Raw genomic sequence first — 71,786 nt, 5'->3', positions numbered from 1 at the left:
ACCCCGACCTGGGCGGGAGTTGGAACCACCGCCTCCCTGGTCTTTGTCCCGGGGTGGGGACGGTGGGGAGGGGAGGCGCTCTGGCGGACCTCGGACATCTGAGCCGGAACCACCTGTGTCCCCCTGGGCCTGGCACAGAGCGGGACCCCACACAGGAGTATAAATTGGCAGGGCCCCAACACCCAACAAAGGAAAGTCTATCACCGTTCTGATTTGCCCAGGAGGATCCTTGATAAGCAAGTGCAGAATTTGGCATGTTGTTTAAAATAGAAAAATCCAACTTGAACTCTGAAGCAGGGGCCAAAAGAGCCTCATTCTGGTGTCACGCCCAGACATCTGTAAAGCAGCGTTTGCACCTTCACCCAGAAAGAGGGCGACGTTAGAGCCACAAAAGCTACAAAAAAGGAGAGCTTGGGGATTCCCTGTCTTATATTTTTTTAGTCCAAGGGACCATATGAGGGACTTATCAGGACAGAAGTGGTTAGATCAACAAGAAGGCCATATTGAGTTTTTACAGATAGAAAAATCTCATCCTGTTCCCTCATTGACTGAAGTAAAATACAAAGGATCCAAGTGGCTTCATTCGCCCCGGGGTGTGGCCTGTGCTGGGCGCTTGGCTTGTGCTCGAAGGCCAGACGGAGAGCAATTTCTCTGAGGTGAAGCCACCATCCTTCCTTAATCACCACGGGTTATAATTCACCCTGAAGTTTTCTTGACACACACGGAGGTGCTGGATACCAAGTTCTCCTCTAAGCTTGCCCTGTGCAGAAGTGGCTTCCGCTGTAGCCCAGGAGCCCGTGCTTAGTGCATGGAGAAAGCCCCTGCCATCCCTGCCCTACCCCACGGCCTGGGCACAGATGGGACATTCTGAGGTTGCTAGAGGAGGCTGGGGACGTGCACGTACACTGGCGGCACTTGCTGGGACCAAGGGTGGCGGGAAGGCGAGCCTCAGGCATGGACCCTGCGGGCAGATCCTTCCATTCTTCAACGCTGTGAATCTGAAACCTGCGCTTTTTTTCCAGGCGTAAGCTTTCGAATGCTAGTGATGCTTTGTACAAAATACAAAGGAAAATTAATTTCGGAAAAAAAAATTTATTGCAATTTGTTGAGTATTTCTGAAGACAACGTGAATACGATATTAGGGGGAACATTTCTTACAGATGGGTTGGGAGCCCACTCCCTCAGACCGATACTTTGGACTGACAATGTTTCATTTAAAATGCCTAACTCGAGAACGACCATGAATTTTCAGATGGGAAACAAGGTCCTAGGAGAGGAGAGCAAGGTGTGCAGCGAGTGGGAGGTGGGCCAGCCTACTGGGCATTTGCAGCTTCACTCAACACCAGCCGCCCCTGTGAGGCCGCTAAGAAGTCAGTGGGCAGACAAGGGGCGCGCTGCTGAGGTAAACATGACTGTGGCATACCCTGAATCTTGAGGGGTCCAGTCCTGCCAACAGGCGTCTGGAAGAGAAGCCCGTGGAGGAGAGGGAAGCACACTTAGCAAATCAGCGGAACACAATAACCTCTCCAGACTCCCGCAAGCCAAGACCTGCAGCGCTAAGGTTCTGCTTGCAAGCAGGACCTTCCACTCCAGTGCAGGGGGATCCTAACCCATCTGTAACTACCATTCACTGACGAGTGCAGATTTCTCGGGGGGATTCACTGGGCTTCCCCAGACTCCCCAGTTACCTTTGGAGAGCCACACATCATTGAAGCCTACCCCCCACTTCCCAGGAGGAGCAGCCTAGTCATGGTACTGAATTTTAGCGCCCAGCTCCTTGGTGACATAGTTCACCAGCATGGTCACTAGCTTCTGCTTCAGGGACTCACTGCCCATAACCAGGGTGGTCAATTGCACAGGGTTTGTCCAATCCAAGTGCCTGACAATGGCAATGACTTTATCAAAGAGCTTCTGCTGCTCAGCGGGAGGCAGCTCCATTAAGATCTGAGGAATTGGCTCAAACTGTCCACTCGTCATCCAGGCACCTAGCAGACCTCCAACGGCCCCCCCTAGGAAACAAGACGGGTTTCATTAGTTGGGCCCTGTTCATCAACAATGGCCTTAGGTCCTTGCTGAGAGCAGGTCTATGGTCATGGTGGGTGGCGCATCCCTGAGCAGTCAGAGCAACTCAGCTTCACGCCAGCTCCACCAGGTGGCATGGAGGGCCAAGGTTTATGTGGTCTTCCGTCCATTTTGCCCAGATAATTGACACCCGAATAAGCTCTGCCCTAAGTTCCGTACTCATGGGTACAGAATGAAGCATAACCATTTCCCCCAGAACTGTGCTAGCTAAAACCCTCCTCATGCGCTGAAGAAGCCCCCCTCACCCCACCCACACGTCCATAGAAACCTCTCCCCCATCACAAAGGAGGTGGCTGAGAAGCGAAAGCATGTTCAGAGGAAAACCATCTCTGGCAGGACCAAGTTTACTCCAGTAGCGTGGCTGTTACACTCCTTGCCCGGGAACTCAGGAAATTTCCAGAGAACTCATGTGGCTAAGGAACCTGGGGACAGATGGGAAGTTTCTCTTCTCTGAAAGCAATGTTTTTCATACCACCTCTATAGTTGTATGATGACGCATAACAAATCGCATTTAGTTTACTGCTTCTCTTTCTGCTACCCAACAAGGGTGTGAACAGTATTCTTATTGTTGTTGTTATTATTGTTAGTTTGTGGTGCTGGGGATCAAACTCAGGGCCCTGAGCATGCTAGGCAAGCGCTGTGCCACCGAGCCACATCCCCAGCCCAAGCAGTCTTAAATGGAAATTTATGGAACTGGGGCCGTGGCTCAGTGGCAGAGCGCTGGCCTGGCATGTGTGAGGCACTAATTCCATCCTCAGCACCGCATAAAAATGAACATAAAAAAGGCACGCTGTCCATCTACACCTACACAATTTTTGTTAATGGAAATTTATTTTCAAAGCTTAGGCATGCTATTTTGGGATTTGATGACCTTGCATAATGGAGAGTTCACCTAACCAGGCCACGGGAAGGATGGTGTAGGGAGAGGGAAGTTACCCTGTGTCAGGGGCCTCAAATCCAAGTACCTTCAGGTGTCAGGTGGGTGATCAGAAGGAGTGAAATGGGCAGAGTGGGCCTGTGGCAACCTGGGACCTGGGTCCCTGTCTCAAGGAACAACTGCTACCCCATGCCAGCCAACTGCTGTCATGTGGAATACCAGGTTTATGCCTTTAAAACACCTCAACATTTTAAAATATCACCATCAGATTTTTAAAGATGCAGCCTGGCTGAACTCAGTGACTCACTCCTAAAGAATCTAGAAAGGGAAACAAACTTTACAGTGGAAAACCCCAGCATGCGTGTAACCAAATGATCAAGGTCACCCTCACCAGAGATGTCGCATACTCCCTGAAATGATGCAAGGGTAGGAAATAGCTCTGAGTATTCTTTCCAAAGCCCCATCGCTCCAGTCTTCATGAGAAACACCTCAGACAAAACCACACTAACAAACCTAAACACCTGCTCCACAGCCTTCAAAACTAACGAGGCCATTAAAAACAAGGAAAGTCTAAGAAATTGCCGCCGACCCTAAGGGATTAAGGAAAACATGACCATTGAATATAATGTGGCATCCAGGGCTGGATCCTGGAGCAAACCAAAGCCATTACTGAACATAAAATGAACATAAAAACCAAATATTGAAAATAGTTAACAATGATGGATCAGTGTGCGCCCCATAGTTTTGACAAATGTACCGTCACGTGTGAACACTGGGGGCGGGGACTGAAACAGGGTGAAGATTGTGTGGGAATTCTCTGCATACCCTTTGCAACATCCCTGGAAATCTACCATTATTCCAAAATGAAATGTTGGGGAGAAAAACCTGGGCCAGAAGATAACCCACTCGAGGATGCGTGGAGACAGGTAGCAAAACCTGTGTCTCCTGAAGCCAAGCAGGGAGGTACCCGGCGCCATCGCCTCCTCTGGTAGGGAGACCAGAGCCAGCCTCACATCCTGGAAGCTGAATACTGGCCCTGGCCGGCTTCACCTCCTCTTTACGAGTTTTACTGAACTTTTCCCCATGACACCAGTGAAATGCTTAGAATCAACAAGAGCTGCATTAAACCTGTATGAGAACGTCGATATTTGATTTAGAGCAGCACTTAATGCAAAAAAGTCACCAGAAATATCAACCAGCAAATGACTAGCTCTTTGGAGAAGAGATAATTCCTTTGTTTTCTGGGTAAAACGATGCATCCACCCATGACGAGGGGCTGGAAGTAGCCACCCCCTGGGTTCTCCTTACAGATATCCTGTTCTCCAGCAGCTTTTACTCCATTTGAATAAATGTGTGTTCCCAAAGGTCACAGCTATATGATAAAATTATCTCGGTAAGGGCTGCCTTGAACACAGATGGAGGTGGGGACGAAGATGGAGAATATCATTGGGGAAGAAGGAAGTGACCTTCTCTCTTCCCGTGGTTCTTCCTTCATGGACAGCAAGGAGCTGAAGTCAGGACTTGCAAATCCACAGAATTTGGAAACAGAAATATGCACTGGGAAGGTCTGGGAGCACCCACATGCTTATTTTTCTCCCCAGTGTAGCTTTAGCTTAATGAAATGACCTTGAATGTCAATCCTCTACTGAAGGAAAAAAGAGAACAGGAAGGCTTGCCAGTGAGCTGGGAGACAAGCCAACCTCAGCAGAAGAGTGGTCTCTCTCCAGTCTACAGCACCGTAAGACTACAAGCCAAGTGCAGGGCTTTCCCCAGGGCGGGAGCTCTCTGAGGCCCCTTCTCCCCAGCAAGGCTGCCCATAGTCTCTCCAAAGCCCAATACAGCAGGTGCCAAGCTGTCATGAGAAGGCCATGTAAAGTGTGCCTCAGGGTCCATTAGAGGCTACCTCGAGGGAGGCCTTATCTGGCTCTTCACGATTCATCTGGACGGTGGCCACGTCTCTGCCTCCATCCTAGCCTATGGTTTGGGCCACAGCCCTGAGCCCGTTAGAACTTCTGTGGCCTAGAACACAGGAATTCTTCTTGCCCAGTTAGCATCTGGATAGGATAGCCTCCCACAGCTCCTGTATGTATAATGTAGGAATATTAAAAGGTGAGATTAGATTATGAGAACTGAAACTTAATCAGTCACTCCTAGTTTGAATGGACTAACTGGGTGGTAACTGTAGGCAGGTGGGGCAAGGCTGGAGGAGGTGGGTCCCTAGGGGCATGGCTTGGAAGGGTGCATTTCCCTGTGCCACTCCCGCCAGGCCTCCCTGACCCCAGGGCTTGGCTGCCATGAGTGGATCGGCATTTCCCCACCACTCCTTCCACCAGGACGTTCTGCCTCACCTCGGGCCCAGGGCAATGGAGTCCATCCACTGTGAACTGAACCTCTGAAACTGTGAGACAAAATTAACTTCTCCTTCTCCAATTCTTCTTGTCAGGTGTTTCGGTCATAGCAACAAAATGCTAACTAATACATTCCCTTAATCCAAAAGAACTAACTTCATCTCAGTTCCAAGGAACAATGGGAAATTTTGCCAAACTTTCACTCATCGCTCAGAAACTGGTTCCCAAATTAAAGCAGGTCCTGCTTCACTGTTTTGCTCCGTGAACTTTTTGCTTTCAGAAAAGCAAAGGTCTCTTTGAACAGGTTGGCCTGTGTAAGATGGCCACACAGCCTTTGTTCATAGGTGGTGCTCAGCAAATCCCAGCTACCTCCCGGCTCCCTTCTGAAGTGACATGACGTGGGAGGGGCATCCGAGAGATGATCTCTGATATCTCTGGACTAGCACACACCCAGAGGCTCAGCAGCTGGCACTGGGGAAATGGTTCCTCCAGGTCTTAAGGACACAGATGTCACTGCCAAGAGCACCTGCATTCCTGAGAAATTCACATGGAAATTTCTGTTTCTAATCGGACAAATTAGGTACACAAAGGTCATTTCACAGACTCAACCTTAAGTCCACAAACTCCTTACGCAGGCTGGGTGGCATCAGTCCAGAGATTCGTTCCTTCCTGTGGCTCCAAAGACTCTTAGGACCTGGGAGACACCTACACTTACCAACAGCTATTCCTGGAGGACCACCCACCAAGCCACCAATGAAGGCCGTGGCCCCTGCAACAAGGGCGCCCCTCCGAGAGTGCCTGATAGCTGCCTTTATCTTCTTTTCCTCACAGATGGAGCACAGCAGCTTCATGATGTCTGCCTCATTGATGGACCTCTTGGGAGTCTCTAGAGGAAATCAAAGGGAGAGTTTCAGTGGGCAGAAGAGTATCTCCACCCAAACGTGACTTCCAAGACTCTTAAGGAAGTGTGTCCCCATTTCCAGAGAGACTGTAGTTTGGTTATGTAACAGACTGAATCCCATCATGTGACAAGGACTTTGTCACAGGGAAGCGGGCAGCAGTTAGTTAATAAGCAAACAGAAGTGGAAGAGCGGATGAAAGGTCTTCTATGCCCTCTGATCAACTTCTGATTTATGAGGGATTAAGAAGCACCCCAGCCACGGGCTCCACCAGTTTATCACGAGGGAGGCATGTCAACCGATCTTGCCTCCGCGGACTTTCAACTGGCTCAGAGGATCCTCAACACACAAAGCCTGGCAGAGAGCAGGAAGTCCGAGCCTCATGTTCTCTTTATGTGACAGGGCTTCCGAGTTAGCGCCAAGGCAGAGACGGGACAAGGACGGGATTCGGGGACCACACTGGCATTTGCCTGCTGTGTGACCTGCAGCAGAGTGTCAGCTACGGCACTCGATGATGGAGATCAGTCATGCTGGACACTTGTAAGGTACAAGTAGGATGGACACAGTGACCAGAATGAGCACAGAGCACTGCGGGCTCCCCATGTAACGGCACCAAATGTCTCGCCAACACACGACCCTGGCTTCCTTAATCAACTAGTCTTCAAAGGCCATACGATTCTGTGGAGTCGTATATCCCCATTGGTGCAAAACACAAAACCCTCAAATGATTGGTGGTTCTAGGTGGCGTGACGTGCTGATTGATGCGCTGATTGGACAGGTACTCAATAAAAGCAGCAGCAGGGGTTGGGGATATAGCTCAGTTGGTAGAGTGCTTGCCTTGCAAGCACAAGGCCCTGGGTTCAATCCCCAGTACCCAAAAAAGAACAAAAAAAAAAAAAAAGCAGCAGCAGCTTCCGCAATAAATGAGTCAGCAGCTACAAGCTCGCCTGCTCCTACCTGGCTCCCGGTGTCTGGTGGTTATTGACACTGCGCCCTTCACCCCCCAGTACACGAGCCCCAGTGGTAAACAATACAGTTCCACACATGGGACATAAAAATCTGTAAGATGAAGCAACCAGAGAATAAAATAAAGAATCCAGGAGTTTGCAATGGAAATGGAAAAAAGGACAGATGGGCCTTTAGGATAATCCTCTGGCGTCAGGAAACTTGCCAGGCTGGCAGGTGTAATGTATAAAGCTGCTCTCCCTGCCCTTTCCGTTGAAGCCATTTTCCCACCTACCGACCACTTGTCAGTCTGTGAACATCCTAGCTAGCTATTGGTTCATCAGTCAGCTAGCTATTGGTTAATCAGTCCATTATCGGTCCCCTGTTAGCCCGGCGGAATTCAACTGCCATCTTTCCTCTCTTGCTTCTCTCTCCTACACACTTGCTTTTCCTCCTCCTCGCTTTCCACTCTCTCTAGCACGTGCCCTTTCTCGTTCCCTTTCTTTTCCTCTCATTTTCTCTCTTACCCTGCAGGGAGACACTCTGTTTGCTTAATAAATTCCCTTATGTGATTTCCCGTGCCTGGAGTGGTTCCATGGGATTCCTTACAGCAGGGAAATGATAGGCAGAGGTGTAGCCAAGGACAGGTGGGCTCTGTCACATCCAGGGAAGGGCAGGAATGAAGAGTCCAACACCACTAGGTCTCCTGCAGGGCTGGCAGGAAACTCAGAGCAGCAGGGCTGGTGCTTCTCCCTCGAGCTTTGGCTGATCCCAAGACTCTTCCTTGTCCCGATTCCCTTTTTGCTACAAGCTGAAATACTGAAATAGTTGCTACAGGAAGTTGACCAAGAACTCTGGGGGCAAAGGCTTGGCTCAGAAGCCTTCACCTACAGGAGCTCTTTCTGACCTAGGGTAATCCAGGACCTGAAGTCTCTCATGAATTGTCCTCCTGCTCCTGGAAGAGAATTTTCAGCCCTTGGAATGAATCCATGGATCTACCATCTTACTACAAAGGCAGGTTTTCAGAACTTCTCTGCCTTCCCAGGAGGGACAAGAAGTGTGCTGTGCTCTGGTCACTGTAAGTTTTTCTATTTCCTTTTGATATACTTCAGGTGATGACCCACACAAGTGCACAGGAAGCACTGAAGGTCTGTTAAATGCAAGCCCAGGTGGACTTTGGACCTTACTTGGGGCAACAGGACTCTAGAGAGCTTAACCCAGGATGCTACTCAGTCCTTGAATTCAGAAGTTGCCAGCAGGTGTCCCCCAGAAGTGGGCTCTAAGAGGCAGAGGGGAACTCAGGGATGCCTGTCCCTCCTCTGGTTTCTGTGTCCTCCTGGCTGCCAGGCCCTGCCTCAGCCCCTGTGTTTCCGACAGACTGACTGTCCCCTCTTCCTGCTCCCTGGAAGAGAACCCCTATTGCTCTTCTAGTGGTCAGGACTTGTCCTCACAAATGTCTTACCAATAAAACCACATTATCACAGGGAAGGAACTGCACGTGGCAGAAGTCACCCAGAAATTGGGAAATGGAGGCATAACCTGGCTTACCCAGTGGTCATGGTCCTGAAAAGCAATGTAGTGCCACAGAATGAGTTTTACTTCAAATGCATATTAAGATAACCAAAGAAGTCAACTCTATGGGAAAACCTTTCAGAAAGCTGAAAAACCTACTGTAAAATATCTAATCACCTTCTAGCTTAGCCCTGCACTCCCCCACCCCTAGCCCCAGCCTTTACCTGGCGGTGAGGGGGATCTGCCACGCATGTCTCTGAGGTCAAAGGCTGCTATGTGCCCGTGTGGGACTGAGGCCTGCAGAGCAGGGCTGAAGCCCCACCTCCTCCACATCCCCACCCCCACCCCACCACTGGCACCACCCCCCAGAATCCGGCTCCAGTTCCAGCTGGGGCAGGCCAGCCAGATGCTTCTCCAAGCCCCACCCTCCTGCCTTCCCACCCCAGGGCCTTCCAGGTGGCCACCTGACGGGCAGCTGCAGGTCTGAGCCCCAGGTGGGTCCAGGCCCCTACGGGCCTGCCAGTTGTCCACCCATACTTCTCTTTGGGCTGCAGTCCACTCCACCCACCGACACCAGTTGACCCCTCCAGGCGAGGGCATCTGGAGAGGAGTCGCTGGCCCAGGAGGCAGTGCTGTTAGAAGGGTTATGGAAACTAATATTCCTACAAGACGGCTCCCCAAGAAAATGGAGGGAGGGAGGGGACATTGGCCAAACATTAAACCTCTCCCAGCGTGTTCCTGATAACTCGGGTCCTGGGGAAAGGAGGCATAAGGATACCGAATGCTGGGCCCCAAACCTTGGCGGTTTCCAAAGATCATATCATCCTCATTGTACCCTGTAAAGCCAGCATCCCCTCTGTAACTGACAGCCATTTTCCCACCCAGAAAATAGGCCTTCAATGGCGCCCGAGTCCACGAAGGAATAAAGCTTTCTCTGAATCCGCTGAGGTCTGCTTCCCGTCCTTTTGCGCTTACACTACTTCACGTCCACTCTCTGTCCTTCCACCCTACCTTGCACACGTTTTCCATCCCAGAACCATCGGATCTTCCTCCAGCTTGGAAGCTTCTCCTGTGAGCCCTCTGCTCCGTCTGACCATGTACTCCGGGTCTCAGTCCGCCCAGTCTTGGCCTTGCGCTCAGACTTGGAGTAGAAGAGCGTTTCGTCTGACCAAGGGCTCCAGGTCTTAGTCTGCTCAGCCTCGGCCTCAATACACTCAGTCTCAGGGTAGAAGGCACGGGACATCTCCAGGTTAGACATGCTAAGTTACTATTTGGTAAATGTATAGGCCAGAGTCAGGTATCAGCTGGGGGTCTCCAGGTCTGAAAAGGAGAAGTGCTGGCTTTGCTTCCAGAGCTCCAGGGTTACAGGCGGATCCCACTTCGAGGACAAAGCTGAGTTGGGCAAACTCTTAGAGCCAAGGGCAACAGGGGGCGTGGTAACAGAGGGCAGGGGAATAATACTTAAGAAAGAAGTCCACCCACCATTTCCCAGAAACACCCCAGGGCAGGTGGTGAAGCGACTCAAACCTTCTGGAGGATTTCCAAGGACATTGCACTTAACACAGACTGCAACCCTGCCAAGCAGGCATAATTATCAATGCCGTTTTAGGGTTGGGAGAAGCTGGGCAAGAGTCATTGGGCCACCCAAACCCCAGTTGAAAAGTGTCAGAGGGTGCAGATTCCAGCCTGGGTTCTTGTAACTCCAAACCCATGCATATGACAAGCACGATGTGAAAGGACACAACCCCAATCTGAACAGAGTCCAAGCACCACGCCACACCTGGAATCTCACCCAAGAGGTTTATTATCAGTAGAACACGGGCCAACCCATAGCCTGCAATAGGAATTCATCCTCGGGGTTGTATCCTGGCCTGGGGTGGGGGTGACCTCTTAGTAGTCATGTTTTACACGAAGCTAAGTGCCATTGCCTCAGAATCTAAACTTAGGAGCCCCGTAGGTAAAATGGCTTCCCACCTAAAATAGCAGATCTGATGCCAATAGTCCTCCCTTTTTGTTTTTATAGATACCGGGGGTTGGGACGATGATCTTTCTTCTGTAACTTCCTCCTGCTGGTTAGGGGTGAAGAGTCTCATTTCTGTAAAAAGGGAATCAGGGAGGGCTTTAGGTGGGAGCAGAGTTCTTAGAGCTGGAGGTCTCAATAGTGAATGTCAGGTCCTGGCTTTGGGTGTCAGGGGCTGGTAGTCTTGAAGGAGAAGTGGTTGACTGACCAATTGGTCGGTGAACTTGTGTATCTGATCTTGTAGGAACTTCTGTAGGCAATTTAGCAGGAATGGTCCTATTTAGGAAGATCTGTAGGCCTTAAACCAACCAAAAATTTCTGACTGGCAGTTTCTCTTGATGGTTCTCAGGCACTCCTGCCTAAGAATCTCTTTTGTAGCCTCCAGTCTTACTCTTGGAGCTAACACAAGTATACATCTTAAGTTACATTTAATTATTGTTTCTTCTTTTAAATACCCAGGAATTGCTATGTTTTGGTTTTAACTGTTTTGCTAGGTGTTCAAGATCAAGCTGGTCAAATTGATCTTGTTCTTATCTACTATTAAGGATCAGCTGAGTTCCCTTGGGGGTCACTTGTGGGGAACTGGAGAGCAGCTTCTTAGCTCCTTTTGTGCCATTTGCTAGGTAGTGTCTCCTTGATGAGGTGGCTTCCCTTGGAAGCATCAGGGATGTCTCCCTTCTCCAATGACCCTCCTCTGCAGAAGGTGTACTGATGGGCTTCTCATCTTCTAGTGGTCTCATAAGTCTCCCTGATCAGGATGTCGTGTGGCCCAGAGTTGCACAGCTCCTTGTCATGGGCTGACAGGTTTGGCTCCATGGCAATGTTAAGGCCAGGTTCTATGGGCAATGACAAACAGACTCCATTTTACCTTGAGACTCCAGGTTATATAGAAAATGCTTCTCCCATGGGAATGCCCACCTCTGTACCTATCAATAGTTACTTAGCATGACATGTTTGGCAGCACAAAATGACAATTCTTGTATAATGAAAAATTGTGCTCTTTTGGATTCCTTGTTTCCTAAACAATGTACCATGTCAATGGTGATGTCAACAGTGATTGTCTAGATGTTAGTAACCATTCTTTAGTTTTACCTAAGTGAGGTCATTTTGACTCACTTTACCCTCTGCTAATGAGTTCAGATCCCACGATGTTAGTTTGTAATGTTGAATCACAGCAACAGACACTTACGATTGATGTACTGATTCATGGTATAAAAAACCCTACAACCCTATGGTCAGGTACGTTCTCCCCATAGCCATTTGTGGGGTGTTGTGTGAGACAGTCAGCTGGCTTAATAAAGACTCTCAAATTTGGACTTCTCAGTGGTGGTCGGTCTCTTCTTAAGTTGTGCCCCATAACATCCTTAGAGAAGTTCTCTTATCTCCTGGGTTCAGGCTGACTCAGAGGCAAGAGCCAAATATTGGTTTCCTTGGCTCCTTCATTTTAATCTCAGTCCTTTAAGTCTTGATCTTAAACATTCAGCAAGCCAGTCTCACCAGTCATAAGCTAAGAGTACTGGACATTAACTTCAATGTTGATGAGTTCACATTTACCGTCTTTTATTTAATTGGGGTCTGTGTTATCCTATCTGTCCTATAGGTGATAACTTATTATCTCAAATTAATTCAGGTTGTTTATTCTTGAAGCAGTACCTCTGCAAAACAATCAGGTAACAGTTAAAGAGTTTACAAGGAAAATACAATATGGGATTAAAAACAGTAAAAGCATATTTAGTTGTGTAATAGCTATCTTGAATTTTGGCTGAGCTATATATTATATCCCCTGTTGGAGATCACAGTCATTTTATGACAAAAACTAATCTTTTGAATATAATTTTAAAGGAGCTGAAGTCTGGCTTCTTTTGGAGCCACTGTAACATGTAGTAAGGTGGGAGGCAGAGCCTTATCTCAGGTAAGGCAGGGCTTTTCATAAACCTCAGGAAAAGTGGTCAAGTTATGAAGCTGATCTTTGTCTTCTTTTTAAATACCATTTTATAAAGTTTACATATATTGTTTCCTAAGCCTATATGAATGTTAGTTAAGACAATATGACATTACATAAAAAATATAAAGCAAAGAGGGCTGATTCAGCTTTTAACTTTCATGTGGCAAAATGCTTTCATGTTTCATGATATTAACCTTTAAGTAAATTAGGCTCTCATTAACTTTTTGAAATACATTTACGTTTTTATCCCAGTGTAGAAGGTAACATAAAATTTTACATATGTCCAATTGATAACAGGTCCTGTTATAGAACATTAGATGATATAAATAAGTCCCCAATAAAATTCACTATTCTTTTAAGTTTAAAATTACCCTTACAGACAAGTTTAGTTTGGAGAACAGCACGTTGATAAATTTTCTACTTTAAAGATTTGTATACCTGGAAGAAATGAATATATTTAATATACAAAGAACAGTAAGCACAGATATCCTGATGTTTTTACATTACTCAAGTTTAGCTTTTAAAGAAAAATTTAGACTCTGTAACATAGTACAATACTCTACCAATTGTTGTTCAACCACAAGTGTACAAGCCCTAATTTTTAAGATTAATTGCCCTAAAGAATAAAATTTAACAGATAACAGTGTTAAGAGTAAATTAGTGTTTTTATGAAATCCTTGTCATTTTCACATACAGATCAAACTCTGTTTTATATCAGAACATTAATATTTGACCTTAGGGAAAAACCCTTAAATAGCTTTAACTGATTGTCTCACATACATGTAACCATTAGGTCCAAGGCTTAGCATATACGTAGCCCTTTTAAATTCTTACCATGGTTGCTTTCCCATCCTCCAGGGCTACTTAGAGAAAACAGAGTTAAGTGTAATTTCCCCTTTCCGCCTCTCATTAACCACCCCTATGGACCATCCCCTTACTTGTCCTGTCAGCGCACACGAGCTCATGTGACCTTACGGAAGCTGTCCAAACACCGTATAAAGTACCCCAGAGCTAAGTTCTCCCTGCCTCTCTTGCTTTTCCAAGTGATGCCTGTGGGAAACCAGGCTTATTTAGCAGAATTAGACCAGGTTGAGCCACGTGAGGCAGAGGCCTGTTTTCCAGCAACTGCTAGGATGCATGTGGTGCTGCATGGGTGTGGTTCCCTGTCTCCTTCTGGAATTTTCCCCCTAAGAGAATGGCTCCCCTAACTCCACCCCATGAACAGCTATTGGCTCCTGTGTTCAGGGAGTAGATAAGTTTCTGCCGTGATTAAGTGACATACAGCCCGCATCCTCCTCCAGCAGGTAACCCTCTTCTCCTGCACGCGGGACAGGGCAGAGAGTCCCCCCACAATGGCCTTAGTCAGACCCTGACTGGCACATAGACTTGGCAGGCGCGGGTCTCCTTGCCTGGTTCCTGGTTGCTCATCGGTGGTGCGTTTTCCCTTCAGCTGGTGCTGTGACTCGGGTCGGGCTCCCCAGCGTGTTGCTTCCCTTGCTTGAAGAGTCTGAGCTGCCCCTGGACGGTTCCACCCTCTTTGGAGACCAGGCTTCCATCTCAGCGAGCGCCGTGCTCCACATCCCAACACTGCCTCAGTCAGTAACTGGCTCCTCCCCGGCTTCTGGTTAAAGACCTGCGAGACCTGGGACGTGACCTGAGCGGCCCGTACCCCGGGGCTCTCTGCGGGTTGGGAGAGCCCCCAGCCACGGTTCTTGCGACTGCAGCCGAGTCCCTGTACTGCTTGCTGCGGGGGCTCCCGGCTGCGGGGGACGCTTCCCTGGGCGGCCTACTTCTCCCGAGAGCTGCTCTCGGTCTTGGGTCTGGTCTCTATGCCTCCTTCTCCGCAAAGCCCTGGCGCTGCGCACCCAGGCCCCCTACCGGCTCAGCCCACCGCTTACCCAGCAGTGGTGACGACCCTTGGTACCCGTCCGTCACTCGGGTGACTCCCTGGGGGCCGAGGGACGCCTGGCCTCTATATTCGCCAATTCCTCTCTCGCAATGGGCAGCTCGCTCTCAGTCCCGTCCGTAGCCCTCTGGGTTGCCTCTTGGCTAACTTAGAGTCCCTACGCCTCACCCCGACCTCAAACCAAAAGAGCTCATTCGTTCATGCCATCAAATTTGGCCATTGGACACTCTAGATAGTGACTCCCAATGGCCACTCGTGGCCTTCCGCCAGCACGCGGGGAAATGGAAGGAGGTGCCTCACGCTCAGGCGTTTTCCTCTCTGCGCTCTGTGCCTTCCCTTTGTGAGGCCTGCTCTCCCGCCCAGTCCTCTTGGCTCTGGCTAAGCCGCACCCACTCCATCTAAAGCTGAAACCTCCACTTCAGACTCTTCCTCCTCTGACCCTGCTGATGAGCCTCCACCTTCCCCAGTGACTCTGCTGCCACCTCCACGCTGCCGCTCCCCCACTGCCAGGCCACAGCCTCCCACTCAGGCCTGCCTGCACCTGCCACAGCCTCTCCTCCTCTGTCTCCCTCCATGCTGCCTCTGTGCCCTGGGGAGGTGGGCGGAGTCGTCAGGGGTCACGTGCCTTTCTCCTGTCCCATCTCCCCCGCTAGAGAAGGACTCAGGTCCTGCACCTCCAACCCAGCCACTTACATCAGGGATTCCGGTAGTATCCGATCATGTGACCTGGCCTTCCATGACACCGCACGATCTTATCCAACCCCCTTTTACCCGAGGTGGGCAGGCGAGTTTGGGAGCAGGCCAGAGTCCATGCCGATGAGTGGACTGCTGGTCCTAAAGGTACAAGTCAAACTGACTGGACAGCAGGTCTGGAGGCCCAGGTTCTCACTGAGTGGACTGCTCGTCCTGGAGGCCCAGGTCCTCACTGTCTGCACTGGTGGTCCTCTAGCACTGGTTTTAACTGAGTGGACTACTGGTCGTGGAGGCACAGGTCTCAATGAGTGGACAGCAGGTCCTGGAGCACAGGTTCTCCCTGAGTGGACTGCTGGTCCTAGAGGCACAGGTTTTCACTGAGTGAATTGTTGGACCTGGAAGCACAGGTTTTCACTGAGTGGACTGCTGGTCCTAGAGACAGGTTCTCACAGAGTGGACTGGTGGTCCTGGAGGCACTGGTTCTCACTGAGTGGACTGCAGGTCATATAGACCCAGGTTCTGTGTGAGTGGACTACTGGATCAGTGAGACACAGGTTCTGAGTGGACAGTGGGCCTAGGAAACACTTTCTCACTGATTTGACTGCTGGTCCTGGAGAAACAGATTCTCACTGAGTGGACTTCTGGACATGGAAGCACAGGTTCTCACTGAGTGGACTGCTTGTTCCACAGACACCGGTTCTCACTGATCTCACTGCTAGTCCTTAAAACACAGGTTCTCATCGAGTGGACTGCTGGTCCTGGGACACAGGTTCTCACTGAGTGGACTGCTCTTCCTGGAGGGACAGGTTCTCACTGAGTGGACAGCTCGTTTTGGAAGCACAGGTTCTCAATGAGTGGAGTGCTAGTTCTGGAGGCACAGGTTCTCACTGAGTGGACTGCTGGTCCTAGAGAATCAGATTCTCACTGAGTACTTTTTGGTCTGAGAGAACCAACATCTCACTGAGTGGACAGTTGGGGCTAGAGACATAGTTTCTCAGTGAGTGGACAGCTGGTCATAGAGACACATGTTCTCACTGAGTGACTTCTGGTCTTGGAGGCACAGGCTCTCTTGAGTGGACTGCTGGTCCTAGTGATACAGGTTCTCACTGAGTGGACTGCTGGTCCTGGAGGCACAAGTTCTCACTGAGTATATTGCTGGTTTAGAGACATAAGTTCCCACTGAGTGGAGTACTCTCCTGGAGGCAGTTTGTCACCGAATGGACTGCTGGTCCTAGAGACTCATTTTCTCAGTGAATGTACTGCTGATCCTAGATGCAGATGTTCTGAGTGGACTGCTATCTGGAGGCACTGGTTCTCAGTGAGTGGACTACAGGTCATACAAAGCCAAGTTCTGAGTCAACTGGTGGGTCAGAGAGACTCAGGTTCTCACTCAGTGGAAAGCTGAGGTTAGAGACACAGTTTGTCAGTGAATGGACTGCTGGTCCTAGAGAACAGGTTCCCACTGAGTGGACAGCTGGTTCTCAAGGCACAGGTTCTCACTGAGTGGACTTCTCTTCCTAGACACACAGGTTCTCACGGGCGGACCTTGGACATACAGACACATGTTCCCTGAGTGGACTGCTGGTCCTAGAGACACAGGTTCTAACTGAGCAGACTGCTGGACATACAGACATGTTCCCTGAGTGGACTGCTGGTCCTAGAGACACAGGTTCTAACTGAGTGGACTGCTGGTTCTGGAGGTACAGGTTCACATTGAGTGGACTGCTGGTCATATAGACCTAGGTTCTGTCTGAGTGGGCTACTGGGTCAGCGAGACACAGGTTCTCACTGAATGGAGAGTTGGGGTAGGAAACACTTTCTCACTGAGTGGACTACTGCTCCTGGAGACACAGGTCCTCACAGAGTTTCCTGCTGGTCCTAGAGGCACAGGTTCTCACTGAGTGTCCAACTTGTCCTTGAGGCACAGGTTCTCACTGAGTAAACTGCTCATCCTGGGGGCACAGGTTCTCTCTTGCTGGATTGGTGGTCTTGAAGGCACAGGTTCTTACACAGTGGACTGCTGGTTCTAGCGCCTCAGTTTCTCCCTGAGTGCGCTGCTGGTCTAATGACACAGGTTCTGTGAATGGCTGGCTTGTCCTGAAAGAACAAGTTCTCAGTAAGTACAGGGCTCATCCTGGGGGCTCATGTTCTCACTGACTGGAATGCTGGTCTTCGAGGCCCAGGTTCTTACTGAGTGTACTGCTGGTCCTGTTTGCAAGGTTCACCCAGCATGGTCTTTGGTCCTGGGAGCACAGGTTCTCACTGAGTGCACTAATGGTACTGGAGGCACAGGTTCTCACTGAGTGGACTGCTGGTCCCAGAGATTCAGGTTCCCACTGAGTGGATGGCTGCTCCTAGAGACACAGGTTCTCACTGAGTTCACTGCTGGTTCTGGAGGAACCTGTTTTAACTGATAGGGACTGCAGGTTTTAGAGACACAGGTTCTCACTGAGTGGAATACTGGTTCCTGAGACACAGATTCTCACTGAATGGACTGCTGGTCTTAGAGACACAGGTTCTCACTGAGTTCACTGCTAGTCCTAATGACACAAGTTCTCACTGAGTGACTGGCTTGTCCTGGAGAAACAAGTTCTCATGAGTGGACTGTTCATCCTGGGGGCACAGTTTCTCACTGACTGGAATGCTGGTCTTGGAGGCACTGGTTCTCACTGAGTGGTCTGCTTGTCCCTTAGATACAGGTATCACTGAGTCAACTGCTGGTTCAGGAGGCACAGATTATCACTGCTGGTTCTGGGGTCACAGAGTCTCACTGTGTTCACTGCTGGTCCTAAAGACACAAGTTCTCACTGAGTGGACTGCTGGTCCTAGAGACACAGATTCTCACTGAGTGTATTGCTGTTTCTGAAGACACAGGTTCTCCCTGAGTTGACTGGTGTTTCTGGAGGCACAGGTTCTTACTGAGTGTACTGCTGGTTCTAGAGACACAGTTTCTCACTGAGTGGAGTGCTGTTCCTAGAGACACAGGTTCTCATTGAGTGTAGTGATGGTCCTGGAGGCACAGGTTCTCAGTGAGAAGACTGCTGGTCGTGGAGGCACAGGCTCTCTTGAGTGGACTGCAGGTCATGGAGCACAGGTTCTCACTGAGTGGACTGCTGGTCCTGGAGACACAGGTTCTCACTGGATCTCTGGTCCTGGACCACAGGTTCTCACTGAGTGGACTGCTGGTCCTTGAAGCACATGTTCTCACTGAGCCTTTGGTCCAGGGGGCACATGTTCTCACTGAGTGGACTGCTGTTCTTTGAGGCACATATTATCACTGAATGGGACAGCAGGTCATGGAGCACAGGTTCTCACTGAGTGGACTGCTGATCCTTGAGGCACATGTTCTCACTCAGTTGACTGCTGGTCCTGGACACATGTTCTCACTGAGTGGATAGCTGGTCCTGGGGGCACAGGTTCTCACTGAATGGACAGCAGGTCATGGAGCACAGGTTCTCACTGAGTGGACTCCTGGTCCTTGAGGCACATGTTCTCCATGGACCTCTGGTCCTGGAGGCACATGTTCTCACTGAGTGGATAGCTGGTCCTGGTGGCACAGGTGCTCACTGAGTGGTCTGCTGGTCCTGGAGGCACCGGTTCTCTTTGAGTAGACTGTCTGGAGACACAGGTTCTCACCGAGTGGACTACTGTTCAAGGAGACACAGGTTCTCACAGAGTGGACTTCTTAATAGAAACAAAGGTTCTCACTGGACTACTGGTCCTGGAGGCACAGGTTCTGACTGAATGGACATCTGGTCCTAGAGAAATTGGTTCTCACTGAGTTCACTGCTGGTCCTGGAGGAAAGTGTTCTCACTGAGTGGACTCCCGGTACTGCAGGCAAAGGTTCTCACTTAGTGGAGTGCTGATCCTGGGGTCACAGGTACTCACTGAGAGGACTGATGGTTCTAGAGACACAGGTTCCCACTGAGTGAACTTTTGGTGCTAGAAACACTGGTTTTCAGTATTGGATTGCTGGTTTTGGAGGCACAGGTACTCAGAGTGGACTGCTCATCCTGAAGTCAGGTTCTCCATGAGTGGACTGATGGTCCAGGAGACACAGGTTTTTACTGAGTGGATGCTGGTCTTGGAGGCATATGTTCTCACTGAGTAGACATCTGGTCCAAGAGACACAGGTTTTCACTGAGTGGACTACAGGTCTTAGAGACACAGGTTCTCACTGAGTGGCCTGCTGGTCCTAGACACACAGGTTTTCACTGAGAGGACTGCTGGACATACAGACACAGGTTCTCTGAGTAGACTGCTGTTCATAAAGGCAGAGGTTCTGTCTGAGTGGACTACTGGGTCAGAGAGACACAGTTTCTCACTGAGTGGACTGCTGTTCCTAGAGACACAGGTTCTCACTAAGTGGACTGCTGGTTCTGGAGGAATAGGTTCTCACTGAGTGGACTTGTAGACCTAGAAACACAGGTTCTCACTGAGTGGACAATTAGTTTTGGAGACACACGTTCTCACTGAGTTCACTCCTGGTCCTAGAGACATAGGTTCTCACTGAGTGGACTGCTGGTCCTGGAAGCACAGCTTCTCTGCATGTCCTGCTGCTCCTGGACACACGGCTTCTCCCTGAGTGAAATGCTGGTCCTTGAGGCACAGGTTCTCATTGAGCGGACTGCTGGTCCTAGAGACACAGGTTGTCAGTGAGTGGACTACAGGTCCTGGAGGCACAGGTTCTATCTGAGTGTTCTGCAGGTCTGAGAGTCACAGGTTCTCACTGAGTGGCCTGCTGGTCCTAGACACACAGGTTCTCACTGAGTGAACTTCTGGACATACAGAAATTAGTTCTCTGAGTGGACTGCTGGTGCTAGAGACTCAGATTCTCACTGAGTGGACTGCTGTTCATAGAAACCCAAGTTCTGTCTGAATGGGCTACTGGGTCAGTGAGACACAGGTTCTCACTGAGTGGACAGTTGGAGCTAGGGAAACACTTTCTCACTGAGTGGACTGCTGGTCCTGGAGGCACAGGTTCTCATTGAGCGGACTGCTGGTCCTAGAGACACAGGTTGTCAGTGAGTGGACTACAGGTCCTGGAGGCACAGGTTCTATCTGAGTGTTCTGCAGGTCTGAGAGTCACAGGTTCTCACTGAGTGGCCTGCTGGTCCTAGACACACAGGTTCTCACTGAGTGAACTTCTGGACATACAGAAATTAGTTCTCTGAGTGGACTGCTGGTGCTAGAGACTCAGATTCTCACTGAGTGGACTGCTGTTCATAGAAACCCAAGTTCTGTCTGAATGGGCTACTGGGTCAGTGAGACACAGGTTCTCACTGAGTGGACAGTTGGAGCTAGGGAAACACTTTCTCACTGAGTGGACTGCTGGTCCTGGAGGCACAGGTTCTCCGTGAGTGGACTGCTCATCCTGGGGGCACACATTCTCACTAAGTGTACTGATGTTCCTGGAGATACACGTTCTCACTTAGTGGTCTGCTCTCCTAGAGGCACAGGTTCCCCTGAGTGGACTGCTGGTCCTAGAGACTCAGGTTCTCACTGAGCGGACTACTGGTCATAGAAATTCAGGTTCTGAGAGAGTGAACTGGTTAGTCAGAGAGACCCATTTTCTCATTCAGTGGAAAACTGAGGTTAAAGACACAGTTTGTCAGTGAGTGCACTATTGGTCATAGAGACACAGGTTCCCACTGAGTGGACTGCTGGTACAGAGATGCAGGTTCTCACTGAGTGGCCTACTTGATCTTGAGGCACAGGTTCTCACTGGGTAAACTGCTCATCCTGGGGGCAGATGATCTCATTGACTGGAATCCTGGTCTTGAAGGCACAGGTTCTTACTGAGTGGACTGCTCATACTGGATGCAAGGTTCTCACTGTGTGCCCTGATGGTCCTGGAGGCACAGGTTCTCATGAGTGGACTGCTGGTCCCAGAAAACAAGTACCCACTGAGTGCACTGCTGTTTCTGGAGGCACCAGTTTTCACTGAGTGGACTACTGGTCCTGGAGACACAGGTTCTCACTGAATGGACTGCCGGACCTACAGACACAGGTTCTCACTGAGTCAACTGCTGGTCCTGGAGACACGGGTTCTCACAGAATGGACTGCTGGACCTAGAGACTTAGGTTCTCACTAAATGGACTGCTGGTTCTGCAGGCACAGGGTCTCACTGAGAGGACTTCTGGTCCTAGACACACAGGTTTTTACTGAGTGAAATGCTGTTCCTAGAGACACAGGTTCTCATTGAGTGGACTGCTGGTCATAGAGTTACAGGTTCTCATTTCGTGGATGGCTGGTCCTGGAGTCACAGATTTGCAAGGAGTAAACTGCTGGTCCTAGAGACACAGGTTTTCACTAAACTAACTACAGGTCCTGGAGGCACAGGTTCTAACTGAGTGTTCTGCAGGTCTTATAGACACAGGTTCTCACTGAGTGGCCTCTGGTCCTAGACATACATGTTCTCACTGAGCGCACTGCTGGACATACAGACACACGTTCTCTGAGTGGACTCTTGGTCCTAGAGAGTCAGGTTCTCACTGAGTGGACTGCTGATCATAGAGAGGGAGGTTCTGTCTGATTGGACTACTGGGTCAGAGACACACAGGTTCTCACTGAGTGGACTGCCTGTCATAGAGACCCAGGTTCTGATGAGTACTCCTGTGTCAGAGAGACCCACCTTCTGACAGATTGGACAGCTGAGGCTACAGACACAGTTTGTCAGTGAGTGGACAGCTGGTCATAGAGACACAGTTCTCACTGAGTGGACTGCTTGTCCTGGTTATATTTTATGGTATAAAAACCCCTAAAACCCTATGGTCAGGTATGTTCTCCCCATAGCCATTTGTGGGGTGTTGTGTGAGACAGTCAGCTGGCTTAATAAAGACTCAAATTTGGACTTCTCAGTGGTGGTCGGTCTCTTCTTAAGTTGTGCCCCATAACATCCTTAGAGAAGTTCTCTTATCCCCTGGGTTCAGGCTGACTCAGAGGCAAGAGCCAAATATTGGTTTCCTTGGCTCCTTCATTTTAATCTCAGTCCTTTAAGTCTTGATCTTAAACATTCAGCAAGCCAGTCTCACCAGTCATAAGCTAAGAGTACTGGACATTAACTTCAATGTTGATGAGTTCACATTTACCGTCTTTTATTTAATTGGGGTCTGTGTTATCCTATCTGTCCTATAGGTGATAACTTATTATCTCAAATTAATTCAGGTTGTTTATTCTTGAAGCAGTACCTCTGCAAAACAATCAGGTAACAGTTAAAGAGTTTACAAGGAAAATACAATATGGGATTAAAAACAGTAAAAGCATATTTAGTTGTGTAATAGCTATCTTGAATTTTGGCTGAGCTATATATTATATCCCCTGTTGGAGATCACAGTCATTTTACAACAAAACCAATCTTTTGAATATAACTTTAAAGGAGCTGAAGTCTGGCTTCATTGGTGGTGCGTTTTCCCTTCAGCTGGTGCTGTGACTCGGGTCGGGCTCCCCAGCGTGCTTGCTTCCCTTGCTTGAAGGGTCTGAGTTGCCTCAGGATCGGGTCCGACCCTCTTTGGAGACCAGGCTTCCATCTCAGCGAGCGCCGTGCTCCACATCCCAACACTGCCTCAGTCAGTAACTGGCTCCTCCCCGGCTTCTGGTTAAACGACCTGCGAGACCTGGGACGTGACCTGAGCGGCCCGTACCCCGGGGCTCTCTGCGGGTTGGGAGAGCCCCCAGCCACGGTTCTTGCGACTGCCGCCGAGTCCCTGTACTGCTTGCTGCGGGGGCTCCCGGCTGCGGGGGACGCTTCCCTGGGCGGCCTACGTCTCCCGAGAGCTGCTCTCAGTCTTGGGTCTGGTCTCTATGCCTCCTTCTCCGCAAAGCCCTGGCGCTGCGCACCCAGGCCCCCTACCGGCTCAGCCCACCGCTTACCCAGCAGTGGTGACGACCCTTGGTACCCGTCCGTCACTCGGGTGACTCCCTGGGGGCCAAGGGACGCCTCGCCTCTATATTCACCAATTCCTCTCTCGCAATGGGCAGCTCGCTCTCAGTCCCGTCCGTAGCCCTCTGGGTTGCCTCTTGGCTAACTTAGAGTCCCCACGCCTCACCCCGACCTCAAACCAAAAGAGTTCATTCGTTTATGCCATCAAATTTGGCCATTGGACACTCTAGATAGTGACTCCCAATGGCCACTCGTGGCCTTCCGCCAGCACGCGGGGAAATGGAAGGAGGTGCCTCACGCTCAGGCGTTTTCCTCTCTGCGCTCTGTGCCTTCCCTTTGTGAGGCCTGCTCTCCCGCCCAGCCCTCTTGGCTCTGGCTAAACCACACCCACTCCATCTAAAGCTGAAACCTCCACTTCAGACTCTTCCTCCTCTGACCCTGCTGATGAGCCTCCACCTTCCCCAGTGACTCTGCTGTCACCTCCACGCTGCCGCTCCCCCACTGCCAGGCCACAGCCTCCCGCTCAGGCCCGCCTGCACCTGCCACAGCCTCTCCTCCTCTGTCTCCCTCCATGCTGCCTCTGTGCCCTGGCGAGGTGGGCGGAGTCGTCAGGGGTCACGTGCCTTTCTCCTGTCCCATCTCTCCCCGCTAGAGAAGGACTCAGGTCCTGCATCTCCAACCCAGCCACTTACATCAGGGATTCCGGTAGTATCCGATCATGTGACCTGGCCTTCCATGACACCGCACGATCTTATCCAACCCCCTTTTACCCGAGGTGGGCAGGCGAGTTTGGGAGCAGGCCAGAGTCCATGCCGATGAGGTACACCAAACCTCACCAGCACAGCCAGTCGGCACTGAGGTGGTCCCCAACCGCGAACCCAGATGTAATTTCAGTTCATCCGGAGGGATCAACAATAGAGACCACTTAATCACCTGCCTTGTGGTGGGACTGAGGAAAGCAGCTCATAAGCCCATGAATCATGACAAACTCTAAGAGATTGTCCAAGACAAAAATGAGAACCACTGGCGTTCCTTGATGGCCTAACTGGCTTTATCACAATGCACCAATTTAGACCCTCAGACCTCAGATGGAAAACAACTCCTGAGGACCTACTTTTTCTCCCTAAGCTTTCCTGACATTTAGGAGAACTTAAACATCTAGAGAGGGCCCAACTCCCCATGCTGAGGTTCTAGCTGTGGCCTTCAAGGTATATAATGGGAGAGATGAAAAGGTCCTTCATCCTAATTCTTGGAATATCTTTGCCTTTACATGGACAGATGCCCACTTCGTACCTCATCTCAGCTGACCTGGACTGTTCTCCCACAGGGATTTTGGGACAGTCCTCACCTCTTCAGACAGGCTTTGACCATTACATTTTAACAAGTCTATGACTTTGCAGTATGTTGATGACCCCTTCCTCTGTAGTCCCTCGTATGAAGACAGTCATGAGGACACTTGCAAGCTTCTTAATTTCTTATCCTCGTGTGGCTACAGTTTCCCCTTCCAAGGTCCAGTTGTCCTCAGCAATGGTCACTTATTTAGGCCTTAACACCAACTCGTAAGGCCATTACTGTTGATAGGAAGGGTCAGTTCCTTCCACTAAGGAAGAAATTCTCTCTTTCTTGGGAATGGCAGGATTGCTCTGCCTGGATCCCCAACCACTCCATACTAGCCAAGCCCCTATGTGACACAGCCCAGGGGCTCGCTCTCTGAACCCACTGCAACCCATCGGTTGGATTTTACTAAACTCCAACAATCCCTCCTTAACACGCCTGCCCTCCACGTGCCTAATCTCTCTCACCCCTTTCTACTTTATGTAAGTGAAAAACAAGGATGTGCCCTTGGAGTTTTAGGACACAGGTGGGGACCAACCTTTGCCGCTGTGGCCTATCTATCAAAATCTCTGATCCCACCACTAAAGTCTGGGCCCTGTGCCTACAGATGCTAGCTGCTGCCTCTTTACAGGTTAATGAATCCAAAAAGCTCTCCTTTAGGGCCCCAGTGATAATCCTAACCCCACACCACCTTAAAGAGCCTCTTACCTACAAGGGCCTACGTTCCCTACCCCTTGCCCCATCCTGCCCATGTAGCATCTCTAATGGAGGACACCAGCCTCACCTTCCTCACCTGCCCCCACTGAAGCCTGCTACCCTTCTTCCTCTCCCTCAGGCTCCTCTTCCCATTCACTCTTGTTTCAAAACCCTGGAAGAGCTGCTTCCACATCCCGCACATACATGAAGGAGCCTAGCCCCAAGCAGCTCACACAGGGCTCACGGATGGCTCTTCCTTCTTACGTGAGGGAGCCTGCCCAGCAGGATACACCGTAGTCTCCTTCCCATCAGTGATGGGCACACGTCTAACCAGCAGGCTCAACTTCCTGTCCTCACCAGGGCTTTCACTTTAGCCAAGGGTCCTCCCTCAACATTTACCCCGACCCCAGATGTGCCTGCCACATACCCCTCTCACTCAGCCATCTGGAAGGAACGTGGATTCCTTACCACGAAGGGTACCTCTATTGTCAACGCCACCTACAACACGGATCTGCTGCAAGCTTCACACCTCCCACCGCCACTGGCCTCTCTCACTGTAAGTCTCACCAAACTGAGGACTCCTTCGCCTCAATCGGCAACAGCAAGGCAGACTTTGAGGCTAGAGCAGCTGCCCTCCAGCAGGTTCCCAAATACCCCATCCCCTTCCCCTGCTCTCCCCTCCTACAACTCTCTCACCCGACATCCTTCACTTAAAACACAGCCAACAACCCAACAGATACTTACTTATCTCCATAAGCTCTTCCACTCAAACACTGCCTCTTTGCAGCACTTCATTTCTTCCCAACTCAAACTTTCTCCTGAAGACTCTTAATTCCTTTCTAACCTTTCCTCCTCCTGCAACATTTGTCAAAAAACCAACCCTACCTCCAACCTCCGACCCCCCACTTTTCTGTTACATCAGGCAAGGGGACACCTCCCAGGTTCTGACTGGCAATTGGACTCCACTCACAGGCCTCCTGACATAGGTATCTCCTGGTGCCTGTTGCCACTCTCACGGGATGGGTGGACGCCTTCCCCACCACCAAGAAACATGCTACTACAGCAGCCACTGCCCTTCTTACACACACAGTTCCTCAAGTTGGCCTCCTCAATGGTCAGGAGTTTTTCATAGGCTCTGCACCATCGTTGGGTCAATATTTCCCAAACCCGCAATACAGGATGCTACACTAGGAAAGACCCTTCAGATGTGCAGCTGAACCAATGCATTTCCCCGATGACCCTTTTATAGAGCAATGATTTCAGACTTATAGACGAGCTGCCCCTGTCCTAGATAGAACTCCAAGTCCTCCTCACCCAGGTCTCCCGTTGGCATCTTATGTGGCCGACCTAAGTTTCCAGCAGCCGAGACCCTGACCTTGGCCCTTGACCACGAGGCAACTCCAGGCCTGTGTGGACTGTACCATGGCTCTGTCCCTGTCCTCTTGTCTTCCTGGGACCCCACTAGCAGTTGCATCCCGGCATCTCCGTCCCCTCCTGAGCTGGTGGATTTTAATACAACAGAGGCTGGGGAGTTCATGGATGGGGCTCAGAGTGCCGCTTATCTTTAGGAACTCGCTTGTGGAGTTTGGGACAGTGATTGTGAAGAAAATTCACAAGTGTCTGTGAGAACATGAAAGCATTCCCCATTTCCACCCACACGCGCTCCTGATGTCCTGACACGCGTTCTTCCCACAGGTCGAGCAGACGCCTCTCCGGATGGTCTGAGTGCAGAGGCAGTGCAGGAATCTGCACCTGGCCACCCTAGAGGTGTGCAGAGCTCAGAGCAGTGCACCGGCCTCCCTGTGCCCGCTTTGTTTTGAAAAGCCTGGCTATTTTTATAAAGATATGTTAATAAGCAGTGAATTTTCATTTTGAGTTTAAATTAGTTCACTGATCCTGTTTTAAAATTTTCTAAAGCAGTAGCCAGGCCCCCTTGCCTCTGTGAAAGAAATCCTGGGGAAAACATCTCCTCGGTGCCCCTGTGTGAGCAGAGTGCCCCCAAGGTCTTGAATGGGTTTTCACCTTTACACTCTTGAGCCTAACGTAGATGTGGTCTTGCTGATTCTTAAGATGCCCTCAAACTCAAGTCATCTTTCATGCCATCTCCATTTCTGTGCGAAGTACTTAGCTTCTCCTTAGTGGTGGCAGTCACTTCAACAACCACATTTTTCTTGGCCCTAGTTTTTTTTTTTTTTTTTTTTTTTTCCTAGTTTTTTTTTTACATGTGCTTTTCTGGCCAAAGTTTTAAATTTTTCTCTTCTGCTTTCTGCTCCCAGTTCTCACAGTAAAGCTAGATGAAAGCCTTCAGTAGCCAGGCAACTAAGGAAGCTGAGGCAGGAGGATTGCAAGTTCAAAGCCAGCCTCAGCAACTTAACCACACCCTGTCTCAAAAGCAAAAAGGGCTGAGAATGTGGCTCAGTGGTAAGTTTCCCTGGGTTCAAATTCTAGCACCGCCCCCCAAAAAAACCTTTCAATAATAACCATGCTACCACCTGGATACTGTGCTGTCTTAAAATTTTCTACACTAGATTAATTAGTCCAACACCTTTAAACTCAACCTCGAAGTCTCAGGACATAGGCTAGACAGACAAGTTCCTTCCTAGAATGTAACATGAACAGCCTCTACTCCGATTTCCAATGGGACCCTCATTCCCCTTCGGAATCTTGAGCACCACCTTTACTGTGCACATTCCTATCAGCATTCTGATCTTCTGAATCCCACCAGAATCATGCACGAAGCTCTGCTTTCAATGCTCCAAGGCCTCTCCAGCGCAGCCTGTGCAGTGGAAAAGCAGGAGCCTGGAAGGCTTGTGGACAGGTGGAGAGCCCGAGCCAAAGCTGCATGGAGCCTGCCGTGCCAGCAGAGGCAGAGGCAGCGAGCTGGGGCGCGGCAGCCGAGGCACACCAACCTGTCAACCAGGCATGGTAGCCTGCCTGGGCAATGCCACTTCACACAGCACTGCCGCCCAGAAACCTCCACCCTCCACCATCCAATGGCCTCACACTCTTGGGAAGCTGGGACTGCAGTAAGAGCAAGAAAATGGGAGTGGTGCACAACTGAATGGAGGTTCAGGATTGAGGGTTGCGAGGTGATCGGCAGCCGAATGGCACAACAATGAACTAACAGTGTTAGTACTTCTCCTTTGTGAAGTGATCAGCGGCCACAATGGTACAACAGTGTGACCCAGCAGCTTGGGAGGCTGAGACTGGAGCATCTCGAGTTCAAAGCCAGTCTCAGCAAAATCGAGGCGCTAAGCATCTCAGTGAGACCCTGTCTCTAATTAAAATACAAAATAGGGCTGGGAGGTGGCTCAGAGGTAGAGTGCCCGAGTCCAATTCCTAGTTACACCTCCCCAAAGACAGTCTGATTAGCATAAATTTGGACCAATAGCCATTGACCCCAGAGCTACACAAACTCCTTGGAACAGTATACTCATTGGCACCCCCTGTGGGTCCCCTCTCCCCCTGTGGAAGTTCTTTTTTTCCTCACATGAATGAATCCTACTCTTTTGTACTCACTCTTCCTTATCTTGTAGATTTTTCAAATTTACAAGACAAGTACGCAGGAAAAAGAAGGTGAGCTTTCCGCATCTGCTATAGCACCACAGGGCACAGCCCACTTTTAAGAGCTGCAATACCCCACACAGGGGTGTAGAGAACCTGGCTTTGCCGACTGCAGCCTCGGTCCTGGGCCCTGATTAAATGCTACAGTAAAAAGGGCTGAGGCCCATTGTAAGGAGCAAAGGTAAATGTGTGGCATTCTGTAACTTACAAAAAATATCTTGAGCGCTCTGTGCTTTAATGAGGTAATGATGTGGTATTGCCCCAAGATAAGATTGACGTTGCCCGAAGGTGGAGACACGTGCAACTGACCCCGAGTAAGATAACTAACTTCCCTTGGACCAAGACCGGCTGGCAGGGTCTGATAAAAAGGGTTTAAAAGGACTCAGGATGAGCCTAGCTCCAGTCCCCGTTTTACACCAATGACGCCAGTGTTGCGCCAAGCCTGAGGGGACTCACTGACTGGCTCGTTGCTCGATGGACCAGCCATCATCCTGACCGTGGCTGAGACATTCCTGTGGAAGTGATAGCAGAGCTGCCCGTGTGCATCCTGCCTGAGACGTCTCCGCCCGGCCTGCCTGCCGTGACCTCACCCCCTTTCACGCCCAACCGTCCTCGCCGATCAGGACTCCGGCCGGAGGGAGCTCCCCAGTGAGATCTCCTGAGCTGTCTTCCCGACTGACCTCTGGGAGTCGCTGCCCTTCGACTCAAGACACGTCACACAGGAGTGGACCTTAGGAACAGGTCTCAGTAAGGAGTGAGTCTTGTTTATTTGGGGCTTATAGTAATTTAGTGATTAAGTTGCGTGTGATATTGGTGTGACTAAAGTTAGAATAACTATAATAATTGTGTGATCAGCATCAAATAAAAGTCAATTGATTTTGGACCACATTTACTCTCGTTGACTCCTCCTTGCCGCTCGTGACTCCATCCACCAGCAGAAACAAACTTTCTCACAGACCTTTACAAACTCCTCCTCAAACCACTTTCTAAGGCTTCTAAATCACAAGGTCTATACGATTTTACATTTTACAATACGGATTTGCCAGGTTTGAGTCACTGTGACTAAAATACCCAACAAGAACAATTCACAGGAGGTAAAGAGACAAGCAGAATCTGAGGGCATTGATCACCAGACCAGCCTCACCGAATGTAAGTCCTACAACTAGAAGCGAAAGATGACCCCATCGAGACTTGTGAAAGTAAGTCACACTAGCAAGGCAGATGTGCAAGAGGAAAAGAAAGCAACCTGACCTATCAGTACAGCAGCCACAATGGTGAACAAGAAAAGAAAAGGTATCAAAAACAACCAGAGGAAAATCAACACAATGACAGGCATAACTCATCACCCATCAATATTTCCCTTAAGGCCAAGGGGGCAGAGAGCTTCATGGTAGAACCCTGGCCTGGCATGCATGAGCCCTGGGTTCGATTCTCAGTACTACCAAAAGAAATGAATAACTCCCTTCAACATGAAAGGACTAACTCTCCATTTAAAAGGTAACGAGGGCTGGGGTTCTGGCTCAGGGACACCTTCCCTCCAAGAGATCCTGTCCGTGGGTTGGACCATTCCTTGTCTACATGATTTGAAACGCTTCCGTCCCCAGGTCTCAGGGAAACTGAAAGAAGTAGTTCACAGCACATGGGACTGGGACGTGGGCCTTCCTGGAAGACCAGGACAGACCCTCCCGTGTCCTTCCTCTCCCAGGGCACGCGGCCCCGGCTTGGCTGCAGGCAGACCTGGAGGTTGCAGAGAGCCACAGGTGGCGAGGGTGCATCAGCATTCGGACAAGGGTGGAGTCTGGTTACCCTCGTGTCTCAAGGGGTAGGGAGACACGGGGTCCTCACGGTGGCAGCAAAGGCTCTGGTTATCCTCGTGTCTTGAGGGGTAGGGAGACACAGGGTCCTCACGGTGGCAGCAAGGGCAAAGGGGAGCTCTGGCATCTGAGGGCAGAGGCAGGGCTGCCCCTCATGTGCAGAGCACAGGAAGCCCCACTGGGGAATCGCAGCCCAGAACTCAGCTGCCTGGTCCGTGTCAGTGGGGCCTAAGAAGCAGACCTACAGGAAAGTCTGGTTCCCACCTGCTTCTGGGTCCTCACCCTCAATACCCAGCACTTCCCGCTCATCACAACACGTTTGGGACCATCACACACGAGAACCCCTCCCCCGACACCCACTGGTGCCTGGTGACCGGCCTCCTCCTTGACTCAGACCCCATGGCAGGGGGAGCGTGTTCTCCCTCCAGGCTCCTTCCACAGGGAGTGTGGTGGGGACCCGTCCTCTCAGATCGGGACGGAGTTACAGAAAAGGTGGTGTTTCTTGGGGCAGGAGGCCACACAGAGCAAAGGAGATCTCCAGGGCCGCCCGTGCCGAGACAGTCCACACAGGGCCTCCAGTGGGACAAGTCACTGGGACCTCGGTGGGTCATCACGTCCAGAGCCAGAACAGAAACGAATCTCACCTTTTAACTGTGAAAGAGAACCCTGAAAACCTGCAATTCCCATGTGTCCAAACACCTCAAAAATAATCATGGTGGCCATGTCTTCCGGCCCGCACCGACCAGCGGCCACCTGGTTACGACCCCACCACTTAGCGGAGAACGCAGCTTTCCCAACAGTGCTGTGTTAACATGAGCAAACCAACCTCACACCCAGCACGGAGAGCTGCTTCCAAGTCGACCAGCACCTCCTCCGCGTGGCCAAGACCATCTGTGGAAGCAGGAGGCCCGGGGCAGGCATGGAAGGCAGGGAGCCCAGCGGTGAGGAACTCTGACCATCTCTTCAAGACCTGATAAAGTCAGACAAAACGGAGATGTGACAACCAAGGTCACTAAGTCCACAGGATCCTTAGGGATTATTCTCAATAAATTGGAGAACTGGACAAATTTCTAGGCATGCAAGACTCACCAAAATTGAACCAAGATGACGTAGAAAATCTAAACAGACGATCAACAAAGAGAATGACGCCTAATAAGAAGCCTTCCAAAGTAAAGAGCTGAGGATGGGGATCTCAGCCGAGTTCCACCAGACTCTTCCTGAAAAATGAACAGCAATCCTCCTCAAATTATTCCATGGAATGAAAGGGAGCAACACTGCTGAACTCACGCCAGGAAGCCAGCCTCGCCCCAATACCAACACAAGACAAGGACAGGTCAGGAGGAAAACTGCAGAGCATACTGTTGATGGACACAGACACAAACATCCTCCCAATACCAGCAGTTCACATTCAACAACAAATTAAGAGACTGCACATCAAGGTGGCTTCATCCCAGGGACACATGGATGCTCTAGCATAGGCAAAACAATAAATGCAATTCACCACATAAGTAGAATTAAGGACAATTTTTTAAAATCACATGGTCATCTTAATAGATGCTGAAAAAGCCTTTGGAAAAATCCAGCTTCTATTCATGTTAAAAGCACACAAGAAACTGGGGACACCAACCAGACTTCTACCATGGACCCCTCGATTAACCTGATTTCTAAAAAGGGAATTCCAAACTGCTTGTCCCCACGCTGCCCCCTTCCAGCTCGAAGAAGCCAGATCGGTCATCGCCCCCTTTCCCTAAAACAGTAAAGGAGTTAAGCCAGAATTGGGGACAGGCAGTTAGTGTAGAAATCGGGGATCAGTTAAATGGAGGAAATGAAGTCCATGAAAGCCATCTGCCTCTGGAAGTCTGCAAGTTGAAGACTGCCCCTGGGAGAATGGACTTTTTACATCCCACCTGCAAAACCAGCCCTAGTCACTTAGGCAGGAAGGAGAGATAAGGTAAGAAAGAACTGGAGAGCAAAAGAATTTCTTATAAAAACAGAAACGGGGAATGTAATACAAAGCTGCTTTCCCCGCCCTTTCCGTTGCAGCCATTTTTCCCGCCTCCCAACTACTAGCTACTAGCTACTACCTGGTAGCTATTGGTTCATCAGTCAGCTTGCAAGTGTCCTTCTCCATTATTGGTCCCCTGTTAGCCAGCAGGATTCTTAGAGATAGCTTCACCGCCATCTTTTCTCTCTTGCTTTTCTCTCCCCAGACTCACTTTCTGTCTCCTCCTAGCTTTGCACTCTCTCTAGCGTGCGCCCTTTCTCTTTCCTTTCTCTTTTCCTCTCATTTTCTCTCTTACCCTACAGGGAGACACTCTATTTGCTTAATAAACTCCCTTATGTGAGAAAAAAAAAAAAAAAAACTGGGGACAGAAGGAATTCGCTGCACCATAAAGGCTCTCGGTGATAAACCCACAGCCATATCATACCGAGTGGCGTGAACCTGAAGCATTCCCCCTAAAATCAGGAATAAGACACGGATGTCCCGCTCACCTATTCAACGTGGGCCTTGAGATTTTATCCAGAGCAATTGTCAAGGGAAGGAAATAAAAGGGATACAAGAAAAAAAGGACCAAGTCAAACTGTCCCTGTGTGCAGATGAAACCATTCTATGCTTAGAAGATCCTAAAAACTCCACCAGAAGACATTGAGATTTTTAGAGCTAAAAAGTACAGCAAAGGAACACACAGAAGTTACACCAAAAAAAAAAAAATAGTTTTTCTATGCACCAATAATGAATCTGCTCATGAAAAACATCATGCCATGACTCAGTGTGACCCAGTTGTCACCAGCCTTGGTAACCAAGGAAGGAACTGCCTCCACCACACCAGGAGAAGACAAAGAAATTAGGCATACAAAGAACATACCTCAACATAGCAAAGGCTATTATAATAAGCCAACAGCTAATATTGTATTAAATGAGAAAAGACTGAAAGCTTTCAGTTTTCCTATGATCTGAAGAAAGAAAATGTTGCACACTCTTATTCAACATAGTGCTGGACATCCTAGCAGAACAGTTAGGCACCAGAAAGATAGGCTATGAAAACTAGAAAATAAAAGCTAAATCATCACTCTTTGCAGATGTCGTGATCTTAAATACAGAAAACACCAAAAACTCCACTTAAAAACCAACAAAACAGATGATTCAGCAAAGTTGAAGGATACAAAGTCAATATACAAAAATCAGCATTGCTACATACCAACACGTAAGTTATCTGAACCAAAAATCAAGAAAGCAATCCCACTTCTCACTACAAAAATTAAGATTCCCATGAATAAATTGAACCAAAGAGGTGGAACACCACTACAGTCAAACTTATGGAACACTGGAAGCACTTGAAGGAGACACAAAGAAAGTGGAAAGACATCCACGTTCAAGGATCAGAAGAATCAGTATCATCAGAACCCCCAAAATGCCCGAGGCGATTTACAGATTCCATGCAATTGCCATAAAAATACTAATGACATTCTTTCCAGAACTAGAAAAGTTAATCCTAAATCTATATGGAACCACGAAAAACCAAGAAGTACCAAAGCCATTGTGAGCAAAAAAAATAAAAATAAAGCAGGGGCATGATGGAACTTGACTTCAAAACACACTGCATGGTTGCAGGGAGCTCCTTAGCATGGCAGAGCATAAGAACAGACCCACGTACCAATGGAAGAGAATGGAGCCCAGAAGCAAACCCACATATCTGTGGACCAATTTTTGACCCAGGTGCTGAGAACATGCATTGAAGAAAGCCCTCTTCGATAAATACTCCTGGCAAAACTGGTTATCCACGTGCAGGAGAACTAAGTTAGACCCCTCTCTCTACCAGTTACAAAGATCAACTCAAAACAGATTCAACACTTAAATGTGCAATCAGAGACCATCGATGACCACATGACAACAGAGGAAACGTTTCAGGACACTAGAATAGGCAGGAACTCTTTTTAAGAAGGATAGAAGTGCAAGGAAAAAAGGCTAACAAGAGGTACACGTGCTCACAAACTAAAAAGCTTCTGCAAAGCAAATAAACACTGAGAATGCAAAGGAGGCTGCAAAATGAGGAAATATTTGCAATATGGACAGTTGACAAGGAACTCGAGTTCCTTGACCAGCAGGAGAACCCAGTTCGTAAATGGGAAATTCACCAACAGACAGTGTCAAAAACCTGACAAACGCCAACAGGGACATGAAGAGCTCAGCAGCACTAACCATGAGGGAGATGCTCACCAAGACCACAGTGAGATGAAACCTTAGAGCACTTTTGATTTGCAGTTCTCTAATTGCAAGAGATGATGAATTTTTTTTCCATGTAAAATATGTTTCATTGTTGTTTAAAAAGGTTCGGGGTTTGGTTTTCAACCAGGTTACATGCCTTTCACCAGTCTGACATCTCTCTCACCATGTCAACCTGGCCTCAGCTAGCAATACTTCATTAAATCCAAAAAAGAAAAATTGTCTTAATTTCAAGGGGAAAAATCCAGTTCTGAGAACAATTAACATTAGTCTAATTTAAAATAAAATGAGGACTGACGTTTTAAGGTTTTATATACCCTTCTCCTCACACAGAACGGGGAACGCAGTTCTCCCAACTCGAGCGGGCACACACAGGCACACACACCTCCACCCCCCAAGCAACCCAAGTCAGTGTGCCCAATGGAGAAAGTTTGAGGGTATTGATCCAAAGAGTTGAAAGTCTACCTGAACTTAGAGGGTGTGATATTTTGATCTTGAGTCTGCGTTAAAGGAATCTATTGTCATGTTCAGAAATAAAAAGAATTTTGGATAGTGCCATCATTTTTTTTACTTTAAAATTCTAGAATAATGTCAAGAACCATTATTTTGCTTTGTTTTCTGGGATGAGGGAAGAGAGGATCTACAGATTTGTATTAAGGACAAGACAACTCTGGCAACAGGATATTGGCAGTCCACATAACCGGCCGTGTCCAAGGCATCGTCAGCGAGAGCCCAGGTCCCATGCGGCTCCTGGTGGCCAAGCTGACACTGCAAACCAGGAAGCCGATGGCTCGGTGCAGCCAACTCCAACACGATGAGGCGACTAAGCCGTACCCAGAGCCTTAGAAGCCGGGCACTACCACGTGGTGTTCAGGTGAGAAGGGCCAAGAGCCCCTGAGGGGGCCCTCCACTCGCTCAGAACTGCCTCCTGTAAACCAGGAGAAAAACAGATTCTCTTTCTAAATCAGCACATGGAACCCAGCAGAGAATTTGCAAAAATGCACTACACCCCTTCATGAGCAGCTCATTGGGGCGCCTGGCGCCTTCTACCCTGTTACAGCATTGCTGGTTCTGAACCAGCGATTTTTTTTTTTTTTTTTTACTCTCAAAAAGGATCTAAGAAGAAAATAACACGGCCGTCAGTGGTTCAGCTCAACTGTTCACACAGGGACTAATTTGGAAGATTAGAAAAGCCCCACAGGCTTTTCTCAAGACCTAGATTTGTGAACTTGCTGATGCTCCTCCGGCCATTTCTGAAAGTTCAGAGTACCACCATGTCCTAAAGTAAAAGTCTTCAGCGAGCAGCCTCCCCGGCATCCAGAGAGAGGGCCCGAGCGGTGCTGCGGCCCACAACCGCACCGTTCGCTGGCTCTCCGCCTGGACCTGCTCAGCGAGGCTGGAGCTGTGCTCTTCAGAGCCCGCGTTCCTGAGGCACCCACCGAGCCCCACCAGCTGGGAGAGAGAATTCGTCTCTCAGCCAAGGTCCTTGAGAAGAAAGACCCCTCTTCAAATGCTGTTTCCCCACTAATTTACCAGAACAAAAGGCCTTGGCTCCTTTGCCAAATGTTAGATCAGGGCTTTGAGGAAAAGAGACTAAGTGGACACTCCATCAGGAATGACTAAAACACCTGCATGACATTTTGGGGGGCTTTGATGTCTTTTCCTCTAAAAGTGCCCAGGTGGGCTCAAGGCTGCCAGACTGCACGCACATCTACAGCCACAGGCTTCTCCTTTCCACCTACACTGTGTATCAGGGGAAAGGAGGGGACAAGAGAAAGGAAAGCAGAGGGGAAGGCACCCCTTTGCTCCCTCAAAAATCCCACCCCAGGGAAACCTGAGTGCCAAGCGTGCCCCCCGAAAAGGTGGTCCGCACAGGCTAAAATTCTGCTGGTTTTCCTTAGAGCCTATCCTGAAAAAAAGTTTAAAAAGACAGGAGATGTTAAAATAATTCAATCCTGACAAGTTAAAACTCCAAAGCTAGGAGAAAAATCTTCCTTCACTGACTTAATCCCTTTTTTCTCTTATTAACATTTGCCTCACGTCGTAGAGGGATTTCTTATTTACCTTTTCCTAATCATTCGTAAGAGGGGTCCAGGCGTGCGGAGCCCATCACCACCTGGATGACACGGGTCAATCCGGATTCACTGTTCGGGGGGGCAAGAGCTCCCCTAAACGCCACAGTCGGTAGGCCTTCGCTGTCTCTCCCTACCGGACCCAGCATCTCAGGTAGCCTTTCCCCTGGTCAGGCGGCGGTTTGGAATTGATGCTCCCTTCTTTCCGTCTTATAAACTGAGCTGCATCCTCACCCTCCATTCCAGAGTCAGTCAAAGCAAGGGAGACATTAAAAGGCAGGCCGTCTTCCGCTTTTGTTTACTTGATGCTTAATTTACTGGAGTCATTAAAAGAAATATGCTCACAATTTAAAAAATTCAAAAAGCCAGCTATTTCTGAGGCCAGCCTCGGTGTCCAGTCTTCAAGGCAACGCAGTCCTGGCGCACAGAGCCCCGAGCTCACGCCGGCCACAACGCTGTTCCAAGCCGGTCCCCTCGCTCAGAGTCGCCGGGAAGGCGCGATGTACATTCCAAGAAAAACGCCGGGACCGGGTACAGGGTATCGAGGTCCGGCGGCGGTGGAGCGAGGAGGCGCCTCTCTCCTCAGCCACCTCCGCGGCGGGGGTGTATGTCCTGCTGCAGCCACCGACCTGTGCGGCCGCCTGGCGCAGTGCCCCACCCCGCTGCCGCCCCAGCCGCTCCCAGACCGACAACAGTTACAGCCCGGTGAATCGCGCTGCCTCCACCACCGCGGCCAGTGAACATTTTTTCATGTCTGCTGACGGGCTGTATTTCTTCTGCGAAGCGTCTGTTCAGTTCCTTGGTCCACTTATTGATTGGGTTTTGTTTTGTTTGGTGTGTACTGAGTTCTTATACATCCTGGAGATCAGTGCTCCATCTGAGGCGCGTGGTAAAGATTTTCTCCCATTCTGTGGGCTCTCTTCAAATTGCTTCCTTTGTTGAGAAAAAGCTTCTCAGTTTGAATCCGTTCCATTTATTGATTCTTGATTTAACTTCTTGCACTTTAGGGGTCTTGTTAAGGAGGTCAGGTTCTAGGCCGACATGGTGAAGATTTGATCTTTGTCTTCTAGTAGGCACAGGTCTTGCTCTAGTGCCTAAGTCTTTGATCCACTCTGAGTTGATTTTTGTGCAGGTTGAGACATACAGGTTTGATTTCACGGTTCCATATGGATTTCCAGTTTCCCAGCACCATTTGTTGAAGAGTCATCTTTTCTCCATTGCATGTTTTTGGCACCTTTGTCTAGATAACGGTATTTATGTGGGTTTGTCTCTCCAGTCAGAATGGCAAAAAATACAAGCAATAATAAGTGTTGGCGTGGATGTGAGGAAAAGGCACACTCATACATTGCTGGTGGAGTTGCACATTGGTGCAGCCACTCTGGAAAGCAGTATGGAGAGGCCTCAGAAAATTTGGAATGGATCCACCATTGGATGCAGCTATCCCACTCCTAGGTTTATACCCAAAGGACTTAAAATCAGCACACTACAGTGATGTGGTCACATCAATGCTCATAGCAGCTCAGTTCACAATAGCTGAACTATGGAACCAACCTAGGTGCCCTCAACAGGTGAATGGATGAAGAAAAATATGGTATATATACACAATGGAATATTACTCAGCCTTAAAGAATGAAATTATGGCATTTGCAGGTAAATGGATGGAACTGGGGAGTATCATGCTAAGTGAAAAAAGATATTCCCAAAATACCAAAGGCGGAATGTTTTCTCTGATAAGCAGATATGATCCATAGTGGGGGGTGGGGGTAGGGAAGAATGTGGGGAGTGAAGGGAGGGGTGGGGCAGTGGGGATGGGAAGGACAGAAGAATGAGACTATTACCCTGTATACATGTATGGAAAAAATTTTAAATAAAAATATTTTAAAAAATAAAATGATATATCCTGTCAAGAAGAAGAAGAAAAGACCACAGTGAGGTCCCTCAGCCCAGTGAGAACGGCTGGTATCAGAGGAGGTCAGCAGGAGCAGGCCAGACTGCGGAGCGGGAGCCCTGGCCGTGCTGGTGAGGGTCGCTGGACGGCCTGGGGGAAGGGTGGGAGGTCCCTCACCGAGGAGGACCAGAACTCCCCGTCAGCAGCCCCGCCTGGGTGCACGCCGAGGAAGCGCACCCTGTGGAAGAGACACCCAGTCCCGGATCATCCACCGCATCCGGAGCCCCACCAGCTGACGGTCGGAGAGAGCGGTGCGTGAGCAGTGGGACGTCCAGCCCTTAAAGCAAGGGGCCCTGTCTGTGGCAGTGGGACGGAACTGGACGGGTAGAAGCCAGGCACAGGAGGACCAGTCCCTCCTGGTCTCACCGACACGTGCACCCGAAATTGAGCTCAGAAGTCGAGAGTGCAACAGTGGTGCCCGAGCTGGGGAGAGGGGGAAGGGGCAGGGCCGGTCGGCTCCAGGGGGCCAAGCCAGGCAGAAGCAGCCAGCGGCCGGGCGAGGCACGGAGGAGCCGCCTACTCACGCTTCGGAAAGCTGGGGGGAGCGACCTTCCCAGCTGACCACACTGCACACCCTACACATCCAGCCGCTTCAGTCCACTTCCTGCCGCTGTGAGCAAGAGCCCATGAGGACAATCAGAGAAGGAGGGTTCGCGTCCAGTCTCACAGGGTCAGAAGTCTCAGCCCAGAGGGCAGCTCTGGGCCAGAGGTGAGGCAGAACGTCAAGGGGGAAGAGGGTGTGGAGGAAAGCAGCTGGACACATGGCACCAGGAGGGGGGAAGGAGGGGGAGGGGGAGGAGGAGGGGAGAGGGGGGAGGAGGGGGAGGGGGGAGAGGGGGGAGGGGAGAGAGGGGGGAGGGGAAGGAGGGGGAGGGGGAGGAGGGGGAGGGGAAGGAGGGGGAGGGGGAGGAGGAGGGGAAGGAGGAGGGGAAGGAGGGGGAGGAAGAGGGGAGGGGGAAGGAGGGGGAGGGGGAGGAGGAGGGGAGAGGGGGGAGGAGGGGGAGGGGGAAGGACGGGGAGGGGGAGGAGGAGGGGAAGGACGGGGAGGGGAAGGAGGAGGGGAAGGAGGAGGGGAAGGAGGGGGAGGGGAAGGAGGGGGAGGGGAAGGAGGGGGAGGGGAAGGAGGAGGGGAAGGAGGGGGAGGAAGAGGGGAGGGGGAAGGAGGGAGAGGGGGAGGGGGAAGAGGGGAAGGGAGGGGGAGGGGAGGAGGCAGAGGGACTCAAAAAAGCCACGCCCCCAGGCCCTCCTCCAGGCACACCCTGCCTGCCTGCAGATGACCCCTATCCCAATATTAATGCGCTGACCAGGTTAACCGGATCCTTCCACCTCTAACCCTCTTGCCGTGCCTCACGTGAGCTTTTGGAGGAACATCTCATATCCAAACCATGTCACCAACATCACTGGGACCCCACTAGTGCATCCATCTTAGGTCTGTACAAGTTGAACGTTGAGAAGATCTCACGCGGTCAGTCTGCAGGCATCTCAGGAGAGAACCACAGAACCCAGCCTGTGAACCAGGGGTCATGCCCTCGACCAGGTGCTGGGAGGGCCTGGACTGATCCTCATGCCCTTAGGTCCACTGGCAGGAAGCAGACTCCAGGAGGCGCCGCTGGGGACCAGGCTGGAGCGGAGAACAGCGACGGTGGAATCCTGTCCCCTCAGCTGCGAGGCTGAGAGCACCCGGGAGGCCTGAGGCCCCGCCCCCTGCAGGCCTGACCCTCGCCCTTCAGAGGGGCGGACAGCCTTTGGCCTATAGACTCAGCCCAGAGACAGGCACGGGGCAGCCCCCTGGCACTCGGCTGACCCGGGGCTGGCCCCTGTGGACAGAAGCCAGGAGGGGGCCCTGACCCCCTCTAGCTGCAGCCTGCCGCTGCTCAGGAGCCTGCCTGCTCGCCTGCGTGAGAGAGGAGAAACCTCCCAGGTGGCAGGCTAAGGCCCGCCCGGGCACCTTGGGGAGACTCCGTCTCAAGTTGGCAGCGAAGGAGCCGCAGTGCACGCTCGGAATCCCAGCCAGGCGGGGCTGGGGCAGGAGGGTTCACTCAAGTTCAAGGCCTGCCCGGGCACCTTGGGGAGACGCTGTGGACAGAAACTGGAAGGACTGGGAGAAAGCCCAGTGGCGGAGCACTTGCCAGCACACACGAGGCCCTGGGTTCAACCCCTGGTGCCACAAAAAGATGGAGGAAGGAGAAAAATGTATTTGGCACTGAATTTCTAAAATTCTAGAAAACACTGAAGCAGCCCAGGTTCACTCCAAGCTTTGCACTGTGTTCACAGAGCTGTGGCCACCACACTGCATCCCTGGTTGATGTGCTGTGCCCGTGGGGGACGACAAGTGACCGCACCTGGGGACTCCTGTTCTGCTTCCGTGGCTCCTCGTGAGCCTCCAGCCTGCCCATGGTTGGTCCCCAAGGTGCCTGCACTGGACACTCTGCCCAGTAGGAGGTGGGCGCCTGGTGACAAAGAGACTGTGGCCACGGACCCTGGGGAACCTTGACTGCCGCCTGGCTGGGGCGGGTGCTGTGCAGTGCTGGGCTAGGTCTCCCGAGGGTGGACTGTGACCAGTGGCCCCCATGCTTCCCCAGAAGAGCCCATCCACGGGCTCCTGCCCCGTGAGGCCGGCCAGGACCAGGAGATGCCTCCATGCTCTTCATCCCCGGACTGCCAGAAACGAATCCCCGAGGAGAACAGCCTTGGGAACCTCGTTACAGCGGCTGAACACAGAGGCAGTCTGTGATGATCCAGGAAAGCGAAGCTCACGACAAGAAGGACTGAAACAGGGAAGGTGCCAGAATGGATGGGAGGCCCGTCCTGAGATGCGAAATGCAGAGGAATGGGGAAGAAGCCCGGGGTCAGCGCAGCCCTGGGCCCACTCCCCAGTACAAACCAAAGAACAAAAAGAGCCCCCCAACCAGGTGCTGATACCACAGAAGACACGTGAAGTACCCGCAAATACCTCCGTCAGGGCCACTCCACACTGCGGGGGGTCACGCCCAGGACAAGGCCCCTGGTCACAGCCAGGACCCTCAGCCCTCTGTGCACCAGGCCAGCGGAGGCCCTCCCACCCGTCAGGAAAAGGCCACTGTGGTCCAGCCTGCAGCACCTCGTGGGTCTAGCAGGCACCTGGATCTCAGTGCTGCTGGCCTCTGGAGCTAGGTCCTTCCTTGTGTGGTCTGTCCTGAGCCTGTTGGGGGTTCAGCAGCACCCCTGGGCTCAGCTGAGAAGCCTGCAGTGGTGACTGGTGACCCTGCCTCCTAACAGTGACCTCCTCCTCCCGGGGACACACTGACCTGGGTGGACAGCTGCTGAGCCAGAGCTGCCTGTGATGACCTCCCTCCCCAGCAGCACACTATGGTCACCCCAGAACTCACCGGGCTTCCCCAGAGGGACGGGGCCAAACGCAGGACCTGGGTACGGGGCTCCTGCTCTCCCTGGTCTGAGGCCTGATCCTGTGGACAGACTGTGAGAAACCCACGCCAAGGCCACGCCTGTGAAATGGGGCCAGCGTCGGGGCTTCTGCAGGTTCTGATGGAGCCCAGCACTGCCCTGGCAGGGGTCAGTGGGACCATCAGCAAGCTCCATGGCAGCCTGTGGGCTCGAAACCCTCCTGCCCACCTCCTAGGGCAGTCCCAGGGGTGGAATTCACGAGCACGGATCCACCACGCAGCTTGCCGTGGGCACTGCAAAGCCCTGGGGGAGGCCTCGAGGACTTCCTGGGCTACTTCTGGTGGAAAGTGGATCGCCCACCTAGAAGTCACCCCAGGAGGGGGCAGGAGGACGGTGCTCTGGGCAGGTCCCTTTGCTCCGGCACCATGACGTTCCCTGCAGGTTAGAGGACCGCACTGTGCCCAGCACCCTCCTGCGAGCCTCCAGCCTCCAAGAGCATCCTCAGGGAGGACAGATGTCTAGACCAGGCAGTGGAGGCAGAACCAGTGAGTGCCAGGGAGGAGGTCCACACAGGGCGCCTGTGGGCGGGCGGGGCCATGCCTGCAGGGGCCTCCCTGGGCGCACACAGACCTGCAGGACAGGCCTCGCCCTGGCCACTCACAGCAGCTCCTCCGTGTGGCACAACAGGGGTCTTGGGGTCTCCCGGTTTCCAGGTCCCCCTGCGGGACAGGCTCAGCTGTCTCAGGCAAGGGTCGTGCAGAACCACCCTGCAGGACGTGGAGCCGTGTCCCAAGTCAGACACGCAGGAGCACCCGCGGCAGACCAGGGGATGGCCAGCCCTGCCCGGAGCACGGGAGAGGCCGGAGCCCCGCGGGTCTCCTTCCCAATGTGGGCCACGTGGCACCATGGCTGGCCTGGAGGCCACAGCTGCCCACAACTGACTTCTCACCCGGCTCCCGAGACCCTGGTCAGGCTGCCCTCCCTGCATTCTGCAGACCCCAGGGGCCCAGAGGGAACGGAGCGCGCTCACCCCTGACCACGCTCCACCCACCAGCACCCAGACAAGCTGTTCCAACCTCTTTGCCTCCCGGGATCCTGCAATTGCCCCAAGGACGACAGCGATGCTCGCGTTTGAAGGAACGTTCCGACTGTACCAACCCAAGGGCCACTGGTTTCAGAGCTACCAGGGCATTTTGAAGGGGTCGATTGTGGGGTGGTTGCAGACTGGCTCCAGAGCTGAGGAAAATGGGACTCGAATTGTTGCTCTTCTCTTCCGTCGTCACATGGCTAGGAAACCAGCTGGCTTCTGTGTGGTCCAGTTTCCTCAGGACACAAATAGATGTGGTCACCACGATTAAGAAAGGAACATCCGTTACAGTGCCAAGCACGTGGCTGACTCGTGTTGGCTCAGATCTTCAACACACAAACACACAGAATCTATCCACCAGACACTCGTGTATGCAAATCAGACTCTACACACACGGAGACCGAGCACTTCACAGGGGCTCGGTCAGGTCTGCATTTGTACATTGGTCTCTCCAAAATGTGGGAGGATGAAGGGACTCCTGAGGCACAGGACGGGTTAATACCGAACTCACAACAGCTCTGGAGTCTGCAGAGGGGCTGAGCCAGGGCCCTGCTGAGCGTCCCCAGGAAGGCAGCCTGGAAGCTACGCCTGTCCAGGGGCAGCACCTGGAGATCCCTGCTGGCACCAAACCGGAAGCACAAGTCCCACCAAGAGCAGGTATTCTTACTGTAGCCGTGACTTTCCAGTGGCTTTAGTCGGCTCAAGGAATTCCCAAAATGGACCATTCCCCAAGTCCTTAGAGCCGAGTCACAGCTGGGCCTGAATGGGGAGGAGCTCCCCAGGTAACTCGCGTCTTCACGGCATCGTGGTTAAGCAGCAGCAGGAGACCTGAGGGGCGAGGCCGGCACCGGGTCCCAGTGGAACCCTTACCACCCGTGTGGCCCAGGCAGCCTGCTCACTCCGTCTCCATCTCCTCCCCTTTGGGGTGAGAATTCTCGATTGCTGTGAACAGGGGTGCTCTCTGGTGACCCCTCAGTGAACTGCACCCAAAACCCTTATCATCGGGGCAGGTGCTCAAGCAGGAGCCGAGGGTCCACCCGACAAGCACAGCAGGCGTGCACCCACGCAGGAAGCACTGGATCCTCCCGACACCCACAAGGGTAGGGCGAGGCCCACAGCTTCACTCTCTCCAGGTTGGATCCAGAGCCGCCTGAGAAGACCTTCGGAACCAGGTGAAATTTCCTCATCTTTTGACAGATCTGCAGCAGAACAAAGACACTGTCACAGATCCATGTCACTGACATCAAGGCAGACTTCCTCAAAGAAATCCACCCTCTGCTACCCAGAGGGAAACCCTCCCAGGTTTCAAATGAACCACGGACGGTTCTGGAAACTCCCCACCTCCTGGCTGGACTCGCCGACTTCAACTTTTAAGGCACCAGGCTATTTCCTGCTGTAATTTTTGCACAGTGAGAACCCAAGGGCTACCTCCAGCCTGGTGATGGTTTTCTGAGCTGAAACTCCAAACACAAACACCGTCATCTTGAAAAGTGGGCGTGGACCTGAACCACAGTGGCTGTCATCAGCTGGGCCTGGCTCCGACCGCCGGGCTTGGAGGTCCCCGGGCTGCTTCAGGTGTGCTGGCTCCTTGTGGTCTCTTCGTAGAAATACTCGGGGACCCGAAGACACACTCCTCTCCCATATGCCACGAAACTGCTCGCTCACGTGAATTCTGTACAGGTTGGGCCCAAGTCACCGGCAGCAGGACAGGAGTCAGCTACACCCTTGCCCTGTGGGGCGAAGCCCGTCACTGGAACACACCTGCTGTGGCCGATCTCATGCCCTGGGACAAGGCTGCGCATTTGGTCTGTCAGGGGCGTGAGCTCTGAATCCCTGGGCACGGAAGCTCGTGAGCAGACCTGGCAGTCCACGACAGCACAGCAGGGGCTCCACACGCCCAGCACGCCCGCCACAACCGGGACTTGAACATTACTTCTGTTTCCAGATGGTTCTCCTCCTCCACCGTTCAGATTCCTCCCATTCCCACATGACACAAGGTGCTGAGAGTGTGCATGTCTCGAACTCGGACGGATGAGTAAGTGTCAGGGTCAGGGGCCTGTTCCATCTCCTGACCTGAAGCTGTGAGGTCCAGGCTGTTCTGTGGCGCCAGGCGCCCTGTGCCCAGGTGCAGAATCCCACCTGACCCAGCATTCTTCCTACCTGCCTGCACTCCGTGGAACTTCAGGTTCCATGGAGGAACTTCCCCTCCACCTGCTCTTTTCCACCCTGGGAGAGTATGCTGTCCTGACCAGGCAGGACACACACACACATCCCCAATGTTTTGTCCACGTGCAAAGCAACCACTTAGCATAGACAGAGGAGTAGCAGAATCACAGAGCAGGTCCTCCCCTCACCCTGAGGGAACGTGCAAGGCAAGCTAGGAGATTCACAGAGGTAAAGGCCGGGCAGAAGGGCCTGAACGCATCTTGCAGAGGGTGTGGCTGCAGAACTCCAATCACGAGTTCCCGCGGCTTCCTGAGACGCAGCAGGGCACATGGCTTTTAAGACCCTGGGCCTGGGAACTTCAGATGAAGACGTGAACCCCCCAAAGACGCGATTCCTCGACTCACCTGAGTCTGTTTGTCCCAGTGACCATTCACAAAGTCACCTCTAAGGGGCAGAGCTCCTGGTGCCAGGACCAGCTTCGCTGCCGTGACGACTGATACTTCTGTTATCCTTCACACCACCTCAAAGGCCACACGATGCGCAAGTGAGACTCCATCCTCTGCTCCCCACAGACGGAGCATCCACGGTCATCCACAGAGAATGAAACCAGGGGAAGCCCCCAGAAGTGCTCATGAGTCTGGTGCCCCTGTCTGTTCCCTGGACCGACCACCCGAGTCGATGAGGTAGGTAACTCGGTCCTCCTGGACCGTACCCCTCCCACTAAGGAGCACGCCACCCCACAGAGAAATCTCCAGGGCCACCACTTCCAGAGGGAAACAGATCAGGGAGCAGACACGGCTTTGCTAACACCCTGAGGTGCTTTCCAGGATCCCCTTCTGTTCTCCACTCACAGGGAGCTTGGGAAGAAACCAACAATGATATGAAGAGCGGGAGCCCCTGGGGTCCAGCACGCTCGGGACAGCACAGCACACCTCCCCGCAGCAGAGCCCGTCACAGACACCAGCCCGCCACACAGCCCTCAGGCGCACTGAGGAGAGGCCGGAGGGCACCTGGCTTGAAGCCCTCGACGGCCAGGCTCCAGGTCTAGCGTGCTCTGTGACCGGGGGCACCCTGGGAGGAGCAGATGCCCACAGTCATTTCTGAAAAACTAGCAGGCCGCACCTGGGACATAAACGGCACTTTTAAACAAACTCAAAAGTCACTTTCAATAGGGCCCTTCAGACCCTGCCCCGGGGGCGGGGGGCACTACCAAAGCCAAAACTCACGACAGCAACCCGGTGACGGTTCAGCTGCACTCGGGAGCTCAACTGGGGCCCCTGTGGTCCTGGAGACCATGTCCGGAGCCAGGTCCTCCACACCGGGAGCTCAAGGACTGCCCCCTGTGGCCTCTAAGATTACATGCTGGACCCGCTCAGGGAAGGCGCCACCAGGCAACAGTTCTGTCATCCTGGGAACCTACGCAGCTGCCCCTGCTTCCAACAAGACCGCTGTCAGACCCCATCCAGGGTCAGAGAAGGCCAATGCTGTGAACTACAGAAAAAACAGGCACTAGATTCCGACTCCTGGAGTTTAAACAGCATTCTGTACGGCCACGAAGATCACATCCGGACCCGGCCCAGGGAGCACAAAAGGCCAGGACGCACCAAAATACACCCCGTGGCCAAGCTGACTCACTGGTAATTGCAGGGCCAACCCAGAAGCACAGTCCAATTCCAGAGCCCAATTAGTGGTCTTACCAACCAGCAGAACAAAGCCAGCTGCCACATCTGAATACAGAGCCCAGGCAGCAGCCCGGGTGCATAGAAAACCTGAAAGCAAGTTCCACCACCAGGGGATGTTACAGTCCTCACAGCAAGACTCCCAGGCAGGTGTAAGCAGTGAAGCTCTATTACCTCCAGAGAATGTCGGCAAAGTCAGCAAAGGTGGCTGCCTTTGCAAGCATGTCAACACCAGTGTGAGGACACAAGACTACAAAGACCCAGGAAATGACAGAAATCCAGAGTCCCAACAACAACCTCCCAAGACAGAAATTTGTAAGTTATAAGAAAAAGAATGCCAAGAATATATGCGTTAAAAAAATACATAGATAAATGAAATCGAAAAAATGATGTGGAAAAAAAAGAGAATTTGACACATGGAAACAAAAATAGAAACACTAAACAGGAACAATATAGTGACTATGCTAAAAAATGCAACAGAAAGCTTCATTAGCTGGTTCAATCATGCTAAAGAAAGAATTGGTGAAGCTGAGACTGAACATGTGAAATTAGTAGCAACATTTAAAAAGATAAAAAATGAAATCCTCTGAGGCTCATGGGACACTGTAAAACTAAGTGAACTGCAGGAAATCAGCTGAGGATAGGGACCAGCGGGGAGGGGAGGGTGGGAAATGGGACGTACTGGGGACTAAATCAGTAAATTATATGCCATGAGTTATAATCATGGCAAATGAATCCTAATGTTATGTGAAACTAAAAAGAACCAATAAATAAAAACACTTTAAAAATGCTCAGGGGAGGTCAAAATGAAAGAAAAGAATACTAACACGTAACATGAAAACATCTGAAGATATAAAACCCACAGGCAAAAATAAGCATCTAGACAAAATTTAAAAATTCTAATATCACAATATACATGTGGAGCACCACGTATATATTAAAAGAAAAAATAACCACAACTTTTTGGTATATAAGTTATAAATTGTAAATTAATTCAAAATGGGGTGGAGGTAGTATAGATTTTTCCTTTTCTCCTGGAACAGTAAGCTAATGTTTAAAATAATCTTTTGTAACTGACATGCTCTTAATAAGCCTTACGGACAACTACAAAGCAGAAACCTATGAAATACACTCAAATTTAGAAACATGGAATCAGAACATGCTGCTAGAGTAGCCAAGTGTTGTGGCACATGTCTGTAATCCCAGCGACTCAGGAGGCTGAGGCAGGAGGATCTCAAGTTCAAAATCAGCCTCAGCAACTTAGCAAGGCCCTAAGCAACTCAGCAAGACCCTGTCTCCAGATAATATGAAAAGGGTTAGGGATGTGGTTAAGCACCCCTGGGTTGAATCCCCAGTACAAAAAGAAAAAAAGAAAAAAAAAGCAACAAATGTTTCTTTTCTGTCTACAATGGAATAAAAACAAATCAACAAAAGGGACTCTGGAATCTGTATAAATACATGGACATTAAGTTATTCTCCTAAACAATGAATCATTAGAGAACTTAGAAAGTTTGAGACTAGTGCAAATGGAAACAATGTACCAAACTTACAGGATACATCCAAAGCAGTTCTAAGAGGGAAGTTCATAGCAATAAATATCCACACGTACAAACACAGAAAGACCACTTCACAATGCATCTCAAGGATCAGGAAAAACAAGAACTACATGAATCCACCAACAGTACAAGGAAAAATAAAGATCAGAGCAGAAATAAATGAAGACAACAAACAATACAAAAATATCAAGAAAAGCTGGTTTTGGAAAAGAAATTTGAAAAAACATTAGCAGTCTCAGAAAAATGAGGTCTTGAATAAAGTTAGATAAAAATGGAGACCTTAGAATGGATGCCATAGAAAGACGAAGGGTCCTAAAGCCTATCATCAACAGCCATAATCAACAAGTAGAAAACCTAGATGAAATGCATTCCCGAATATGTACAAAGTCCCAAAAGGGAGTCAAATAGAACGCTTGAATAAACCAAAAGTGAGGAATGAGATGGAGTCGGTGACAAAGTGTTCCGTTAAAGCAGAGTGGGAAGATGGACAGGTGACACCTCAGCGTCAGCGAGCGCTTACCCACTTCTCCACAAATTGGGATAAAAAAAGACTAGAAAGCAGCTGCTCACCAAGGTGGGTAACTGGGTGACAGGTGGACATTGGAAAGTGGACCGAGACCTGGAGAACACAGGCCCTCTGAGCAGGGAAGCAGAACGCGCGACCTGGGCCACGGTGCCCAGGTAGCGGGGCAGCAGAGCACAGAGGCGCGAGGGCGAGGGACACGGACGGACCAGCAGGGCGTGGCCTGGTCACAGGGGCGGTCAGAACCCAGCTGCCCGGATGTCTGCAGAAGAGGTTGGTGCTAGAGAAGTCCCCAGCAAGTCCCAGCCCACGCGGCAGCGCTGCAGTGGGGCCGCCCGGAGGGAAATGGAATCCCTGTGTGTTCCAGTCCCCGGGGCTGCAGTTGTCACGACACTGCCGGGCTGGCAGCCGCCTGGGCACCCAGTTGGCTCTGGAGGAATACAACTGAAATGGTCCACCGCAAAGTCCGTGTGTGCAGTGGACGGCAGGCCAGTGCCCTGGAGGGAGCAGGACCGAGAAGGGGTCCTAGCAGGAAGAGGTGGCCGAAGACGCAGCCGAGGGTCCCACTGTGCAGGAGCTGTTGGCAGAGCTTTGCTGGGTCTAGCAGCTCCCCAGTGCAGATGGCTGACCCACCTTCTGGGTCTAGCAGCTCCCCAGTGCAGATGGCTGACCCACCTTCTGGGTCTAGCAGCTCCCCAGTGCAGATGACTAACCCACCTTCTGGGTCTAGCAGCTCCCCAGTGCAGATGGCTAACCCACCTTCTGGGTCTAGCAGCTCCCCAGTGCAGATGGCTAACCCACCTTTGCTGGGTCTAGCAGCTCCCCAGTGCAGATGGCTAACCCACCTTTGCTGGGTCTAGCAGGTTCCCCAGTGCAGATGGCTAACCCACCTTTGCTGGGTCTAGCAGCTCCCCAGTGCAGATGGCTAACCCACCTTTGCTGGGTCTAGCAGGTTCCCCAGTGCAGATGGCTAACCCACCTTTGCTGGGTCTAGCAGCTCCCCAGTGCAGATGGCTAACCCACCTTTGCTGGGTCTAGCAGCTCCCCAGTGCAGATGGCTAACCCACCTTTGCTGGGTCTAGCAGGTTCCCCAGTGCAGATGGCTAACCCACCTTTGCTGGGTCTAGCAGCTCCCCAGTGCAGATGGCTAACCCACCTTTGCTGGGTCTAGCAGGCTCCCCAGTGCAGATGGCTAACCCACCTTCTGGGTCTAGCAGCTCCCCAGTGCAGATGGCTGACCCACCTTCTGGGTCTAGCAGCTCCCCAGTGCAGATGGCTGACCCACCTTCTGGGTCTAGCAGCTCCCCAGTGCAGATGGCTGACCCACCTTCTGGGTCTAGCAGCTCCCCAGTGCAGATGGCTAACCCACCTTTGCTGGGTCTAGCAGCTCCCCAGTGCAGATGGCTAACCCACCTTTGCTGGGTCTAGCAGCTCCCCAGTGCAGATGGCTAACCCACCTTTGCTGGGTCTAGCAGGCTCCCCAGTGCAGATGGCTAACCCACCTTCTGGGTCTAGCAGCTCCCCAGTGCAGATGGCTAACCCACCTTCTGGGTCTAGCAGCTCCCCAGTGCAGATGGCTAACCCACCTTTGCTGGGTCTAGCAGCTCCCCAGTGCAGATGGCTAACCCACCTTTGCTGGGTCTAGCAGCTCCCCAGTGCAGATGGCTAACCCACCTTTGCTGGGTCTAGCAGCTCCCCAGTGCAGATGGCTAACCCACCTTTGCTGGGTCTAGCAGGCTCCCCAGTGCAGATGGCTAACCCACCTTCTGGGTCTAGCAGCTCCCCAGTGCAGATGGCTAACCCACCTTCTGGGAAGCCTTCACGTAGCGGGCAGAGCCCCGGAGGCGGCAGCAGCGGTGACAGCCCTGGCTGGGAATCTCTCTAATTCACCTGAGCTGCAGGAACCTCGTGCTCCACAATGGCTAGCACTAGTGAGCAGGGCAGCCTAGAGCTTACCCACCGACTCTGGTGCCAGCCATCCTGCTGGTCACCTGCCAAGCAAGATAAAGAAAGAGTCCGGGGTGAACGACATCAGCCTTTGCCATCTCTAACAGGTGTTTTAGTCAGCTTTTCAGTGCTGTGAACGTACACCCTATGAGAACAATGTGGGGGGAAAGTTTATCAGGGGCTTGTGGTTTCAGAGAATTCAGTCAATGGATGGCCCAGTGCATAGCTCTTGGACAAAGATGAGGCAAACATGGCATCAGGGTTAGTGAAGAAAATCAGCTCAGTTCATGGCGGGGAGGAAAGAGAGGGAGGAGCAAGGGGAGAGAGAGGGAGGGAGGGAGGGGAGAGAGGGAGAGGAGAGAGGGAGGGAGGGGAGACAGAGGGAGGGGAGAGAGAACATGAATATGTCTACTCTCCTCACCAGGGACAAAACGTAAGTCCCAGAGGCACAGGCCCCAGTGACCCACCTCATCCAGAAACTTCCCACCTGCCTACAGTTATGACCCGGTTAATCCATTTCAGCAGATTAATTCACTGATTAGGTTACACTTCTCCTAATATCATTTCACTTCTGAATGTTCTTACATCATCTCATACCTGAGCTGTTGGGGGACACCGCATATCTGAACCAGAACATTCTGCCCCTGGCCCATCTCATAGAGCAGAATACATTTGGTCCATTTCCGAGAGTCCCATGGTATAACATTCCTGCATTGCCCAGAAGTACCAGCCCCAAATCTCATGGGACTCGAAGCAAATTCAAGGATGTTTTCTCTTGTAAAAATCCAAAGCAGGTGGGGGATCCAAGATGGTGGACTAGAGGGAGACTGCGTTCCTTGTCGCTCAGTAACTCTGGTTTCAAGCAGAGGAAATATTTCTTGATGAGTCAGTTTTTGCTGCTTATCGATTCCCTGCTGTTTACCCCATTTGTCTGCCGTGATGACCTGCAGTCTGCCAGCACATTGACGCCTTTTTTGAGTGCAGATTGCTCACTGTCAGGCACCTATCATCCGACATTTGCCTGCCTCTCGCCTGTCCATCGCCTGCCTTACACCTATCATCACCCAACGCATAAGGTTCACCTCCCGATTGTCCAAACAAACTGATCGCCGACCACCAGTGGAGCACCAGTTGCCTGCTGTTGCCTGGAAGTTCACTGTTACAGTACCTGCAGGTTTGATTACACGTGGCTGCCGCCATTTTGAGACAACAGCCAGGCCCCGTAGGACCCCTGGCCAGACTGACTGAGCCCTGTCTCCAGGATCCCTCAGCCCGACCGATCACTCCCTGCCTCTGGGGCACTCACACTGACTGACTGCTCCCTGCCACCAGGACCCCCAGACCAACTGACTGTGCCCTATCACCGGGACCCCAGACCAACTGATTGCACCTGGCCTCCAGGATCCCACAACGACAACAAACACACTGGACCTCCAGGACCCCTGCCTGACCAACCACATCCCACCTCCAGGACCTCCAGCTGACCACGTCCACACCCTGAGCTGCAGCTCCCCATTTGCCAACACATTTAGAAGCCAGAGCAGCCATCTTGGATAATCCTGGAAGCTGCAGCTCCGATCTTTGGGTGAGGCAAATCCCATCCTGAGACACCTGCTGGAGACTTTAAGCTCATTGTCAGGTACCTCTCATGCATCAGGCTACTGAACACTGGGAGGTTTCATTACTATATGACTGTTATACTGTAGATTTTCTTTTTTCTCCTTATAGAAAAAATTTGTTTTTATTTCTTTACTTTTCTTGCTCTCTTTTCCTTTTGTTTACCTCTTCCCTCAGAGTCTCTTTCTCCCTTTTTTGCATGCTAACATCCAATTTCTTTTGATTACACTCTCACCCTTTCTATTATCTAGAACTTCTATATAATCTTTTCTTATCCCATTAACAGCCACACTCTACATCCCTCTGCATCCTCTTTGTCCTCCATTAGAAACTGCAGACCTTATTGCAAATCTGTTTGTTTTACTGAAGATAATATTTGAACTCATTCTGTTTATTATGACAATATTGTTATTGTCCTCATAGGGGCTATTTGGTCTAGGATTGCATAGTGTCTGAATTGGGCACTGCTAATATTGATCTCCCCTTAAAGAAAGGGTTTTGGAAACCTATAGGGCTACTATAAGCCTATAGGGGAAAATCTGCAATACCCCAGATCTGCACTGCTAGAGGATAAGATACATGAACAACATGAAAAAAAAATAAGGAAAGAAAATGATCCAAACAAATCTAGATTCTATATTAATAGAACCAGTGATAGTATGTTAGAAGAAATGTCAGAAAAGGACTTCAGATTATACATGATTAAGATGATTTGTGAAGCAAAGGATGAGATAAGAGAGCAAATGCAGGCAATGAATGATAATGCCAATAAGCTGAAAGAGCAACTGCAGGAAGCAAAAGATCATTTCAACAAACAGATAGAGATGCTCAAAAAAAACCAAAAGGAAATCCTTGAAATGAAGGAAAAAATAAACCAAATAAAAAACTCAATGGAAAGCATCACCAACAGATTAGACCACTTGGAAGACAGAACCTCAGACAATGAAGACAATATATTTAATCTTGAAAATAAAGTTGCCCAAACAGAGAAGATGGTAAGAAATCATGAACAGAATCTCCAAGAACTATGGGACAGCATGAAAAGATCAAATTTAAGAATTATTGGGATTGAGGAAGGCACAGAGATACAAACCAAGGGAATGAACAACCTATTCAATAAAATAATATCAGAAAATTTCCCAAGCCTGAAGAATGAAATGGAAAATCAAATACAAGAGGCTTACAGAACACCAAATGCACAAAATCACAACAGGTCCACACCAAGGCACATTATAATGAAAATGCCTAACAATCAAAATAAAGATAGGATTTTGAAGGCCGTGAGAGAAAAGCATCAGATTACATATAGGGGGAGACCAATACGGATAGCAGCCGACTTCTCAACCCAGACTCTAAAAGCTAGAAGGGCCTGGAACAACATATTTCAAGCTCTGAAAGAACATGGTTGCCAACCAAGAATCCTATACCCAGCAAAACTAACCTTCAGATTTGAAGATGAAATAAAATCCTTCCGTGATAAACAAAAGGTAAAAGAATTTACAAAAAGAAAGCCTGCGCTACAGAATATTCTTAGCAAAATATTCCAGGAGGAGGAAATGAAAAACAACAATGTAGGTCAGCAAAGGGAGGAAATACCTTAAAGGAAAATCCATTCAAAGGAGAAACTAAGTCAAGTTAAAAACCAAAAATAAGCCCAAATGACTGGGAATACAAATCATATCTCAATAACAACCCTGAACGTTAATGGCCTAAACTCATCAATCAAAAGACATAGACTGGCAGAATGGATTAAAAAGAAAGACCCAACAATATGCTGCCTGCAAGAGACTCATCTCATAGAAAAACACATCCACAAACTAAAGGTGAAAGGATGGGAAAAAACCTACCACGCACATGGACTCAGTAAAAAAGCGGGGGTTTCCATCCTTATATCAGATAAAGTGGACTTCAAGCCAAAGTTAGTCAGAAGGGATAAAAAAGGACATTTCATACTGCTTAAGGGAACCATAAATCAGGAAGATATAACGAGGGTAAATATTTATGCCCCAAACAATGGTGCATCCCTGTATATCAAACAAATCCTTCTCAGTTTCAGGAATCAAATAGAACACAACACAATAATTCTGGGTGACTTAAACACACCGCTGTCATCACTAGATAGATCTTCCAAACAAAAATCAAACAAAGAAACCATAGAACTCAATAACACAATCAATAACCTAGATTTAATAGACATATATAGAATATTCCATCCATCAACGAGCAGAATCACTTTCTTCTCAGTAGCGCATGGAACCTTCTCGAAAATAGACCATATGTTATGCCACAAAGCAGCCCTCAGGAAATGCAAAAAAATAGAGATACTGCCTTGTATTCTATCAGATCATAATGGACTGAGAGTAGAAATCAATGACAAAATAAAAACAGAAATTACTCCAACACCTGGAGACTAAATAGTATGCTATTGAATGAAACATGGATAACAGAAAACATCAGGGAGGAGATAAAAAAATTCTTAGAGGTCAATGAGAATGATGATACAACATATCAAAATCTCTGGGACACTATGAAGGCGGTACTAAGAGGAAAATTCATTGCATGGAGCGCATTCCAGAAAAGAATGAAAAGTCAACAACTAAATGACCTAACATTACAGCTCAAAGCCCTAGAAAAAGAAGAACAGAATAACAGCAAAAGTAGTAGAAGACAGGAGATAATTAAAATCAGAGCTGAAATCAACGAAATTGAAACAAAAGAAACAATTCAAAAAATTGACAAAACAAAAAGTTGGTTCTTTGAGAAAGTAAACAAAATATACAAACCCTTAGCCACACTAACAAAGAGAAGGAGAGAGAAAACAAAAATAACTAAAATTCATGATGAAAAAGGAAATATCACAACAGACACCACTGAGATAACATAATGAGAAGCTACTTTGAAAATCTGTATTCCAACAAAATAGAATCTACCGAAGACATTGACAAATTTCTAGAGACATATGCTCCTCCCAAACTGAACCAGGAGGACATACACAATTTAAACAGATCAATATCAAGCAATGAAATAGAAGAAGCCATTAAAAACCTACCATCCAAGAAAAGCCCAGGACCAGACGGATTCTCAGCCAAGTTCTACAAGACCTTCAAAGAAGAACTCATTCCAGTATTTCTCAAAGTATTCCAGGAAATAGAAAAAGAGGGTACCCTACCGAACTCATTCTAAGAAGCTAATATCACCCTCATACCCAAACCAGGAAAAGACACATTAAGGAAAGAAAAATTTTGACCAATATCCTTGATGAATATAGATGCAAAGATCCTTAACAAAATATTGGCAAACCGTATCCAAAAACATATTAAGAAAATCGTGCACAACGATCAAGTGGGGTTCATCCCTGAAATGCAAGGATGTTTTAACATCCATAAATCAATAAACGTAATCCATCATGTCAACAGACTTAAGGATAAGAATCATATGGTTATTTCAATTGATGCAGAAAAAGTGTTCGACAAAATACAACACCCTTTCATGCTCAAAACACTAGAAAAAATAGGGAAAGTAGGAACATACCTGAACATTGTAAAGGCTATTTATGCTAAGCCCACAGCCAACATCATTCTTAATGGAGAAAAACTGAAACCATTTCCTTTAAAAACGGGAATAAGACAGGGATGTCCTCTTTCACCACTTCTATTCAACATTGTCCTTGAAACTCTAGCCAGAGCAATTAGGCAGACTAAAGAAATTAAAGGGATACATATAGGAAAAGAGGAACTTAAGCTGTCACTATTTGCTGATGACATGATTCTATATTTAGAGGATCCAAAAAACTCCTCCAGAAAACTTCTAGACCTCATCAATGAATTCAGCAAAATAGCAGGATATAAAATCAACACACATAAATCTAAAGCATTTTTATATGCAAGCGATGAAACATCTGAAAGGGAAATGAGGAAAACAACTCCATTTGCAATAGCCTCAAAAAAATAAAATAAAATACTTGGGCATCAATCTAATCAAAGAGGTAAAAGATCTCTACAATGAAAACTACAAAACATTGAAGAAAGAAATTGAGAAAGACCTTAGAAGATGGAAAGATCTCCCATGTTCTTGGATAGGCAGAATTAATATTGTCAAAATGGCCATACTACCAAAAGTGCTATACAGATTCAATGCAATTCCAATTAAAATCCCAATGATGTACCTTACAGAAACAGAGCAAGCAATCATGAAATTCATCTGGAAAAAATAAGAAACCCAGAATAGCTAAAACAATCTTTAGCAGGAAGAATGAAGCAGGGGGTATCGCAATACCAGAACTTCAACTCTACTACAAAGCAATAGTAACAAAAACAGCATGATATTGGCACCAAAATAGACAGGTAGATCAATGGTACAGAATAGAGGACATGGACACAAACCCAAATAAATACAATTTTCTCATACTAGACAAAGGGGCCAAAAATATGCAATGGAGAAAAGATAGCCTCTTCAACAAATGGTGCTGGGAAAACTAGAAATCCACATGCAACAGAATGAAACTAAACCCATATTTCTCACCATGCACGAAACTAAACTCAAAATGGATTAAGGACCTCGGAATCAGACCAGAGACCTTGCATCTTATAGAAGAAAAAGTAGGTCCAGAGCTTCAACATGTCGGCTTAGGACCAGACTTCCTCAACAGGACTCCCATAGCACAAGAAATAAAAGCAAGAATCAATAACTGGGATAGATTCAAACTAAATAGCTTTCTCTCAGCAAAGGAAACTATCAGCAATGTGAAGAGAGAGCCTACAGAGTGGGAGAATATCTTTGCCACTCATACTTCAGATAGAGCACTAATTTCCAGAATATATAAAGAACTCAAAAAACTCTACACGAAGAATACAAATAACCCAATCAACAAATGGGCTAAGGATATGAACAGATGCTTCACAGAAGAAGATCTACAAAGTAATCAACAAACATATGAAAAAATGTTCACCATCTTTAGTAATAAGAGAAATGCAAATCAAAACTACACTAAGATTCCATCTCACCCCAATTAGAATGGTGATTATCAAGAACACAAGCAACAATAGGTGTTGGAGAGGATGTGGGGAAAAAGGTACACTCATACATTGCTGGTGGGACTGCAAATTAGTGCAGCCACTCTGGAAAGCAGTGTGGAGATTCCTTAGAAAAATTGGAATAGAACCACCATTTGACCCAGCTATCCCACTCCTTGGCCTGTACCCAAAGGACTTAAAATCAGCATACTACAGAGATACAGCCACATCAATGTTCATAGCTGCTCAATTCACAATAGCCAGACTGTGGAACCAACCTAGATGTCCTTCAATTGATGAATGGATAAAGAAACTGTGGTATATATACACAATGGAATATTACTCAGCCATAAAGAATAATAAAATTATGGCATTTGCAGGCAAATGGATGAAATTGGAGAATATCATGCTAAGTGAGATAAGCCAATCTCAAAAATCCAAAAGGCAAATGATCTCACTGATAAGTGGATGATGACACATAATGGGGGTGGGAAGAGGGCAAGAATGGAGGAAGGAGGGACTGTATAGAGGGAAAAGAGGAGTGGGAGGGGTACGGGGAAGGAAAAAATAACAGAATGAATCAAACACCATTACCCTATGTAAATGTATGACTATGCAAATGGTATGCTGTTAACTCCATGTACACTCAGAAACAACATGTATCCCATTTGTTTACAATAAAAATAAATTTTAAAAAAAAATCCAAAGCAAGTCACATGTGTCCAATACATAATGGCATACAGTAAACGTTTGCATTCCAAACAGGAGAACTAGGGGCACAGAAGGGAGGGATGGGAACAAATCAAGACTGAAATTCAGCTGGGCAAACAAGCCCTGAAGCTCCTTCTCCAGGATCTGGCACGTGACATCATAATGTCCTCTCCAGAGGGCTTGTGCAGGTCCATCACTGGCCTTGCAGGCTGCAGCACACAGTCTCTCTCTGCTTGTTTCTACTCTGTACCTGCTGCTTCCCTCACCACATATCCCACGGCACTGGCATCTCCATCTCAGGACTCCCGCTGTGGCTGAGGCCTTTCTCACATCTCCACACATGCCCCCTCAGGGGCTGCCTACAGGGAGTCCAACCCTGCTTCACTTTGCCTGGCTTCCCAGGCCTGCCTCTGAAATCCTGTTGGAAGCTCCCTCGACCCCCGACTCCAGCAACCTGCATTCCTGCAGAACCAGCACCATGTGCTCACACCCAGTTCTGCACCATCTCAAGCAGTAGCCAAGCCTCCTGGGACCTTGACTGCAGTTGCCTCTGAGTGCCTGGGTGGCTGAGCACAGTGAAAAATCTTCCTAGCCCCCCCCAGTACAAGCAGGATGCCCTCCATGCTCTCTTATCAAAGGAATTCTTACTTTTATACCTTTGAGCCTGAGACGGGTGTGGGGCTGCCAATCCCTGACGTGCTCTCAAGCTATCTTTGATAAATTTTTCTGGGTAAAGCACTTAGCATCTCTTTAGTGGCTGTAATCTCTTAAGCAACCACAACTTCCTTGCCTCTGGTTTTGCTTGCACTTTTCTGGTCCAATTGCAAGTTTTTAAAACCTTTATTCCATTTTCTACTCCTGATTATCAGAGTAAACTTAGCTAAAAGATTCCAGCAATACTCATGTGACTGCCTAATATTGTGCTGCCTTAAAATTTCCTCCAGTTTAATTAGCACATCACCTTAAAATTCAAACTTGCAGGTCTCAGAACACAAGAAAAATGCAAGCAACTTAGCTGGACTATAACACGAATGGCATCAAGTACAATTTCCAATAGCCTCCGCAACCTCATCAGCCCACAGTTCATTGTCCAAAGTACTATGGGCATTCTGGTCTTTGGTTCCCACCAGAATCCTCTCAGTCTCTGCTTACATCACTAAACTTTCCAGATTCCTCGCCCTGCAAACCAGCTCCAAATGTGTCGGGGTTTCGGCCGGACCCCTGGCCCTAGGTGTGGCAAGGCTAAGATGGCGCCTGGCAGTGAGCCAGAGCAGTTAACTTTTGCACAAACAACTGACATTATTTTGAGGAAGTTCCAGGGATTGGCTAAGCTCCCTGATGGACAGTACAGGTCCACTATATGCCTGCCTTCGCTGCCTGTATCTGTTAATGCTCTCCCCTCGTGCGAAAATGCTGATTGGTTACAAGTACTGTATATATTGGAGTATAAGTTCCTCAAAGAGAGGAACAAAGGAAGAACTGGGAGGATGGGGGTGCGCGCAATAAAAGGGCCGAAAAGAACCAGGTGTCGTGTCTCTCTGCGGGCAGGGAGCGCGACAAGTGGTGCCGGAACCCGGGAGCCAAAGAGCAATAATTTTTCACAGACAAGGGTAAGTTAAGTGGTAAGTAATAAAGTAATAAAATAATAAAGCAATAAAGTAATAAAGTAAGTAAGGCTAGAAAGCCCGGTAACAGAGAAATATTAATAGGCTTTAAGCCCGGTAGCAGAGAAATATTAATAGGCTTTAAGCCCGGTAGCAGAGAAATATTAATAGGCTTTAAGCCCGGTAGCAGAGAAATATTAATAGGCTTTAAGCCCGGTAGCAGAGAAATATTAATAGGCTTTAAGCCCGGTAGCAGAGAAATATTAATAGGCTTTAAGCCCGGTAGCAGAGAAATATTAATAGGCTTTAAGCCCGGTAGCAGAGAAATATTAATAGGCTTTAAGCCCGGTAGCAGAGAAATATTAATAGGCTTTAAGCCCGGTAGCAGAGAAATATTAATAGGCTTTAAGCCCGGTAGCAGAGAAATATTAATAGGCTTTAAGCCCGGTAGCAGAGAAATATTAATAGGCTTTAAGCCCGGTAGCAGAGAAATATTAATAGGCTTTAAGCCCGGTAGCAGAGAAATATTAATAGGCTTTAAGCCCGGTAGCAGAGAAAGATTAATAGGCTGAAAGCCCGGTAAAAGTTCACAGAAGGCAGGTTCGTTGCCCGGTAAAATTAGTTAGTTTCAATTTATGAAGTGGTACCAAACTGTGTGTGTGGTGTGTTATTTTTGTGTTTGTTGTGTGGCTTGTTTGTGTGCTCGGAGCTCTTAGTGCTGTAAGATTTAATCATAGGAACAGAACTGTCTAAAACTAAAATACAACAGCCTCTTAGGGAGTTGCTAAAAAGTCATGGAATGTTCCACAGTGGGAACATAAAATAGTAGCCATAGTCCCCACAAGTATTGGGAGATAATTGTTTCATAATTTTCTACATTCAAACCTAACCTGATTTCTCAACCAGGTAAAAAAGGGTTAAAAAGTCCTGGGTGATCCTCCCTCCCCCTGCCACATTGGAATGTAACTACAGCGTCTCAAGGAGAAAAGGGGGGTAACCTAAAGATAAGAAGAAAAGAAGAAAAAAAAGTGTCCGTTTTAAATTCCTGGGCCGCTACATAAAACTGACTTATTCTTCAGGATTCTTGTTTTGTTTTGTTTTTTTCTTTAATGCTGTATTTTTGAGCTCATAATTTTAATCCTACATACCTCGGTTAATGATTTTATTTTTGATCAGTTCTATTTTTTATTCAACTGAAGTTTTTTAAACAGCTGTTTCATTGCAATGAACATTCACCTATAAATTACAAGGCCTTTGATTTTGTGTTATTTGTATGTCGTACTGTCTGGTGTTATGTCTTATCTGCATCAAAACTGAGCGCTCTTAAAATTAAAATTTAAAAATGGATCCAAATACTTTTATTCACGTGATTTAAAAGGGTTCAATTTAAATTGGGTAAACTAATAAAAGTAAAATATTTTTAAAAATAACTTACAAGTCTCCAGGTTGTCAAACTAATGAAATGTTAATGTTAAACAATGTCTAATATCAATTGCTTCTAGGACTTTTCTTCAACAGGAAAGAGGCAACGGATCCTGTTCAGGACACTTGTCTGATATCTTGGTTTTTATAAAATAAATAAATTGGAGTTAACATGTATGGGATTACTCAAATGTGTTTGTAGAGACGTCTGGTTAATTTACAAAGTTAAAATGCTAATTGTTAAATAACATCAGGTACTCTTAACTCCTTTTATTCCATGGGGTATCATACTTAAACCTTATTGGTGTTCTCATAGGATGGTAAATAAAAGGGTTTAAAATTGCTTTGTGTCATCACTAAACTAAAAACAAGGTTACTAAAAGTTATGTCCTAACAAGTAGAATTCTATATACATAGGGTCCCAAAAGTTTCAACTGTGTTTCAATTAAGAGTACTATAAACAACAATATATTTAATCTTATTAAAATAGGGTGACTTATTTAAATTCAAAAATTTCATAAGAGTTGTTTCAAAATGTAAACAAAAAGGGGTCAACAAATAGGAAAGAGAAAATAAAAGGTTCTGGGTTTAAAAATGTATTTAATAAAAAGGAAAACAAAATGTTTCTGGATAAAAAAGTCTGTGTGTAACAAAGGGCAAGTTTCAACAAGTCTGTGTGTAACTAAGTTGGTTGTGTGTATGTAAAACAGCTAAAGCTATTTAAGGTTTTTCCTAAGGTAAAATACTAATGTTCTGATATAAGCCAAAGTTTAATCTATATGGTAAAATGACATGGTAAAATGACAAGGATTTCTTAGAAACACCAATTCATTCTTAACTTTGTGTCTCTTAAGTTTTATTAAAAATAGGGGTTTATACAATTATGGTTAAGCAACTGTTAAAAATTTGTACTACGTTATAAAGTCTAAATTTTTCTTTAAAAACTAAAATTGGTAAGAACCAATTCCTCACTAAAATTAAAATAACTCTAACCACAGATGTACCTTATAACCCACAAAAACAAGGTATTGTTGAACATACACATCTCACCCTCAAAAATGTTCTTTATAAACAAAAAGGGGGAATAGAGGAGACCTTCAGGTCCCCTAAAGATAAACTTTCTCTTTGTCTCTTTGTTTGGGGTTTTTTTCTAACTCTGGGTAATAAGGGTAACCCGGTGCTTTACTGGAGCTGCGGCTCAGTTTGTGTGCTTCCACGGAATAAATTAACTTACTACCTCTTTTTAGTCTCTTAGGAGGAACAGTTCAACTATGTAACAAAACAACTGCTTCTCTCAATTGTACTTCAGATTTGTGCTATCTCTCAATGTTAAAATGCTTGTAGGTTCCTGCTGGCAGACTTAATGTGTGTTCCTACCTTCCTACCAGTCCCAGTCTCTGTTACAGATGCAAAATTGCCAGTGTTGCTATCAAGAAACAGGAGAGAATTTGACATCACAGCGGCTATGGTCACTGCAATAGTGGTTTCTGCAACAGCAGCACTAGCAACTGCCAAACCTACAGCAACAGCAGTCAATCACTTGGCCAAAAATATAGCTACAGCCTTACAGACTAAAGAGACCCTAAACCAACATCTAACAGCAGGCATACTCCTTATGAACCAGCGAGTGGACTTACTTCAAGAACATATGGACATCTTACAAGAACTGTTAAACGTGGGATGTATTTATCGTCTGACGGGACTGTGCGTTACACCTGTAGCTTACCATAACCTTAGCTATGCAACAAACTTGTCTAGAATCTTGTCTGCTCAGCTACAAACAAACTGGTCTTATACATTTGATATCTTACTGCTATTCTTAGATCTCAAATTGTTAGTCTCTATGCTACTAGAGTTAATGTAGCCCCTATGTCCAAAGTGCTAAGTTGGCTATCCTCTTCTTTCAGTTTTGTAAAACAATGGGCAGGTATGGGAGCCTTTTGTATGTTCATGGTTATTACTGTTGTCTTCCTCACACGCTTTATCATGCACATACGCCGAGATCAAGCTAGAGATCGTATCATTTTCCATCAGGCCATGGCTGCCCTAGAGGCCGGCAGTTCCCCACAAGTATGGCTCACGATGCTGGATCGCTAGCCAGACGGGTAAGGAAGGAGGTGACCACTGTACCGACCTAAGACAGGAGCTGTAGCATGCTCTACAGTTATCCGATGACGGGTAAGGACGGTGGTTGACCACTCCGCCTAAGACAGGCACGGTCCCGAGCTTTCCTTTTCTTTTTAAAAGAGAAAAGGGGGAACTGTCGGGGTTTCGGCCGGACCCCTGGCCCTAGGTGTGGCAAGGCTAAGATGGCGCCTGGCAGTGAGCCAGAGCAGTTAACTTTTGCACAAACAACTGACATTATTTTGAGGAAGTTCCAGGGATTGGCTAAGCTCCCTGATGGACAGTACAGGTCCACTATATGCCTGCCTTCGCTGCCTGTATCTGTTAATGCTCTCCCCTCGTGCGAAAATGCTGATTGGTTACAAGTACTGTATATATTGGAGTATAAGTTCCTCAAAGAGAGGAACAAAGGAAGAACTGGGAGGATGGGGGTGCGCGCAATAAAAGGGCCGAAAAGAACCAGGTGTCGTGTCTCTCTGCGGGCAGGGAGCGCGACACAAATGCTTTTGGACGACACGGTCAGGTGAGTCTCAGCAACAGCCCCACTTCTACTGAGAAGCCCCACTTCTACCATTTGTTCTAGTCAGTCTCACATTGCTGTGACCTAAAGGCCTGATGAGAAAACTTGGAGGAAAATTTTATTTTGGTTCATGGTCTCAGGGGTTCAGTCCATGGACAGCTGATTCCAGGGCTCTGGGCCAAGGAGAACCAAACCAGCATGGCTGAAGGGCATGGTAGTGGGAAGCAGGACACGACACCAGGAGGCAGAAACAGCCGCACTCACCAGGGGCAAAATGAACACCAAAGGAACACCCCTAGTGACCTACTTCCCCCAGTCCCACCCCACCTGCCAACAATTACTGACCAGTTAATCCAAATTAGTGGACCAATGCAAATTAGGGGACTCACTTAATCTAGTCACCTTGCCTTTGAACATTCTTGCATTGCCTCACATCAGTTTTGGGGGGACACCTCATATCTAAACCATAATAGATGCAAAGCCCAAGAAAATGTCAAAAGAGCCAATTGGCACAGGTAGTGAACATTCCCTGTCGTCCAAGCAGGTGGTATTTTCATATTAATACTTTTTTGCATTTGCTATAAGGATAATTTTTAATTTTTGTCTAGTAACGGGCTACTTGTAATGTTCAAATTTCCTCATCTTCCTGTTCATGTTCTCTCTTTCACTTTCTACTTTACCCATTTTTCTGAATGTTGTAATTTTTCTCTTGCTGTCTTTTCTCTCTTACCGTTTCTTAACTTTTTAGTTTATTCAATGTTAGTTTTGCCCATCCATTCCTATAGTGCATAATGTAGGTTTTACTTGGTTTTACTTTATTTCTGTATCTGCCTCGTGCTGGTTGGTATTTGCTGCTCTTTCTGCATGGTGCTGGGGATCAAGCTTGAGCTACACTCCCAGCCCAGGGAAGAGAGAAATCACTTTCCACCCATGACCCAGCCCTGCTTAAACCTTGGTAAGTACCTCAACTTAAAGAGCAGGGGAGATGAAAGCCCCCAGCTGATGAACTGGCCCCAAGCAGGCACTGGCAGGGGGGATCCTGAACCTTGATCCTGGTCACCCACTCCCAGCATCAGCAGAGAGAAACAGCAAAGATGGCAGACTCTGCAAGGGACTTTGGTGTGGGTCACTTCCACACCTTTCAGACCACACACGATGGACAGGTCTATAGGGGAAACCAAGTCAGCATTCCCCATATACTCTGCTGCCCACAGCTCAACTGCCTCAAGTACCAGAGGGTCCCCACTCTTGGGATACCTAGAGAGAAAGCAGAGCCCTCAGTTTCTTCCCCAGTATGCCCTGTCAAAACCGACTCATCACAGCCCCAAAACAAGAGGGAAACGTGCCCTGAAGCCCGTTGGAGTGAAACTCAACACCACAACAGTCATCTTGGGGAGATGACTCCCCCTACAAGAGAGGGGCCCAAGAGATGGCCAAATCTCAACACGGAAATAAGGACTGTGAAAAAACGGGGCAACATGATTCCAGAAGTTCTGAACACTACTGAGTGATGTGAAGGACATCGAAATGGACAAGGTGCAACATCATTCAAAATGATGATGTTCGAGAGGACCAACAAATCCCAAAAGCATACAAATAAACAGCTCAATGAATCAGGGAAGACACCACAGGATGTGAAAGATCAAGTCAACAAAGATTCGGAAATACCTTGGAAATTCGTCATTAAGTCCAGCTCAGTTGTGAGCTTCACCAATAGACTAGATCAAACAGGAGAAAGAATATTAGCCCTTGAAGAGAGGTAGGGAACTAACACATTCAGGCAGTAAGAAAAATAAAAAATGAACTTAATAGGAGATTCAAGATGGCAGACTAGAGGGAGGCTGCATTCCTTGTTGCTCCGTAACTCCGGTTTCAAGCAGAGGATATCTGTTTCTTGGTGAGGTAGTTTTGGCTGCTTATCGATCCCCTGCTGTATGCCCCATTTGTCTGCTGTGATCACCTGCAGTCTGCCAGCATTTAGACACTTTTTGAGTGCAGATCACTGTCAGGCGCCTATCATCTGCCATTTGCCTGCCTCTCACCTGTCCATCGCTTGCCTCTCACCTATCCATCATCCACCACCCGAGGTTCACCTCGGATCACCCACAGCAGTCAGCAAACTGATCGCTGACCGCCAGTGGAGCGCCAGCTGCCTGCTGTTGCCTGGAAGTTCACAGTCATAGTCCTGCAGGTTTGAGACAACAGCCAGGCCCTGTAGGAACCCTGGCCAGACTGACTGAGCCCCGTCTCCAGGATCCCTCGGCCTGACTGATCTCTCCCTGCCTCTGGGGCCCTCATGTAGACTGACTGCTCCCTGCCACCAGGACCCCCAGACCGACTGACTGTGCCCTATCACCAGGATCCCCAGCTTACTGATCGCACCCCACCTCCAGGACCTCCAGCTGACCACGTCCACACCCTGAGCTGCAGCTCCCCATTTGCCAACACATTTGGAAACCAGAGCAGCCATCTTGGATAATCCTGGAAGCCGTAGCTCCGATCTTTAGGTGGGGCAAATCCCATCCTGAGACGCCTGCTGGAGACTTGAAGCTCATTGTCAGAAAAGGTTTTGGAAACCAATAGGGTCACTATAAGCCTATGGGGGGAAACTACAATACCCCAGATCTGCACTGCTAGAGGAGAGGATACATGAACAACATGGAAAAACAAGGGAAGAAAATGATCCAAACAAATCTAGATTCTATATTAATAGAATCCAGTGACAGCATGGTAGAAGAAATGTCAGAAAAGGACTTCAGATTATATATGATTAAGATGATTTGTGAAGCAAAGGATGAGATAAGAGAGCAAATGCAGGCAATGAAAGATCATACCAATAAGCAGTTGAAAGAGCAACTGCAGGAAGCAAAAGATCATTTCAACAAACAGATAGAGATGCTCAAAAAAAAAAAAAAAAAAAAAGGAAATCCTTGAAATGAAGGAAAAAAATAAACCAAATAAAAAACTCAATGGAAAGCATCACCAAGAGACTAGACCACTTGGAAGACAGAACCTCAGACAATGAAGACAATATATTTAATCTTGAAAATGGTTGCCCAAACAGAGAAGATGGTAAGAAATCATGAACAGAATCTCCAAGAACTATGGGACAGCATGAAAAGACCAAATTTAAGAATTATTGGGATTGAGGAAGGCACAGAGATACAAACCAAAGGAATGAACAACCTATTCAATAAAATAATATCAGAAATTTTCCCAAGCCTGAAGAATGAAATGGAAAATCAAACACAAGAGGCTTACAGAACACCAAATGCACAAAATCACAACAGATCCACACCAAGGCACATTATAATGAAAATACCTAACACACAAAATAAAGATAGGATTTTGAAGGCTGTGAGAGAAAAGCATCAGATTACATATATGGGGAAACCAATATGGATATCAGCAGATTTCTCAGCCCAGACTCTAAAAGCTAGAAGGGCTTTTAAAAAAAAGCTGGACCAACATATTTCAAGTTCTGAAAGAACATGGTTGCCAACCAAGAATCCTATACCCAGTAAAACTGACCTTCAGATTTGAAGATGAAATAAAATCCTTCCATGATAAACAAAAGGTAAAAGAACTTACAAATAGAAAGCCTGCGCTACAGAATGTTCTCAACAAAATATTCCATGAGGAGGAAATGAAAAACAACAATGGAGGTCAGCAAAGGGAGGAACTACCTTAAAGGAAAATCCATTCAAAGGAGAAACTAAGTCAAGTTAAAAACCAAAAGTAAGCCCAAATGACTGGGAATACAAATCATATCTCAATAATAACCCTGAACATTATTGGCCTAAACTCATCAATCAAAAGACATAGACTGGCAGAATGGATTAAAAAGAAAGACCCAACAATATGCTGCCTGCAAGAGACTCATCTCATAGAAAAACACATCCACAAACTAAAGGTGAAAGGATGGGAAAAAACCTACCACGCACATGGACTCAGTAAAAAAGCGGGGGTTTCCATCCTTATATCAGATAAAGTGGACTTCCAGCCAAAGTTAGTCAGAAGGGATAAAGAAGGACATTTCATACTGCTTAAGGGAACCATAAATCAGGAGGACACAACGAGCGTAAATATTTATGCCCCAAACAATGGTGCATCCCTGTACATCAAACAAATCCTTCTCAATTTCAGGAATCACATAGACCACAACACAATAATTCTGGGTGACTTAAACACACCGCTGTTCCCACTGGATAGATCTTCCAAACAAAAACTACACAAAGAAACCATAGAACTCAATAACACAATCAATAACCTAGACTTAACAGACATATATAGGATATTCCAACCATCAATGAGCGGATTCACTTTCTTCTCAGCAGCACATGGAACTTTCTCAAAAATAGACCTTAAAAAAAATAGACCTTATGCCACAAAGCAGCCCTTAGGAAATGCAAAAAATAGAGATACTGCCTTGTGTTCTATCAGAACTTAATATACAGCATTAAAAAACCCAGCGTTCAAATCTTAGGAAGAGAGGAGAGAGTCAAGCTATTCAGGAGAAACCCTATTCACTAAATGGCAGAAATCTTCCTAAATCTTGTGAGTGATAAGGACACTGGGTGGATTTAGAACCCCAAATAGATATGACCAGAGAAGAACTTCTCCATGTCACTGTAGTTAAACTTAAATACAGAATAAAGACTATTCAGAACTTCAAGAAAGAAACACTAGGTCACTGACAAGGTCACTTCCAATGGCAAACCCATCAGAATAATTCAGACTATTCAGCAGAAATTCTAAAGGCTAGGAGGGTGGGGAATGACATACTTCAATCTTTGAAAGACAATAATTTCCAACCTAGATTACCATATCCAACAAAATTATCATTCAGAATTGTAAAAGTAAATGCTTTCCAAGAAAAGCATAAACTGAAAGAATCATGATTACTAAACCATCATGACAAAAGATACCGAAAGTAATCCTATGGGCAAATGAGGAAGCGAGAAAAATACAAGCCAAGAGCACAGGAAAAAATGGGTCTCAGCAAAAGAAGATAAACCAAAGTGTTTCAGTGGATGAGCAAGGGAGAAAGAAATAAACACACAATATTCACAGAATCAAAGAGAAACAAAAGGATGCGAATTTGTACATATCTTTCAATAACACTGAATGTAAGTAATATGAATTCTCCAAATAAAAGAGGCAGATGAGCTGGCTCAGAGGCAGAGACATCTGCAGCCTGACAGCCAAGGGTAAAGAGCGATATTATAACCAAATGGAATCCAACAGCAAGCAGGAGTAGCTAGATTCATTGCACAATGGAAACTTCAAGCCAAAAGCAGCCAGAAAATAAAAAGAAACTCAGTACATCTTGGTAAAGTGAACCATCCAGCAAGAAGATACACAACATCTCCATTTCCCTCCCCTCGGCCCTTCACCCCCACCCCTTTCCCTTCACGGAGCCGGCTCTGGGGCATGCTCAGCCCTGTGAGGAGGCCGGAGACTGGAAGCTGGACTTGGGAGGTGCCCTCCGCTCCCAGATCACGTACCACCCCAGTGGTACCACCCCGCGTCTCGGCCCCTGCCTCCGCGCCCACCAGGCTCGACCCCAGGACCAGATTTCTCCTCGGACTCTACCATCCCCACCCCTTTGGCCCCACCCCACAACCCCCACCTCCCCATCATCTCCTCTTCTATGGTCCCCCCACCCCCATGTCCTCCCTCCCGGCCTTCCCTGGGCCTTCCCCACTACCTCTTCCTCAGATCCAGGCCCTCAAATCACCAAGGGTGGTTCTCCCTCCAGGAAAAGGGGAGGAGAGACCAGGACCAGAGTTGCGCAGCCGCTGCCTAGACGGGCTCAGGAGCCTTTCTCAGGGACCTCCCTGCCCACATCCTGGGGCTTTGACCCCTTCCCAAGCTCCTGGAACTGCCCTTCCTTCCCCCGCCACCCCCTCAGGCGATCCTCGCATGGAGGAACACCTTGCTGTCGTGTACGAGAGGCTGAAACAAGAGCTTCCCACCCTCTTCCTTCACTCCCATGACTATTCTCCCTTCACCGGATGTGGAATTCATCAGCGAGATTCTGCGCATGCCAACCAAGGGCCGGACATGGTACATTTTGTCACTGGCCCTCAGCCCTTCCTGGCTTGGAACCATTTTGCACAACTTGGGTTGGAGGTTCTGCAGCTGACCTGCCACCCTGAGAATTGGCCCTACAGGCCTGCTGGAGGCTCACAGGACTTCCCATTCACATGCTCTTTTTGTGTTTCTACAAGCGTGACAAAGAGGAGCTTTACCGAACCAACTCCGATGCCTACTCCACATTTTACCTGAATTCCAGTGGCCTCATCTGTGGACATCACCTAGACACGCTGATGCCTTCACACTCACCTTCAACGCCTGTGAAGTCTCTGCTGGTGGGAGCCCTGGTGCCCTGGGGCTGTCAGAAGCAGCACCCAGGGTACCTGTGTTCCCAGGTCTGAGCCAGGAACGGGGCGGAAGCAGCACTGAAGGCTTTGCTACGCACAAGAGAAGGAGGCGGAGGTGGCCAAGAGTCTGGGCCGGCTGCTTCCCCTCTTCTCTCCTTCCTTTCCATCTCATGCTGTGTAAAGCTGCTGTGTAGTTCAACTTGTAAATAATAAAGTAACAATATGGCTGAAAAAAAAGGAGATATGATTGTAAATATACATGCACCAAACACTGAAGCACCCAGTTTTATAAAACGTGCATTATGGGACATAAAGAGAGAGGGTCCCCACCATGGTAACAGTGGGTGACTTCAACACCACACTCACCAAGAGATCATCCAGACCCAAGAAACAGTTCATTACGCCCCAAATCAAAAGGACTTAGCAGACATCTACAAAATATTCCAAGAATAAATGTAAACAATTCTTTACAATCTAAAACCAAAAATCCACAAAATTGTTATTAATTAAATTAAAACTACTTTCTCTGTCCCTCTTATAAAATGGCTGTATGAGAACAAAAACTAAAATATGGCAAAGATTTGGGGAAAGGAAGGCTTACATCACTGGTGGGAAGGTCCACTAGTGCAGTCACTATGGAAAGCAGTACGGAGGTTCTCCAAACAGAGCCATCGTGTGCCAGCCCAGCACTCACCCTGGGAGTCAAGGTCAACGTCGGAGAGGCCCACACACATGCTTGTCGTGGTGAGTCACTGGGGGTGCGGTGGAACCCGCCCAGGATGAAGGGGGAAGAAAACGTGTGATACATGCACCACGGAGTATCGCGCAGCCACGAAGAATGACAAAAGATGTCTGCAGGAAACTGGGTGGAACTGGAAGTCGTCAGTGAAAGCAGCCTCTGTAAGAACCATATTTTCCCTCCTGTGGAATCTTTGACGAAACAAAGTGAAACCACCACTAAGAAAACACAGGACCTGAGGGCATTGCAGCTGGATTCTATCAAACACTCAGAAACCAACAGGAACACCCAGAACTGAAGAAGAAGGAAGAAGGAAGAAAAGGAGAAGGAAGAAGGAGAAGAGGGAGGAAGAAGGAAACGAAGGAGAAGAGGGAGGAGAAAAGGGAGGAGAAGGAGGGAGAAGGAGGAGGAAGGAGGAGGAGGAGGAGAAGAAGGAGGAGGAGGAGAAGGAGGAGGAGGAGGAGAAGAAGGAGGAGGAGGAGAAGGAGGAGGAGGAGGAGAAGGAGGAGGAGGAGAAGGAGGAGGAGGAGAAGGAGGAGGAAGA

At 48.7% G+C, this 71,786-nt stretch overlaps 1 protein-coding gene, 1 non-coding gene and 1 pseudogene across 2 annotated transcripts; 2 read left to right on the top strand and 1 right to left on the bottom strand.

Moving 5' to 3' along the window:
* Positions 1–1,121: 1,121 nt before the first annotated feature.
* Positions 1,122–6,274, bottom strand: LOC124967561 (protein C19orf12 homolog). Its single transcript, XM_047529996.1, has 2 exons — positions 6,023–6,274; positions 1,122–2,009 (listed from the first exon to the last, which is right to left on the bottom strand). Exons 1-2 carry the CDS (start codon positions 6,156–6,158, stop codon positions 1,744–1,746), a joined length of 402 nt encoding a protein of 133 aa, XP_047385952.1. The 5' UTR covers positions 6,159–6,274; the 3' UTR covers positions 1,122–1,743.
* A 736-nt stretch (positions 6,275–7,010) lies between these two features.
* On the top strand, positions 7,011–7,085 carry Trnaa-ugc (transfer RNA alanine (anticodon UGC)). The gene has a single exon. It is a non-coding gene; the product is annotated as a tRNA-Ala (tRNA).
* A 28,401-nt stretch (positions 7,086–35,486) lies between these two features.
* Positions 35,487–70,557, top strand: LOC124966224 (uncharacterized protein C6orf136 homolog; annotated as a pseudogene).
* Positions 70,558–71,786: the final 1,229 nt, after the last annotated feature.

Source organism: Sciurus carolinensis, chromosome 16, assembly GCF_902686445.1.
Source record: "Sciurus carolinensis chromosome 16, mSciCar1.2, whole genome shotgun sequence".
In the NCBI taxonomy this organism is placed as follows: Eukaryota; Metazoa; Chordata; class Mammalia; order Rodentia; family Sciuridae; genus Sciurus; species Sciurus carolinensis.
This window is presented reverse-complemented; position numbering and strand designations above follow the sequence as displayed.

Bases quoted from the DNA above. Each gene is read 5' to 3' on its own strand.
- LOC124967561 (XM_047529996.1), bottom strand. From the start codon at position 6,158: ATGAAGCTGCTGTGCTCCATCTGTGAGGAAAAGAAGATAAAGGCAGCT. The intron at 2,010-6,022 runs GTAAGTGTAGGT...CTTGTTTCCTAG, and splicing joins TCCTCCAGGAATAGCTGTTG to GGGGGGCCGTTGGAGGTCTG.